Genomic DNA, 72089 nt, shown 5'->3' with positions numbered 1-72089 from the left:
AACCACTTCTTGAAAAAAGAAACAATTTCAACACCAATAATATTCTTTTAGTTTAGGCACAAGCCCTCCACACATCACTTACATACATCAATTTCTTTTGGATTATCATAACAACAATTCCTTCAACTTATCAAACTACACTCTTATCAATACACGTTACGATTCCCCTGCTTCAATTCATAAACTCTGGCTTCATATATCTGATAAACATATCACCGAATACTTATTCTCGAACTTTTCTAAACTAATAACCACATCACTGAATCTTCTATCATTCTCTTGATAACATCTGTTCACTATATTTCAACTCATCCGTATAGTAACTAAACTACTTCATCTAACTTCTCCACTTTAGAACAGTGGAGACCCTCTAACATTATTCTAACATGTTTTCAACTTTCTGAAAACAACATTTGCTTTTCCAAAGCATTTCCTGAGGTGTCTGCTCTTCATCCTACCTGGCCAGGGCAGGTGAATTGTTATAACCGTCAGGTCTATCACCTCTCACTTCTTTTGAAACTCTCATTATCATACTTTTATTATAACATCATAATCTAATTCTATTAGCAAGACAACATACTCCTTACATTATCAAATCAGAAATTTTCACTTTATGTTAGCATGTACACATTTTAAAACTCATTTGACTTCGGTTTAAGCCTAGAATTGGCTAAACCTTAGCTCTGATACCATTAAATGTAATACCCCAACCCGTATCTGACTCAGATCCGAGGTGTTATATTGACTATTCAAACATTTTTCTTTACAAAATGACTAAAAGTCAAATTTATAATTTAAGAAAATGATTACTTTTCATTTATTTAAAATCAATTGGTTTTACAAAACATATCAGAGTGTATTCAACTTAATTCTATTAGTACATGCCAACTATATTCAATATAACAAAATATATAATCATATCCATTTCTTTTTCTGATCTAAACTTCGTAAAGGAGATGCTGACCTGTCTTGCTCCTCTTAGCTTCTCTTTTTGCTTTACGGAACCTACGTGTGAAACACTCACACGCTAAGTCAATTACTTAGTGAGACATATAAAAATCTAATGTAAACTCTAACTTCTAACAATGCATGAATAACTAATGCTATCATATCATACGAAAGTATATATTTTTTCTTTTAACATATACATATATGCACATATATCACCATTTACGTTCTTATTACTTTCATATAAGTTATCATTAATCCCTTTTATCTTATCATCTTATCTTTAACACTCTTACGCATCATATCATATCATATCATATCACCAAACAAACACATAACATCACATAGAATTTACTCATGTTGTATCTTTTAGATAATCCATGTACACATGTGAGAACTAAAGACATGCGAGTACATTGAGGTTGTGCACATATACTGTCACCACAGCTCGTATAAGTCCCACTGAGTGGCTTGTGAAATATATCCCGAAGGACCTATGCATATATCCCGAAAGACTTATGTAACCCTCGACTCTTGGCATGCAACTATACCTATAGCTCTCATATCACATAACATGGGCATTTATGAAAGTTCATATCACTTATATCGCATAGACATATTCACATGTACATGTCACTTTTCATATGATTTCACATTCATATGTCACATAACTTATAATACTTCTCATGTGGTTATATATATATATATATATATAATCCTCATCTCACAATTTCATTAAACACATAAATTTTCCCAATATAACTTATCTTATATGTTCGTATTATTACTTATGTTCAATTCTCCTAATTGATATAATATTCTCATATTATCCTATAGGTCACTCTTATTTAGCTTATCTCACTTCTCATTTAATCATTTAATTCTATTATACCAATTTACATAAATGATCATACAATCATGTACTTGTCTATCTCATATTCATATTCTTTATATAACCTTTACACATGCTTACCTAACTCATGTCATTTCCCATGAACTCACTTTTATCCTATTCTCATATTATTACATAATTTGTCTCATAATTCATTATCATATGGTTTATATTTTGTCTTCTTATGATTATATGTAGCACATCGATCATACAATAGCATGTTAACATATATATTTATGCAGACATATAAATCATAACAAACACATGCTCGTATTCATGAATTCATACACTTTAATATGGAAATAGACTCTTCACAATTCTTATTTCCATAAAACTTTGTATACCTAGTAGTAAGCACTCACTTGGCCTCACTAGTCAATTCGAACACTTATAACTCTTCCTGATCGATCTCATCTCTTTGATTCATCCGATAACTGCTTCTGATCAATATCTACACAATCATACATTCTAAGTATTATAATTAAATCCTTAATTTCTTAAGCTAAAAGAAAAGTATATTTTCATTTTACCTTTGAATTAGTATCGGTACCCTTATAGGGTATCGATACATTCATTAACTGTGGTATCGGTACCATGCCTAGGTATCGATACCCATATTGCATTATGTAACTCTCGTTCAAAGATGGTATCGATACCTACCTTAAGGTATCGATACCCTGGGTATCGATACTGTTCTTTCTCAGGTATCGATACCCTTTGAATGCCTTTGTATTTTTACTCTTGAAGTATCGGTACCTGATGAATAGGCCGATACCCATAGCCCAAATTTTCCTTTTTAATCCTGAAAATCAACTAATTTTAGCTCAAACACTTCATGTTTCATCCTCTTTAATACACTTAACTCACATATACATACCCAAACCAATTTGTATTCATTTAATACCTCTTTATCCTCTAAATCTTATCCTTAAATTGGAATCAAGAATCATACCAAATTTTCTATATGTTCTAATTTCAATTTTATCACTTCATATCTCTGAATTCAAATATTGACAAGTCAAATTTAGCCTCAAAACTCATTTACTAACTTTTTTTCCCATAATTTCACTTAACCACCCCTTATATTAAATCTTCCATAACTTCATTATCTTTTGTTTTCTATCTCCTTTTAAGTTCCCATAGATTTTCCTAATGCTCCATCAATCAAAACAACATAAACTCACATTTTGCATAAAGACACGGGAAGAGAAGAAGATAGCTCAACCCATCTCTAGACTCTTCTTTTTCCTTTTTCATCTTAATTCCCACATGTTATATAGCCCTCAAAAGAAAGATAAAAATCTTTCTTGTTAAATGACCATTTTACCCTTCTTTCTTTTCATCTCTACTAATCAATCCAACTCACAAAATTTTTAATTAAACCCCTAAACTTTTGACTTATTTCGAAATTAAGCATAAAGTTTCCAAAATTTATATTTTAGTCACTAACCCTGAATTTGAGATGTTACAAATCTCCCATCTTTTTAAGAAAATTCGTCCTCAAATTTTCACTGCACACATTGATAAGAATATATCTTCTAATGTTCTCATGCTACTTTCTTTAATTAATCTTTTCCTTCACTGTCAGAGAACTTGTATTTCATTACTTTAGTTCTTCTACTACCTTTCTCCTTTATACTTCCATCTACTATTATTTATCATCAAGGGATTAACCAATAACTTCAATCATTTCCATTTAAATCATGAGTCAAATTGCTTCGTTTATTACTCTCTAATTACCTTACCATATCTAGACACAGGAAGAGAAGAAGATAGCTCCACCCATCTCTAGACTCTTCTTTTTCCTTTTTCATCTTAATTCCCACATGTTATATAGCCCTCAAAAGAAAGATAAAAATCTTTCTTGTTAAATGACCATTTTACCCTTCTTTCTTTTCATTTTTACTAATCAATCCTACTCACAAAATTTTTAATTAAATCCCTAAACTTTTGACTTATTTCGAAATTGAGCATAAAGTTTCCAAAATTTACATTTTAGTCACTAACCCTGAATTTGAGATATTACAAATCTCCCATCTTTTTAAGAAAGTTCGTCCTCGAATTTTCACTGCACACATTGATAAGAATATATCTTTTAATGTTCTCATGCTACTTTCTTTAATTAATCTTTCCCTTCACCGTCAGAGAACTTGCATTTCATTACTTTAGTTCTTCTACTACCTTTCTCCTTTATACTTCCATCTACTATCATTTATCATCAAGGCATTAACCAATAACTTCAATCATTTCTATTCAAATCATGAGTCAAATTGCTTCGTTTATTACTCTCTAATTACCTTACCATATCTAGACACGAGAAGAGAAGAATATAGCTCCACCCATCTCTAGACTCTTCTTTTTCCTTTTTCAACTTAATTCCCACATGTTATATAGCCCTCAAAAGAAAGATAAAAATCTTTCTTATTAAATGACCATTTTACCCTTCTTTCTTTTCATTTTTACTAATCAATCCTACTCATAAATTTTTTAATTAAATCCCTGAACTTTTAATTTATTTCGAAATTGAGCATAAAGTTTCCAAAATTTACATTTTAGTCACTAACCCTGAATTTGAGATGTTACAAATCTCCCCTCTTTTTAAGAAAATTCGTCCTCGAATTTTCACTACAGACATTGATAAGAATATATCTTCTAATGTTCTCATGCTACTTTCTTTAATTAATCTTTCCCTTCACCGTCAGAGAACTTGCATTTCATTACTTTAGTTCTTTACTACCTTTCTCCTTTATACTTCCATCTACTATCATTTATCATCAAGGCATTAACCAATAACTTCAATCATTTCTATTCAAATCATGAGTCAAATTGCTTCGTTTGTTACTCTCTAATTACCTTACCATAATAACCAAACCTTTTTTTCTTGTACCTTATTCATCCAAATTACAGTAATCATATTCTTTTACACTCTAAAAGATAACACTCTTATCTTTAACAATTTAATCAAAGAGAAATATAATCCTTCAACTGCATTCAAACTTCCTTTATACCTATAAATAAATTCTTATCTATTTGATTACACTTATATAACTAAGAAACACATCCTTGAACCGATACATGTCACGCTTGACAAAATATCTGTCTATTCATGGAGATAAACATTATAGAAAATTCAACTTCTTGAGACCTTATTCAAAGGTTCTCATAACTTTAAGGTAATCTTAGTTTCTTTTCTTACTTCTATAACAAATTTATAATCTATATCTCAATATAACAATTGTCCTACTTGATTCTTTAAACTCTATCCTTTTCAGTTCTTTATCCATTTATCCTTCAATAATCAAGATCTCCTTAGAACATAACTAAACCATATCTTTCCTCCGTGCTCTCATATTTTTTTATATCTCTTATACTTGTTTTTGATTACCTCTCTTTATCACATCTTCATAACTCTTATAATTCACATGAATTGCACAAAATCTTGTTCCTATACAAAATCCTTATTCTATTAACAATACACATATTCTACTACAATCTTTAGCTTCTTTTGAATACACAAATCCTTATCTTCTTAACTATACCACATTTACAGAATCAGAATACACCACCATATACAAATCCACTCCATACTGGATTAATTTACCCGAATATCATCTTCTAATCCTTTAACTCAAATACACTTACTATCACACAACTTCATTAATCAACACCAGTTCTTCTAATCTGAAACATAAACCTTCATCAAACCTATTATATACATTCTTTTCAATCAGAATTAACCCATCAATAATTTACTTAACTTAACTTATCAAATCCATATCCTTTCTCATACACTAGACAATTTCCTTTGCTCAAACTCAACATTACAACTTCCTTTATCTTGTAAACTAATCACCGATGTACACATTCTTAAACTCTTTCAAAATAATATCCACATTACTTGATCCTTTCCAGTACTAGACTCTACTACTTAAGTGAGTCTGACTTTCATCTAAGATCTTTTAACATGGAATACAACTGATTCAAACCAAGTATGTAGTTGAAAATCATAATTTCTATTTCTCTTCAATAGAGCTAATTTATATGAAATACCAATTCTCTTAATCCTTCTGAGCTCTCTCTTGATCTTTAACAGAATTAACCACTTCTTGAAAAAGGAACAATTTCAACACTAATAATATTCTTTTAGTTTAGGCACAAGCCATCCACATATCACTTACATACATCAATTTCTTTTGGATTAGTATAACAACAATTCCTTCAACTTATCAAACTACACTCTTATCAATACACGTTACGATTCCCCTGCTTTAATTCATAAACTCTGGCTTAATATATCTGATAAACGTATCAGCGAATACTTATTCGTGAATTTTTCTAAACTAATAACCACATCACTGAATCTTCTATCATTTTCCTGATAACATCTGTTCACTATATTTCAACTCATCCGTATAGTAACTAAACTACTTCATCTAACTTCTCCACTTTAGAACAGTGGAGACCCTCTAACATTATTCTAACATGTTTTCAACTTTCTGAAAACAACATTTGCTTTTCCAAAGCATTTCCTGAGGTGTCCGCTCTTCATCCTACCTGGCCAGGGCAGGTGAATTGCTATAACCTTCAGGTCTATCACCTCTCACTTCTTTCGAAACTCTCATTATCATACTTTTATTATAACATTATAATCTAATTCTATTAGCAAGACAACATACTCCTTACATTATCAGATTAGAAGTTTTCACTTTATGTTGGCATGTACACATTTTAAAACTCATTTGACTTCGGTTTAAGCCTAGAATTGACTAAACCTTAACTCTGATACCATTAAATGTAACGCCCCAACCCGTATTTGACCCGAATCCAAGTCCGAGGTGTCACATTGACTTTTCAAACATTTTTCTTTACAAAATGACTAAAAGTAAAATTCAACATTCAAGAAAATGATTACTTTTCATTTATTTAAAATCAATTGGTTTTACAAAACATATCAGAGCGTATTCAACTCAATTCTATTAGTACATATCAACTATATTCAATATAACAAAATATATAATCATATCAATTTCTTTTCTGATCTGAACTTTATAAAGGAGATGCTGACCTGTCTTAGCTTCTCTTTTCGTTTTTCGGAAAATAAGTGTGAAACACTCACACGCTAAGTCGATGACTTAGTGAGGCATATAAAACATCTAATGTAAACTCTAACTTCTAACAATGCATGAATAACTAATGCTATCATATCATACGAAAACATATATTTTTTCGTGTAACATATACACATATATCACCATCTACGTTCTTATTACTTTCATATAGGTTATCATTAATCCCTTTTATCTTATCATCTTATCTTTAACACTCATACAAATCATATCACTAAAAAAACACACATAACATCACATATAATTTACTCATGTTGTATGTTTTAGATAGCCCATGTACCCATGTGAGAACTAAAGATATGCGAGTACATTGAGGTTGTGCACATATGCTGTCACCACAGCTCGTATAAGTCTCACTGAGTGGAATTTGAAATATGTCCCGAAGCACCTATGCATATGTCCCGAAGGACCTGTGTATATGTCCCAAAGGACCTATGTAACTCTCGACTCTTGGCATGCCAACTATACCTATAGCTCTCATATAACATAACATGGGCATTTATGAAAGTTCATATCACTTATATCGCATAGACATATTCACATGTACATGTCACTTTTCATAGGATTTCATATTCATGTCATATAGCTTATAATACTTCTCATGTGGTTCTATATATATATAATCCACATGTCACAATTTCATTAAGCACATAAAATTTCCCAATATAACTTATCTTATATGTTCGTATTATTACTTATGTTCAATTCTCCTAATTGATATACTATTCTCATATTATCCTATAGGTCACTCTTATTTAGCTTAACTTATCTTATATGTTTCCCCTATATGGTATCGATACATTCACTAATTATGGTATCGATACTATGCCTAGGTATCTATACCCATATTGCATTATGTAATTCTCGTTTAAAGATGGTATCGATACCTTCCTCAAGGTATCGGTACCCTGGGTATCGGTACTGTTCTTCCCAGGTATCGATACCCTTTGAATGCCTTTGTATTTTTACTCTTGAAGTATCGGTACCTGATGAATAGGTACCGATACCAATAGCCCATATTTTCCTTTTTAAGCCCAAAAATCCACTCATTTTTAGCTCAAACGCTTCATGTTTCATCCTCTTTAATACACTTAACTCACATATACATACCCAAACCGATTTCTTTGCATTTAATACCTCTTTATCCTATAAATCTCATCATCAAATTGAAAATCAATAATCATACCAAATTTTCTATATGTTATAATTTCAATTCTTTCACTTCATATCTCTTAAGTCAAATTTAGCCTCAAAACTCATTTACTAACTTCTTTCCATAATTTCACTTAACCACCCCTTATATTAAATCTTCTATAACTTCCTTATCTTTTGTTTTCTATCTCCTTTTAAGTTCCCATAGACTTTCCTAATGCTCCATCAATCAAAATCATTCTTTTAATTGCAAGAAGCCAACTAAAAATTAAACTTACCTTATGCATGAAGACACGAGAAGAGAAGAAAATAGCTCCACCCATCTCCAGACTCTTCTTTTTCCTTTTTCATCTTAATTCCCACGTATTATATATAGCCCACAAAAGAAAGATAAAAATATTTCTTGTCAAATGACCATTTTACCCTTCTTTCTTTTCATATTTACTAATCAATCCTACTCACAAAATTTTCAATTAAATCCCAAAACTGTTGACTTATTTTAAAATTGAGCAATAAGTTTTCAAAATTTACATTTTAGTCACTAACCTTGAATTTGAGATTTTACAATTTACTTCCACTACTCTTTCATGGAGGTCTTACGAATGGCCCTAAAGACATATCATCTGTCTCGAAAGACTAACAGATGACTCGAAAGATTTACAAATTACCTGAAGGTTTTATAAATGACCCGAATGTTTTACAAATGACCCAGAGGTTTTACTTTTTTGAACATTAAATGAGAAATTTTGACAATCATTTCCTCATTTTTTGAAATAACTTGTTGGTTGGGCATGCCCAAAATAATGCTTCCTTTATGGATTGCATTCATCTATTCTTCAGATGTCTGCATGACTCCTGCATTTTATGTGAAAATGTATCTATGCAAATGCAATCAAATATATCACTGTAATGCTTAATTCTTTATGCAAATGTTGTTCTTATGAATGTAAAATATTGATTCAATCTTTATTTGACTCCATAGTTTGATCTTCTTTCACTTGATCATTTCTTTCCAGGGTTGGTTTAGATATCAGTGTAACAACTTTTTTTTTATCATACTTGCATTTCTGAAAAATCATCTGATCAACTTGTATTTTTTGTCTCAATTTACATGAAAGTCTCAAAAGAAATGGAATTCTTGCCATAGTCAGCAAATATGATCTGGGTGCCCCATTTTGTTCTTGATAACACCAGCTTTCTTCACATGAACTTGTGTAGAAATCCAATAAACTTTCGTCAGAATCTATTATCTTTGCAGAATGTAGATGTAACTATGCTAAACTCAGCAGATATTAAACAGGAGAGCAACGTCTGCTATCATTTGAGTCTTGAAACATATGACAAGAAGGATTTATCCTAATTCCTTTCATGTCTCCATATCTAATCAAATCTCGAACAAAAATTTTCAAACCATATCATGTTCTTAAATCAACAACTGAGAATGCAACATTGTTTCAACACCATAATTACTGGTTCGTAAAACATTTGACAACCCATTCATCATTTCTTGTGGCTTCTGCCTATATTTCTCAATCAGGGAACTCTTTGCATGATGTTCAGAGCTTTTGTATGATGTCACAATGACATTTCAGTAAGAATAAAAGTGGGATGCTTTAACTTGTCAGTATCATATCAGGAAACATTTGACAACACATTCATCTTTTCCGTGTCTTCTGCTGGGATAATGTAATCGCATGGTGGACAAAACAATCATGTATGGTCAACTCTACTATCATTGTTTTACCATTTTAAATCTTTATACCTTTCTGTTTTATTGGAAATATTTACTCAAATCGATGATCTTTTCATGATAAGGGCTTTTAGCTTGCCCCAATATTTGCCTTCAAAATACCCCACATGGATCATTTTTTCCTGAAATGAGCTTTCAAAATGCCCACATTCTATTTCTGGTTAAAATGGGCTTTCAGCATGCCCTAACATTTGTTTCTTCAAAATACCTCATTATTCCAAGTTGTAAGGCTTACTCTCAATGTCTATTGAATTTGAATCTCATGATCCTTATGAGGTTCAACTTTGATAATGCCCCATTATAGGTACTTGTAGCTTTCTTGATGCCCAAATCTGTTTATTTTGAATGCTCTCATTCTAGTGTTTATTAACAACAGTGTTGTCAAGTAACTTGAGAGATCCTTCATGTTGTCTCAAACTTAAGAAGTGATCATTCCTTCTAACAGAAGTGTTTGAGATATGTGTCTCTTCCAAATGAGGTAATTATTTCTTGACTAGTTCCATCATTTCCTTTTTACTATGCACTAGATATGTGCTCCTTTTTCGAATGAGGCGATCATCTTTTTCTTGATGGGTTATTACAAAGGAATGTTATAAGTCCAATTCCCCAAAATTTTGGTCTATCAGGTCACTTGCTTTCAAAATATGTGAAGTGCTTCATCATTTTAGCCTTACTCATTTTTTTCTTTAATAGCGGTAGAATTAGACACCAACTTGCTTCAAAAACCTTTCTCATTTGAGACTGTCATGTTTGAAAATATTTTCCCTCCTTTCTTTATCAAGAACGAGGTCACTTGCTTTCAAAATATGTGAATGCTTCATCATTTAGCCTTACTCATTTTTTTCTTTAATAGCGGTAGAATTAGACACCAACTTGCTTCAAAAACCTTTCTCATTTGAGACTGTCATGTTTGAAAATATTTTCCCTCCTTTCTTTATCAAAGAACGAAATAATTTTGTAAAATATTTCTCATTACAGGTTCATAATAGAATCAAATTATAAGCATGAGTTCAAAAATATCAAAAGAATCAACAATTTTTTATGGTTTTAGAGTTGTAGATTTTTGACAAGTATCAAGATTTATGGGTTAGTTTCAGGTTGGCTTCCCTATTTTATATGGTTACATCTATTGAATATGTCAATCCTCTCTCATTCTTTGTGAACATTGCCACATGCCTCACTTTTTTGACTTGATATTTTATCCGGATACAGACAAAATGACGCAACTAGCACAAACAGTTACTAGACTTTCTAGAATACCTCTATTTCAATTCTATGAAATCTTCTATTTAACCAAAGAAGTGCGAAAATATAGATCTAAAAATTAAATTTCTGTGTACGTGTGTGTGCAGTTTGACTATAACAAGTATTCACAACAACATTTTCTTTTGCTATTTTATATAACTAAATTTAGCTTTATTAACATTTTCCTTTATTGGGCTAGCTGAAGGGTTCATTTCATCACAAAGTCTTTGACTTGAAAATCATAATGGAGCAAACACAGAACTACCAAGTACCCGAACAATGTCATGTTTTAAACATAGTCTATTCATAAAGCCGAGGCTTTTGAGTTTCCTCTAGAACCAATTGCCTTAGTGGAATAGCTCAACTTTATTGAATATATAATGATAACATGGGTATACAGCTTCAACTTCTAAAGCTTATTAGGAAGAACATGTTATAGCCTAGGTGTTTGGTGGAAATTCTCCCTCCATTTTTTGATCAGTATGTTTAAACAAGATATTGAAAATGAAAGGTATAATAGTGGTAGATAACAACTTCCACTTATTTATCTAACTGGCCCATTATTCCTTGGATGTTGGGTGTGTAATCAAACCAGGGTCTTTGTCTATATTTGCCCCTATTTCTTGATCATTTCTTGGGTAGCTTCTTTGGATGAGCCTTCAGATACGCAAATTTTTTCTTTCTCCTTAACAGTTTCTTGGTCAAATCCCATCATCATCCTTTCCTTTCCTGACTGGAAATTAAGTTCAAATTTAGATTCAGAAAAAATTTATTTGGTGATGACAGTATTATCCTGGTTCTGGATACTCATTCCAGCTACGATAGTATTAACTAGACTCCTTAAATTGCCCCCTGTTTCATTTGTTTTCAGAAAATCTGATATATGTGTGTGAGGTGTCTTCAGGGTTATATCTGCCCCATTCCTTCTTAAACCTACATGCCAATCTCGAATTACCTTTCATTTCACTTCTTTATTTCTCATTCTTTAGCATCGAAGAAGTATCTGCCATACATATTTCACCTTCCTTGGTTTTACCTTTTTTCCTTTTAATGTCTTATCCTGTATGAACTTCACTTGTTTTGACACTATTAACTTCATTTTGGGGGTTGACTCCCAATTGTTTAATCAAAATGGATTGCGTGTTAGCATCCACCTGTATGATTCCTTGAACCAAAAAGTCTTGAACTCGTCGTTTGAAGTTACCACAATTCTTGATGGAGTGTCCTCGGATTCCAGTATGATATTCACAAAAGACTTTTTCATTATACCATCTTGGGTACGAAGGTATCAAAGGTTTATCCAGACATGGGGCAATAAGTTAGGCTTTGTGTAACTCGGAATATAACTTGCTACATGAGACTGAAGGAAAACTAGATAGAAATTCCCTTGACATCATTATCTCTTTACTATTGCTTTCCTGAAGACCTTGTGACCGATAACCAAAATCTTGACCAACATCATGAGAGAGATGATGATTTTAAGATTTCTCTTTCTCAACCAGCTTTGAGTTTTTGAGGAGCTTAGGTTTCCTATCTTCGAATGAGATGTGTCATCTTCTTTTTCTTCTTGCCTTTTTAGCCCTTTTTAATGGGACTTGGTCATCTTCCATGTTTCTATTCTTTGAACCAACTTCAATTTCCATGTCATCTGTCATATTTCCCGTTCTTTGGAGCTGAGTTGGATTTCTAAGTTCCATAACAGGTTATTGGTCATTTATCATCATAGCAGTAACTGTATCATTAGGATTTAGACTTTTTTCCAAGACTTTCATCTTTTCATGCTCAATAGGGTCTTCTAACGTTTTCTCCCCATATAGTAGAGTAACCATCATACTCATCAGCTTAGACATATGTTCCCTGGACTCAGCTTGGAACATTCTTGTTTCTTTAAACATTTCTCATTGAATATCTACAAGTTGCTCTTGGGTTCTTTCAATCTTTCCAACTCGTGCTAATATTCCATTCATTGCTTTCAGTCTTTTAGAGACCTGCCCCAATTTTGAATGCACTTTTAGAACTTCTGATTTAAAAATCCCTCACATATTACTCCTATATTTTCATGATTGACACATGTTATCATGCTATGCAAAGCGTGAATGTAAATACAAATATAAAAATGCAAATGCATATGTATGTATGAAAAATGTGTAATTCAAGAGTGATCATCTTAAAACAGCTTTCATTGAACACAAAAGTTTCGATACATCAAGCAAAACTTTACATATAAGGGATAGTTTTTACTCCTAATTTCTCTATTTCTTTAAAAAGCCAAGTTAATTTCCATTCATGCTCAAGAGTTGATTTGCCATTCTGCTTCAATTCCCTTGTAAAACCAATTAAGTCCACCAGCTTGTGGGCCACATTGCTTGCTTGGGCAGCATCTTTCTTCATGTCATCTTCTTTTTCCTGAATCTTACATGTTATTTTTTGGAATTACAAACAATATTGTTCATTTTCTTTTATAATAGAATCTTTGTGTTCAAGAAGTTCTTGTACAAGATCTCCATAATCTTCTACCATCTTCATTACTGTGTGGTTCTTGGCTCTAGTGGCTTTTAATTCAATATTAATCTCATGTTGATGGATAAAATATGAGGTTTCCATATTGGTTATAACCTTTTTCAATATCTAATTTTCAGCTTGACATTTTCCCAAATTGATGATGGTTGTATTGTACCTTTCTTCTGTAATCTGTAAGTCATAAGAGAATTTCTTTGCTTGATCTTCATGTATCTCTTTATTCTTTTTCCAGTGCTCAACATCATTTTTCAGTTTGATGATCCCTGTTGTCCATTCTTCTGGGGTATTTCCTAGGCCAACATTTTCAAAGGCTTGAATGATTCTTTGAAAATCATTAAGCATGGCTTCAACCTCTGTGCTCAATTTCTTGTTTTAATTTTTCCAAAAATAGGTTTCAGCTTCATAAAAATTCTATCATTTCTGACTGCTTCTATTGAAACTCTTACCATAGAATGCTTTTGGTACCAATCTAAAAGGATCTTTGGGTACATAGCTTTCAACTCTTTTGAGAGCTTCTTCAAGATACATGTAACACCCCCAACCCGTATCTGACCCAGATACGAATTCGAGGTGTCACATTGACTAGTCAAAACATGTACTTTTATATAAACATAGAAAATTTAAAACTTCTATTCCATAAAGTAATTCTTTTACAAAAACATGTTCAAAACCTTAACAGACTCCATCAGACCGTACATATTTAATGAATTAGTTACATTCCAACATACTAAATTGCATAACAAGACATACTTTACAAAATATTTCTGATTCGATATTTGAGCGGAGATATGCTGCTCTGCTTATCCAAAGCTTGATCTTCCAACTTATCCACATCTACGTATAAGACACTTACACGCTAAGTCATAGAATTAGTGAGACATGAAAACCATGTAATATTACTCTACTCATGTCAATGCATAAACAATTAATACTATCATATCATATAAAAATCATATATATTTTTCATATAACCAATACCCACATATACATATATCATTAACATTCTTATCATTTTATTATCATTAATTCATTTCTACCATATGAACATATATTTAATATGAACATATTATACCCAAACACATTGCATTTCACCCCCAATGCATTAACAATTACTATGATCATATCATATACAAACTCATAGCATATCTTATCACCAATACACATATATCATCATATCAAATTATTTATTCTTTTTAAAGCCCATGCACACTTCTAAGAACTTAAGGTATGTGAGTACATAGAAGTTGTGCACTATGCTGTCACCACAACTCGTATAATTCCCACTAGGGGCACGTAGAATTTGTTACGTAGGACCACTATGTACCAAAGGACCACTTAAAACACATATCACATATGTCCCGAAGGACCACGTAGAACCCTCGACTCTTGGCATACCAACTATACCCCTAACACTCACGCACATAACATGGGCATTATTATTATATTATCACATTTTCACATATTCATATCATATGCACATATAAGCTCAAGGCTTCATATTACATATATCGTGTAATACTCACTTGGAGTTTCATATCTTCTTATCACATATCACATATCTTTTTACTTTTACTTATATTCTTTTCCACATAGCTTATAGTCATGATTCTTATCTCATAACATATATTCCCACATATACATGTTCTCATACAACCTCTTGATTCAGTTATAACATTTAATCTAGCTTATTACACTAACATTTATTCATATCACTCATTTATTATACATAGCATATCATGTACATTTTAATAGAAACACATATGAGTCATATCACTTTCACATATATTTTATCATATATCTTATCTATTATTATCACATAGCCTAATATCACATATATATGTATTTACATAGTTCACATATAAAGTATTTTATCATATATCTTATCTATTATTATCACATAGCCTAATATCACATATATATGTATTTACATAGTTCACATATAAAGATGCATTAGAATAATTAGACATATGCATTTACTCATATACAATACATCTAGCACCATATAACTACATGTTTATGCTTCAATACTCATATCACATAATATCGAAATTAGACTCATCGCAAGTCTTAATTCCCTATCATAACATACACTTAATATCATGTACTCACCTGGTCACGAAGAACACTACCAAGCTCTTTTTCTTTCTTGTTAATCTTACTCTGGTGACCTATATGAACTTTGCTTTCGATCGATGTCTACACGAATACCAAACTTAATGAATATCGATATTCGAATTACCAAGCTAACTGGAAATTCAATTATGTTCAATCACTACACAAACAATCTAGAATCCATATAAATCTCATCTCAATTATATCGAATCATAATAACTTGATATGCCAAAAACCCTATTTTCATTTCATAACTGGGGGTATCGATACACTCCTCAGTGTACCGATACACAAATGATATTCGATATTCTGAGTGTATCGATACTCTCCTCAGTGTATCGATACACATTCATAAAATTACGCATGTTCACCTCATAAGGTATCAGTACCTCTCCAAAGGGTACCGATACACACGGCCCAGAATGACCATTTTCAACCCGAAAATTTAACACTTTTCCCCCAAGTTTACTGGTTAAGCGTTTCTTATACCTTAAAACTTATCTATACATAATTAAACCTTCTTATAACCCTATAACACCTCACCATTTCTCATACCTAACCAAAATTCTTGAATAAAAGAATTTCATCAAATTTTCCATATGTTCTAAATTCATTTCTATCACTTCTAACTTCTTAATTATACCATTGACAAGTCAAATTCTTCAATAAAACTTCAAAAACCTCATTATATCAAGAATTCATTTCTCAACCCTTAATCAAATTTCCTTTCTAATTCTATTTTCTTAATGTTTTAAGCTTATATAAGCTTTCCTTAAGCTTATATAACACTCAAAGAATAAAACCCAACTCAAATATTCAAAAATTAACTAGCAAAATTAAACTCACCTTTAAGGCTTGAGCATGAACACAAAGAAGAAAAAGAAGAGTTCCAGATAACTCTCCAACCCACGTGTTATCTCCCTAAATAAGGGAGATAAAATATCCTCCAAGCTAAATTACCTTATTAACCTTGTAATCCTTTCATATTTACCCTTTAATCCAATACAGAAATATTCCTATTTAAATCCTTGAATTTTCAATTTTCCTAAATTAATCCCCAAATTTAAAAAATTCTCATTTAAGTCACTGACCCTAATTTCGAGATATTACAAATCTCCCCCTTTAGGAAAATTCATCCTCGAATTTTCACTTCACCACTAGATGAATCAATCCTTTACAATACTCGACGATTCTTAATTTACCCTATTATTAACCTTATATATAGTCCTCTTTCTCTACTCAATACATCTCTCTTTGACTCATACTATAAACAACCTCAACACAACTTATTCACTTAGAAACCATATTCTATTAATTCTCACAATTCATTACTTATTGCTTCAAATCAAATCTTTCAATTGTCTTCCTAATTGTCACTTACCAAATACAATAATGATTCTCAAATCTATTAAAACCAACTAATTTACCATAATATTGAGATTTACCTGCAAGAATCTCTGGATCCTCAACATCTTCTTTGATCCTCAAATTATAAACTTGTGCAGTTGGTTGCATATGCTGTGGAGTGAATGACTTTGATTGATTTCTTCTACGACCTCTACCTCTATTTCTTTGAGATACCGCAATAGATCTTTCTCTGTTCTGTCTCCTTAGTCATAAGTGGATAATATCAAATAAAATGTCCAACATCCCCACATCTAAAATAGGCTCCTGAGATCACTCTACAAACCCTTGTATGATTCTTTCCACAATATGAAAATTTCCCGACTTGGTTAAGATTTGATCTTATATCAGTAAAAACATCTGATATCAACATATCCTGAGTTGGAGAATCCCATTCTCTATTTTTCTTTGATGGAGAGGAACTCGATGAAGAACCTATTCTTTTTGACTTCTGAAGTTTCTGTTCTTTAAATCTTTAAATATTTTACTCTTAGCTCTTTCTAGACCTTTAGCTCGATTAACCACTTCTTGAAACAATGAGAAATTCAAGGTTATCAACAACTCTCTTAGCCTAGGGCACAAACCCTCCACTAACCAATCACATACATCATTCTCAGTCAGAATAAGCTCAGCAACAAAACGACTTAACTTATTAAACTCACATTCATATTCATACACTGTATAATTCCCTTTTTTTCAAATTCAGAAATTCTTGTTTCATCTGCCTGATATATTGATCACCAATGTACTTACGCTTGAATTCTTCCAAGAAGAATAACCAAGTCACTTGATCACTTCTTAATCTCATGGTGACATTTGTCCACCATATTCTAGCTTGACCCTTTAACAGAGAAACTATTCCATCTAATTTCTCCATATCAGAACAGTGGAGTCCTTCCAACATAATCTTGACATCATTCAACAAAAGATCAACAACAATCGGATCTTCCTCAGTTTCACCATTAAACTCAGGTACTCCTAAACCTTTCAATTCTTTAGCTATATTCATTCGAGGAGCTGAGGGTGTAGAGGGTTGAAAACGCGACAAAACAACATTTAACGTCCCGAAAAATAACCCTTGATCTCTCACTGGTACTACTGGAGGTATTCGCTCTTCACCATGCCTGGCCAGGGCAAGTGAATTGCTACTACCATCAGGTGTATTATTTCTCCTTTCACAATGAGGATCTCACGATCAGACATCTATTACATAACCATATAACTTTATTAGAAGACAACATACTCATGACTCTATCAGATTAGAAACTTTCACTTTATGTTGGCATGTATACCTTGTAAAAATACTTTAGACTTCAGTTTAAGCCTAGAATCAACTAAACCTTAGCTCTGATACCATTAAATGTAACACCCCCAACATGTATCTGACCCGGATACGAATCCGAGGTGTCACATTGACTAGTCAAAACATGTACTTTTATAAAAACATAGAAAATTTAAAACTTCTATTTCATAAAGTAATTCTTTTACAAAAACATGTTCAAAACCTTAACAGACTCCATCAGAGCGTACATATTTAATGAATTAGTTACATGCCAACATACTAAATTATATAACTTTACAAAATATTTCTTATCCGATCTTTGAGCGGAGATATGCTGCTATACTAATCCAAAGCTTGATCTTCTGACTTATCCACACCTACATGTAAGAAACTTACACGCTAAGTAATAGACTTAGTGAGACATGAAAACCATGTAATATTACTCTACTCATGTCAATGCATAAACAATTAATACTATCATATCATATAAAAAGCATATATCTTTTCATATAACCAATACCCACATATACATATATCATTAACATGCTTATCATTTTATTATCATTAATTCATTTCTACCATATGAGCATATACTTAATATTGATCATATCATACACAAACTAATAGCATATCATATCACCAATACACATATATCATCATATCAAATTATTTATTCTTTTTAAAGCTCATGCACAATTCTGAAAACTTAAGGTATGTGATTACATAGAGGTTGTGCACTATGCTGTCACCACAGCTCGTATAATTCCCACTAGGGGCGCATAGAATTTGTCCCGTAGGACCACTATATCTCGAAGGACCACTTATAACACATATCACATATGTCCCGAAGGACCACGTAGAACCCTCGACTCTTGGCATGCCAACTATACCCCTAACTCTCATACACATAACATGGATATTATTATTATATTATCACATTTTCACATATTCATAGTATATACACATATAAGCTCAAGGCTTCATATCACATATATCGTGTAATACTCACTTGGAGTTTCATATCTTCTTATCACATGTCACATAGCTTTCCACTTTTACTTATATTCTTTTCCACATAGCTCATAGTCATGATTCTTATCTCATAATATATATTACCATATATATATGTTCTCATACAACCCCTTCATTTAATTATAACATTTAATCTAGCTTATTACACTAACATGCATTCACATCACTCTTTTAATATACATAGCATATCATGTACATTTTAATAGAAACACATATGAGTCATATCACTGTCACATATATTTTATCATATATCTTATCTATTATTATCACATAGCCTAATATCACATATACATGTATTTACATAGTTTATATATAAAGATGCGTTCGACAATTTGCATTTACTCATATACAATACATCTAGCACAATATCACTACATGTTTATGCTTCAGTACTCATATCACATAATATTGGAATTAGACTCATCGCAAGTCTTAATTCCCTATCATAACATACACTTAATATCATGTACTCACTTGGTCACGAAGAACACTACCAAGCTCTTGTTCTTTCTTGTTAATCTTATTCTGGCGATCTATCTAAACTTTGCTTTCGATCGATGTCTACACGAATACCAAATTTAATGAATATCGATATTCGAATTACCAAGCTAACTAGAAATTCACTTATGTTCAATCACTGCACAAACAATCCAGAATCCATATAAATCTTATCTCAATTATATCGAATCATAATAACTTGATATGCCAAACACCCTATTTTTATTTCATAAATGGGGGTATCGATACACTCCTTAGTGTATCGATACATAAATTGCATTCAATGTTTGAGGGTATCGATACACTACTTAGTGTACCGATACACAAATGACATTCGATGTTCTGAGTGTATCGATACACAAATGACATTCGATATTCTGAGTGTATCGATACACTCCTCAGTGTACCGATACACTCCTCAGTGTACCGATACACATTCATATAATTACGCCTATTTACCTCATAAGGTATCGGTACCTCCCAAAGGGTACCGATACACTCGACCTAGAATGACCATTTTCAACCTAAAAATTTAACACTTTTCCCCAATTTTACTTATTAAGACATTCTTATGCCTTAAAACTTATCTACACATAATTAAACCTTCTTATAACCCTATAACACCTAATCATTTCTCATAACTAACCAAAATTCTTGAATCAAAGATTTTCATCAAAATTTACATATGTTCTAAATTCATTTCTATCACCTCTAACTTCTTAATTATACAATTGACAAGTCAAATTCATCAATAAAACTTCAAAAACCTCATTATATCAAGAATTCATTTCTCAACCCTTAATCAAATTTCATTTCTATTTCTTTTTTCTTAATGTTTTAAGCTTATATAAGCTTTCCTTAAGCTTATATATCACTCAAAGAATAAAACCCAACTCAAATATTCAAGAATTAACCAGTAAAATTAAAACTCACCTTTAAGACTTGAGCATGAACACACGGGAAGAAGAAAAAAAGAAGAAAAAGAAGAGTTTCAGATAACTCTCCAACCCATGTGTTATCTCCCTAAATAAGGGAGATAAAATATCCTCCAAGCTAAATTACCATATTACCCTTGTAAATATTTTCATATTTACCCATTAATCCAATACGAAAATATTCCTATTTAAATCCTTGAACTTTTTAATTTTTTCTAAATTGATCCCAAATTTCAAAAATTCTCATTTAAGTCACATACCCTAATTTTAGGATATTACAATACCAGTCCTTGGCTGTGTTATAGTTTACTTGATCACGAAACTCTTTATCCATAATGAAACTCTTTCTTTTGATTTTTACAATACCAATCCTTGGCTGTGTTATAATGAAAATCTTTCGATTATGCCATGATTATGCAATGCAAACAAAAGAAATTAATATAAACAAGTTAGAGGAAAATAAAATGTATCTACAAAATAGATAAAAATAAAAATGGTTAATACCAATTAATGGAAAGAAAAGATCATATATATCATGGTATCTATATATACATCCTAACCTCATGCTTTCTAGCTCCATGCTTTATTTGGAAAACAAGCCTAACATCATGATTTCTAGTTCGCATGTATTTATTCAGAAAATAAAGTAATGCTAAGTAAATTAAAAGACTCAACATGTTTTTCCTTGTGTGCTAACCTTACAAGACTCATTTGGGTCAGATTCTACTTAGACCGAAGTTCTAGGTTTACTATATGCTGAGTTCAGGCTCTAAGGTAAAAAGGGTCAATGAATTGTCCTTTGTTGGTGCCCCCTTAGACTGTCAAACCCTCAATCCTGGTCCATTACAGACTTTCAGATTGAGTTTAATTCGAAGGAACACACTTCCTTATGTCTATATAGAGGTGAAAACCACATGAGGAACATAAGGTGCGAGCTCAAGGAATGGTCCCCTATCCCATACGGAGGTGAAAACCACACGAGGGAGTAGTTTCTCATTCAAGCTAAACATGATAAGTGTGGGGTTTTAGCTCATGTCATGAATGCAGTGCACAGTGGGTGAGGAAAAGCATAAAAAATAATGTACACCATGTAAATTTATTTTTAAGACCTATAATTAAATCTGAAAACATAAAAAAACAAGTTAGCACAATTATTTATACAGAAAATGTTTATTAAAAATAATCAATGATTTAAACAAATTTAAAACAAATTTATAATTTTATTATAAATATAATTAATTAATAAATTGGTGGCTTGACACTCTTTATAAATGTCCTCAGCGGAGTCGCCAAGCTATCGAGACGTCTCTCTGCCCGTCGACGAAAAAGACAAATAGTACACTTAAGTGTAGCTGTCTCAAAAAAATAAGTGTTTGTTTATCTTCCTTGAATCAGATAAAACATCATTTTAAGGAGTTGCCACCAATCATTTATTGAGGTGCGATTGGTCACCAATTATTATGTTATTTTGATAAAATCCCTAAGAATAATATTAAAATAACACAACAGGGGTCTGCTTACCAGAGAATGAGTCCGGGAGTCGGTTACGTATGGGGAAGGATTAGTACCCCCACAATGCCCAAAATTGGTACCGTTGTTTACTAATTATTTGTTTTTGCAATAAAATTTATAAATTTATATTTAATTTTATCATAAATAATAAAAAACTAAATTACTAATTATTATACTATTTATTATAATTATTAACATTACATAGGTTAAATTATAAAATATATAGATTAATAATACTAATTCAAAATATTATAAAATATAAGTGTTGATAGTGTAATTTAACAATAAATAATAATACTGGATAAAATATAAATTATTAAAAATTATAGTGACTAAATATATAATTTTACATAAAATATATAACTATATAGACATGGACTAAAATATAAATAAATAAAATTAAAAGACAAAATTAAAAAGCATAAAAACCTGCTTTTGGTGACCAAATTGAAGTATTACAAAGCTGGAAGGACCACAGATGGGATTAAACCATGCCTATATTACATAGACAGTCCTTCCCCCAAAACGACATCGTTCGAGGAGGGTATTTAAAGACCCTAATCGACCCTTTAAGGGCCATTTCTCATTTGGCTTCTCTTTCTATAGAGAGAGAAGCTCTCAACTCTCTCTAAATTTCCCTTATCGGAGGGAATTCGTCTCCAGCCGGCCGCCTATCACCGGTGCCGATCGCTTTGCTGGCCACCACCCACGATGTCTGAAAAACACTAAACTATACCAAAATAAAGACCGATTTTCCCTAAACTTAGATCCGACCCCCTCTTTTCCTAAAACCCAACCAAACGTTATAGATCTAACATTTTTACCTTCGGTGTTTTATCTTCTCCGGTGGCGCGTGGAGGCGAGTAGATGCTCCGATGACTTTAGGTAAGATTCTTTTCCTCTTCCTTTCGTATTGCTTGCTGTGTATAGTGTATTTCTCTCTGTCTTTTGCTGTTGTGTGTGTGTTTGTTGCTTGCAGGTTCGATTACCTTTTATAGGCTTTAGAGATCGGGCATAATGATAATTTTTCGGTGAGTCACCGGATCTACGGTGGTGACTCACCATAGAGTGATGTGATGTGCGGTCGAGATGCCTCTTCTGGAGTCTTCTATTGAGCCGGTGGAGGCGTGGCAACTGTTGATTGAAATAGTTGGAGGCGGTGGCCATAATAGGCCCTAGGGTTGTAATGAAACCCTAGGGCTTCTGCTGGACAAATATGGACCATAGATTGTCGTATGGATCAGACGGTTGTAATTATAAAAATAATAATATTATATTATAATATATTATATATAATAGAAACGTCACTCGGATGAAAACAATTGTCGATAAATTGTATACTATGTCATGGACCGCAGACTTGTGGGTGAGGTCGGCCCACAATAGACTGCCAGTGGGGCCGCAACCAGCACAAGGCAGGCTACTCCCGCTGTGGTGCCAGGACCAATGGAGGACAAGGTCAATGAAGGACTCTAGCCATTAAATAATGGGACACACTTAGGGTCAGGGCCACTTGGGGGTGAGGGCAGTACACATCGAGGGCACACAGGACCGAGGCCTGCGCACATCGAGGGTGGATCGAGGACCGAGGCCAGCATCGACTTAGTGCCCGTCCACCTAGTAAAACCGACCATTCCTTGGAAAATAAAGCCAAGTAGCATAATCCTTGTTTGAATAGGACTTAAACATCAGAGTTTCAACTAATGTAAATAGTTTTACTTATAGTTAGACTAGGAGTAGTCATGAGATGTAAGGAGAATTTATTATAAAATGAGGACTCCCATCTCTATTGGACATAGAGAGTTTTGTGTGAATAAACTCAGGCATTCGTGCCAAAATTTTCCCCAGATAAGCTTACTTATATTTTTTTATGCTTTTCCATCAAGCTTATCGTTATAACAACATTAACTGAGGACTTTAGGCTGATTTAGGCATCGAGAAACCGAGCAAGACATCTAAGGGCCGCACGGACCAGCTAGCTGATAGTCTAACCCGTGTCAAGTGGTATCAGAGCCAGGTTCGTGACTAGACGAGATGACTTCACAATGTGGCGAGACAACAACATCTGAGGGCGTCGAGACTCACAACGTAGAGAAGAAGTGAGGAACGTTGAAGGACATGCTCACATCGCTCCAAGATAAGATCACCATACTTGAAGACTCTGTGAGAGAGACCAAAGAGGTTTTAGATCTGTTACAATCCATCGATCTTGAGATGATGGAATCACTAGATCTCGAGAAGCTTGAAGCCTTGCAGAATATCTAGGAGGATATGCAAACGACACTCAACGGATTAGATGCAAATAGTTCCCAACAAGATGATTCTATGGAAGCCCAAATTCTGGCCTTAACATAAGATGTCGAAGAACTTAAAAATTAGGGTTTTGTAACCAATATTGAATACCTAAAGAAGGAGATCGAGTAGGTTAAGACCGAGGTGGCCTTGTACAAGGCTGTCATGGCTAGCAACATGCTAATCAACACTCCTAATGGCCAGGCCAAAGTCCCTAAACCAGAAAAGTTCAAAGGGACTAGGTCGAACAAAGACATTGAAAATTTTATGTGGAACATGGATAAATACTTTTGACCAATGGGAATTGAGAAGGAAATTGAGAAAGTAAACATTACTTATGTTTATTTAACTAGTTTAACACTCTTATGGTGGCGATGTAAATGCATCGAGATGAAACGAGATGGCACCACCATTGGAACCTGGGCAAAATTCCAAGCTGAGTTCAAAGAGCAATTTTACCCTTATTATGCCAATAATGAGGCACGATCAAAACTAAGGCATCTTAAACAATTTGTTGAGTTAAGCCTACAAGTCTCGAGTCTAACCGAAGAGGACAAGTTCTTCACCTTCATGGATGGATTAAAGCCATGGGCCAAAAATGAGTTTGAAAGAAGTGGTGTCAAAGAATTGTCTAAAGCCTTGACAACCGTCGAATCCTTCATCGAACTTGGTGTTAAGAAACCCAAGCCTCCCAAATTAAAAGCCAAGGGTCCTAGTAAGAGAAACCAAAATGAAGGCCAAGAACAAAGCTTATCAAGTGATGATGAGGAGCCTACAAAAGGCAAAACCCATTGACGCAACAAGTCAAAATAGAAGAGGGAAATCCAATCAATATGCTGCTTCAATTGCCATGAGCAAGGACACTTTGTAAGAGATTGCCCCCACATTGAAAAACTCGCAGCCGTTGTCGAAGAAGAAGACGATTCAGAGGAAGAAGTATGTAAACTTAGCTAAATTACAAGTGTTAAGCCAAGGATAAGTTCCAAGTGACGAAAGAGTAACTGAGGGAATGTACCACAAAGGGTAAAAAATTACCCACTCCAAGTCACACAACATCAAAGCCGAAAGCAAGAGTTAATGTATGTGAACATCAATCTTGCCGGACAATCTGGGGTTGCCCTCGTGGATACCAGGGTAACTGATTTATTCATATAAAAAGGTCACTGACAATCTTGTACTCAAAATTGAACCATCAAAGGGTGCAATCAAGACCGTCAACACTGAAGAAGTTCCAATCATTGGAATGGCACGGAAGGTAGAATTGAAGATTGGAGGATGGAAGGACAACATAGACTTCATGATAATCCCTATGGATGACTTTGATTTTGTCATCGGGTATAACTTCCTTATCCATATCAAAACCTCTATCATTTCTTATGCAAACGTCATGAGCATCATGGATTCCCGATGACAAAGTAGTGTCCCGTTGATACAAAGTGATCAAGAAGAGAATAAGAGCTTAACAATTATTCAACATGTCAAGAATGCTCCGAAAAAGGTGAACACCACCTTGGGATTTACTTTTAAATCCACAAAACAAACAAAAGTAAATCTAGCGACGAGGGCATCGCTAGAACAAGTGGGGGACAATGTCACGGACTGCAAACTTGTGGGCGAGGTCAGCCCACAACAGACTACCCGTGGGGCTACAACCATTACATAAAAGGCTGATTTTGCTGTAGTTCTAGACCAACACCCACCAGGGTGCGACAGACGCAGCCCAAGAGGCCCAAAAGGGTCACGCTGAGACCAAATGGCACACAGAACTGAGTAGGGTCAAGACATGCCCACCCCAAACTACCCACAAGCACGACCATTAAACAACAAGGGTCGTCTAGTATCATGACCGTAACACACCAAGGTGCACCTAGAGCCGAGGTCAACGCACGACAAGGTGAATGAAGGACTTTAGCCAGTAAGCAACGGGATACACTCATATTCAGGGCTAACGCACACCGAGTGTGTGCCTAGAATCGAGATGAACGCACAAAGGAGGCCACTTGGGGGCGATGGTAGCATACATAGAAGGCAAATAAGGCCGAGGCATGAGTACACCGAGGGCTGAGGCCACCACCTACTTAGGGCACGTCCACCTAGTAAAACTGACAATTCCTTGGAAAATAAAGCCAAGTAGCATAATCCTTGTTTGAATATGACTTAAACATTAGAGTTTCAACTATAGTAAAGAGTTTTACTTGTAGTTAGACTAGGAGTAGTCATGAGATGTAAGAGGATTTCATTATAAAAGGAGGTCTCCCCACCTCCATTGGACATAGAGAATTTTGTGTGAATAAACTTAGGCATTAGTGCCAAAAATTCCCCCACATACACATTCTTACGTTTTTATGCTTTTCAATCAAGCTTATTGTTACAGCAGCATTAACCGAGGAGTTTAGGCTGACATAGGCGCCGAGCAACCAAGCAAGGCATCTAAAGGCTGCACGGACCAACTAGCCGACAGTCTAGCCCCGTGTCAACTAACACAAGCACGACATCTCTTACAATAAATATAAGGCCCATAATAACGTATATATACATTACAAATATTATTTTATTTTTTATAAAAACCACTAATTTTATTAAAAATGAAATATATATAAATTAAAATGAAGGTTTACAACCGCAACTGTAAATTAAACATATAATAAGAATATTTTTCTAAACACAAGAAAACAAACTACTTAATATCACACAATGATCATACAAAGCAAAAGTTAAAAAACCTAACCAAATAAACTCGAACAAGAGATAAATACGAATAAATACGAATAAATCCGACTGCACTAGAAAACGAACCAAAAATGGAATAAATCTATTGAAAGACCACTGACATACTGCAAATCAGAATCGAGCAATGTAAAAATACTATCCACGAATGCAAATTATATATCCAAATTCAATCCGAGGGTCCAAAGTAGGGAATATCATCATAATAACAAATAAGAGCCATCTTGGTCAGTTATGGCGATGTCAAATCCAACCTTAAAAAAAATAAACGAAAATAACGACCAAACAATCGAAACGTGCCATAGAAACAGAAAAAACGTGCCATAAAGGCAGAAGAATACGTACAAAAAAGGTAGAATTATTAAGAATAAAAAATAAGAAAAGTCAAAGATACACTATAATAAAACAAATGAAAAATAAAAAAACAGACGGTCGACAACAAGTACCAAGACTGGTGCCGCCACCAATCACAAAGATGAAGAAGAAAAGAGACTAACGACGGCTATGGAAAAAGAGAGTACAAATATAATTATTTAAGTTTAAGTTCTTTAAAGAATATAATATTCTATTTTATTACTAAATTCACTCAATAAAAGCATAATCATATGTTTTAAAATCTATTAGTGTTTAAAAATCTTGCATAAAAACAAGTAATTTTTTAAAAGATGTCAATTTTAAAATCTATTAGTTTAAAATCTTGCATACAGTTTTTAAAAGATGTCAATAATATGATTTATTCTTGCTGAAATTAAACAATGACAATGATAATGAAATCAAATTTGCAGGATAAAAGCTCATGACAAAATTTTAATTTAATCAAGATTTTGAGAATAAAATTATAAAAGGAAATACCAGAAAAGGAAAGGCAAACCATGGATTCCATTTATCACACGAAATCTTGAAAGGCATCTATTCTTGGAGTTTGGTTTCAGTGCCATACGTGTTCTTTGCTTTTAGAAGCAGGAGGAGTTTCTGTGTTGGATCCATTCTTGTGTTTGTGAGGTTCAGAAGCAAGCATGAAGCCTGTTTTACGGTCCTGGCAGCTGATGGGAGGTTGATGGAGGGCTTCAATTTTATAGATTTTCTTGTTTTTTCTCGGATTCAATAAGCATCAGATATGTTTCTGGCATTTAGGTGAATAGGTTGTGGATGCTGACTCTTAGAGTTTCCAAGTGTTTCATGGTCTTTTTGGGCGGTCGGTTTGTTGTACGTGGTAGGTTTCAGGTCCTGGTAGCAGCTTTTCAGCATTTTAGGTTAGTAAATTCGGGTGATGTTTTTCCTTGTCATTTTTTGGAAGCTCGCTCCCCTTTCTCTTGTCGGTATAATCAAGTTGCTGGTTCGAATATAGCGGGGGTTAGTATTAGGTTCGATCTGCTAGTGGTTATCCAGTTTTATGGAGCTATGGAGCATATTTCGTGCTGGATTAGTAGAGATGTCTGGCGTCGATCCTGGTGTTGTCGATCTGGGAACTTGTGGGGTCTTGTTCTTTCTTGCCTTGAAGGATCAAGTATTAGTGTCCGTTTTGAGGAAGTCAAATTGATTTTGGTTGTGCAGAGTGTTTCGGTGATACCGAAAAATTTGTTTCCGTTATATTTAATGGTATGGTTTTTCATTCCCATTTCTTTCAGAGGTTCATGAAGAAGATAGAGAGTTCAGTGATGGCCTTGGGCCAATGATGGAGCAGAGAAATCAGCAGTTTATCGGTGTTGAGTTGCTCTCTAGGTTACAGGAGGGTTCCTTTGGAGTTTTTGGTTTTGAGGTAGTGTTTTTTGTAGTTAGTTTCATTGTAGCACTATCTTAGTGGTGTGGTGTTGGAGTACTGTCATGCTGTGGCCCGCATGTTATTCCTTTAGTGGGTATTTAGGAAGTTGTCGGTGATGGTTTTTAGTTGTGCCCATACTGTCACTTGATGGGCATTTTACTCTATTGTTGGATGCTAGTTTCGGTCATGTTCAGGGTTTATTGCAAGTTCATTTTGGTATTGGTTCATCCCACTGGTCCTTGTTCATTTTTTATCCGTGCGCAACAAATGAAGGACGTTCAGGAAAAAATCGAGTGTTTTCTGTTGGCTCGTATTCTGGTAGTGCTACGTGGCATTTAGGTGTTGAGGTAGAAAGTGAGGGTCCTTGTTCCGAAGAGGTATGGGTTGATGAAGTGGATTCCCCGACAGTTTGTAATAGGGTAGCTGTGCATGGTTTTGGTTGCCAGAGGAGTGGCATTTTAATGCGTTGGAGGTAGTTAATAGGGCGCTTGTGGGGTCTGAGTTGGAATTGTGTGATGCTTCTCTCGTAACCGGTTTTCACCCGGGCACAAAATTTTACTTGGCGGGAAAAATAAAATGAATAAATAAATGATTTTGATTTTCAAAAAATGTTTTAGGAGTCGCTATTGACCTTTTTGGGTTAGGTAGGTCAAATACCTAAAAATAATCTTTTAAACTAGTTTTTAAGAAAACATAATTTAGAAGATAAAATGATTTGCGTATAACAAAAAAAATTTAATAAAAAAAGGATTCATGGTTGGTTACGTTTAGGGAAGGATTAACACCCCTATAACGCCCAAAATTGATACCCATTAATTATAAATTGTCTCTATTATTGGAAATTTAAGAATTCAAAAATATATTTAATTCATAATCCTGTGATTTCAAATTTATTAGTATAATTCTAAGATAATAAATTAATTTTTATAAATAAGATATTTATTTACTTAGAAATATCAGAAAAAGACTTCTAGTTGCTTTAGGACAACCACTTTCTTAATATTAAAAATATAGATAAATATTAATAAAATATTTCTCTAAAAATAATTAAAAAAATAAAATAAAATAAATATATATATATAATTTATAAAAGTAGGATATTTTTTTATTTGAAAATATCAGAAAATGACTTCTAGTTGCTTTAAGACAGCCCCTTTCTTAATATTAAAAATAAATAAATATTATATATATATATATATATTTATATGACTAAATAATAATAATTAAATATATTGAAAATAAAAGGATAATAATAAAAATAAATTGTAATTTAAATAATAAAAACAAATAAAATTAAAATTACATGATTAAAATATAAAGCATTTAAAATTAAATACACAAATTCGGAATATTATGAAAAATAATGGTTAACAGTGTAATTTAACCTAATTATTTATTTGGGATTAAAATTTTAATTAATAAAATTGCAATGGCTAAATCGGTTATTCACCCTAATATATATATAATTATGTTAAGGATTAAATTATAATAAACTAAAATTTGAATACTAAATTATAATAAATAAAAACATGCTTTAAGGATCAAATTGTAAAGTTTTAAAATTACAATGGCTACGGGTACTGTTAACCCATACGCGAAATTATACAGAGGCCCTCACCAAAACTACGTCGTTTTGGTGAGGGTATTTATACCCTATTATAATCGGCCTTAAGGCCTTATTTGTCATTTCCTCACTTTCTACTCTCTCTCTAGAAGAGAGAATTTTTTTTTCTCTCATATCTCTCTTAAAGCCTCCACCCGGAAGGAGCCCAGGGACAGGCGGGCCACCTTGCTCCGGCGCCAGCAGCTACTGCCGGCCACCTCCCACGGTGGCTGGATTTTACAAAAATACCCCAAATCGGAACCCCGATTTTTTAAACCCTGATCCAAACTTCTTTTAGCCTAAAACCCTTTAAATCTAAGTAGATCTAACTTTCTTTACCTTCAACCTTTCAATTTTACGGCGGCGTATGGAGTCTTCGATCACTGTAGTTTCCTCGGTAAGTCTCCTTTTCTCTTATCCTTTTTTATTTGGCTGCTGTTGGGTGTTGTTCTTCGTGGCTGTTGGTGTTGTTGTCTTTCTCTTTGTAGGTGTGGTGGCTTTTATAACCACCACCGAGGATGCTCTCAGCTGGATAATAGAGGGTCATTTGGTGAGTCACCGAACTATGGTGGTGACTCACCCCTAGAGCAGTGACATGTGTGTCTTCGTGGCGCTTCTGGAAGCTTTGACGGGCGTCGTGGCAGACGCGGAGCAACGTGGAGGTGGTGGCAGCAACAGCGACGACCGCGTGGTCTCTAGGGTATCATAACCATAGGGTTTCTTTTTGGAGAGCTTTGGACTGTTGGATCTTGCCAGATCCAATGATGGATGGCATCGGCGACTGGATGATGAGATGTAAACCTTAACTGGTTTTAGGGTTACACATTTGGGCTTCGAGTTTAAGTCTGGACCAGATTGGGTTTTTGGGTCACTGTTGGGCCTCTAGATTTGTAAAACGGGCCTGTAATAAATATATTTATTATTATTAATAATAATAAACTATTAAAATAAAATGAGACAAAAAAATTAGTGTCTACAGCTGCCCCTCTTTGCTCATTTTTGTATTAACAAGAATATAGAGAAGAAGAAAAGACAATAATTTTTTTGTCTATTTGACTTCTCTTGTTTATGATAGAAATGTTGAACAAGTTCTTCTCATTTGGAATTAGTTCTTCTAATTATGAACTCTTCCACTGGGGAATGATAATCTATCTCATTTTGTGATGAAATCTAGCAAAAGGTTAAATAAGTTATTCTCATTATGAACTTCTTTTTCCTCTTCAGATGAGTTCTTCTCATTATGAACTCCTTCTAGAAATATTGATCCTTAAGAAAGGTGTCATTGATTCAACTTCATATATGATGAATTAAGGCAAGATTGAACAAGTTCTTCTCATTATGAACTTCTTCTTCCTCTTTAGATGAGTTCTTCTCATTATGAACTCTTCTGGAAATGTTGATGCTGATCTATCTCCTTCTGTGAAAGAGTCGAGCAAAAGGTTGAACAAGTTCTTCTCATTATGACCTTATTCTTCCCCTTCAGATTAGTTCTTCTCATTATGAACTTTCTCTGGAAATGTTGGTGATGATTTATCTCCTTCTGGGATAGAATTGAGTAAAAGGTTGAACAAGTTCTTCTCATTATAAACTTCTTCTTCCTCTTCAGATGAGTTCTTCTTATTATGAACTTCATCAGGAAATATTGGTGCTGATTTATCTCCTTCTGGGATAAAATCGAGCAAAAGGTTGAACAAGTTCTTCTCATTATCAACTTTTTCTTCCTCTTCAGATGAGTTCTTCTCATTATGAACTTCCTCTGGAAATGTTGATCAATCGAGTGATGGAAATTTCTGTTTATAGTGAAACTGTCTCAAGCGAGACGAATTTTGTTTTAAGAAAAACAATCTCAAGTAAGATAAATTGTTGTTTCGAGTGAAACTGTCTCAAGCGAGACAAATTTTGTTTTAAGAAAAACAATCTCAAGTGAGATAAATTGTTGTTTCGAGTGAAACTGTCTCAAGCGAAACAAATTTTGTTTTAAGAAAAACAATCTCAAGTGAGATTCATTTCTGTTTCGAGTGAAACTGTCTCAAGAGAGACACAATTTGTTTTAAGAAAAACAATCTCAAGTGAGATAAATTACTATTTGAAAACATCCTGCACTGAATGTCTTATGGATGGCCCGTAGGACTTATAAATTTGGGAAATAGTTTACTAAGTAAGAAACTTTAGAAATCGTTTTCTTTCTATTCAACAATTTTATTTTCAGAAAAGATTGAATGAGAAACTTTGGAAATTGTTTTCTCATTTTTTAAAATAACTTGTTGATTGGGTAACATGCCCCATCATTTTAAAATAACACTTCTTCTGTGGATTGCGTCCATCTATTCTTTAGATGTTTGCGTGATTCCTGCATTCGAGGTTTTGATTTCTACCTTCTTCTTGTAAGGTATTTTTCATCATGAATCTTCTTTTTCATACAAGGATCTGGAAAAAAACTTATGTTTGAATGCAATCAAATGTATCAATGTAATGCATTTTCTTTTATGCAAATGATGTTCTTATGAATGAATAAATGTTGATGCAATCTTCATGTGACTTCAAAGTGGCGAACTCAGTCTTCATGCCCTTGATCATTTATTTCCAGCGTTACCTTCAGATATCAGTGTAGCCACTTATGCTATCAAGCTTTTATTTCTGAAGAACCATTTGATCAACTTGTATCTTTGTGTCTTCTTTGTTTCATTAAAGTCTCAGAAGAAATGTTTCATTTATGGAACTCTTGTAGTAATCAGAATTATGACCTTGATATCCCATTTTTGTCTTTAATAACATCAGTTTTCTTCATCTGAACTTGTGTAGAAATCCAATAAAGCTTTCATCTTTGAAAAGAGAATCTATCATCTTTGGAGAGTGTAGATGTAAATATGTCAGCAGAAATTAATTAGGATATCAACGTCTATTCTGATTTGACTCTTGAAACACATCATAAGGAGGATTTATCCTAATTCCTTTCATGTCTCCATATCTAATTGGATCTCGAACAAAACCATTCAGACCATATCATGTCGAGATGTTTAACAACAACCTATAGTTTAATCTTAGTTGGCTCCCACTAGTTTCTTGTTGTTAAAATTTCAGCTTCCCTTATGTGAAAAGAATTTTCATTGTATTTGACTTCTAACCTTGGGGTTGAAGAAGAAAAATTTCATCTTGGGTCCATAAATGGAAATACCATATGATTGCAACATTGGTTCAGCACCAGAATAACTGGTTCACAAAACATTTGACAACACATTCATCATCTCATATGGTTTCTGCTCAGATGCTCGTAAAACATTTGACAACACATTCATCATTTCCTGTGGCTTCTGCCGATTTCTCATCAGTGAATCTCTTTTCATAGTGTTCAAAGTTTTTGTATGATGTCACAAGACCACTTGAGAATAAAACTCAGTGGGAATACAAATGTAATGCTAGTGTGTTTTATGACCAAAAAGTTGGTCAAATTCACAAAATACGCTAGTGCCGAATTGAATAAGAAATACCAACTGATCTTGATATCATCTAGGGCAAGTGTGATACCAATCATGTTTTATTCCATAATGAGTGTCGTATGAAGTAGAAACATATCAGCTATAGGAGCCCTGTACGGAAGGAGGTTCATGGAATTCTTGTTAATAAGCCAAATAGATGAAAACTAAATTCACCCCGACTGACAACGATAACTTCGGTAACAACGGGAATAAGAGCAACATACGTAAGATGAGCTTCTTTCTTTAATGTCAGCAAGTAAGCGAAAACTGATGTGAAAAACGACTTCGTAGCCTTAACAGCATGATTGAAACTAACTGCTAGGAATCTCAAAGAAATATTTCCAATCATCACCGACACACATAATACAAAATTCAAAGCTGAGATTTTAAGGGACTGAACCCTGGATCGAATGGTATACATGGGGACCATCTTTATCCATGCAACCATGATGTAGCTTATAAAGAACACACTATCATGTGACACATGGTTAAGAAGATTGGGTATTTGAAACCATACTTGCTGAGTAAATACTTGTTCAACAACATGATCATAATGTAACTGCCTGATGAACGAAGCAATTATGTATAGTCAGTTATACTGTCACTGATTCATCATTTTCATTCTTTATACCTTTCTGTCTTATTGGAAATTTTTTCTCAAAGCAATGATCTTTTCATAAGATGATACGGGCCTTTAGCATGCTTCAATATTTGCTACTGTAGATGTTCATAATGCGCCAATATTCCAATTTCTGATTGAAATGGGCTTTTAGCATGCCCCAGTATTTGCTGATACAAACGTTTAAAAAGTGTCAATGTTCCTTATTATGATTGAAATGGGTTTTCAGCATGCCCCAACATTTTCTTTTTTGTTGATGCGAGCTTTCAAAAATGCCCAAATATTCATACTGACGTGAGCCTTCAAAATGCCCTACATGGATCATTTCTGTCTGAAATGGGCTTTCGAGATGCCCCAATATTCTATTTCTGGTTTACTCTCAACATCTGTTTGACTTGAATATCGTGATCCTCACGAGGTACAATTTTGACAATGCACTATTGTGGGTACTTGTGGCTTTATTCGTGCCCCAAATATGTTTATCTTGAATACTCTCATTATGGTGTCACTAAACAGTAGTTATCAAGTAACTTAAGGAATTCTCTTCATATTGTCACAAACTTAAGAAATAATCAATCATTCTGATGGAAACGTCTAAGATATTTGCATCTTCTGAATGAGGTGATCATTTTCTGGATATAGAGGGGTCTAGTCGGACAGAGTGGTATAAATCGCTTGGTAATCCATTCCAGGCTGACTCATCTTTTGGTTTTAAGAGACATGTTCCCCAGGTATATCAATGTCCTGTCTCTTTTCTCTAGGATCGGTGGTGCAGAAGTTGACTTCTACCGGCTCGGCATACCTTTGAAAGAAGATGTGCAATAGCTGAATGGTGATCAGTAGGAGCAATTGATGAGTAGATTTGGTGGATTCGACCTTGTTATCAGTGGCATCCCGTATAACAACCTTACCGGAAGAAATAAACATCATCTGAGTGGACTCGAGGATTTTTGTTTTCAAGAATGTGAAAGGCTTCATCATTATGGCCTTGCTTATTTTTTTCTGCAATAGAAGTAGAATAGGCAACAACTTGCTTCAAGGACCTTCCTCATTTGAGACTGCCCTGTTTGAATTTTTTTCTCTTTTCTTTATCAAAGAATGAAAGAATTTTGTAAATTATTGTTTCTTACAGGTTCACAATAGAATCAAATCATAAACAATGAGTTTAATGAATATCAAATAAATCAACTACACTTTTAAATAAAAAAAATCATAGTCTTATGGAAAGTGTTAAAATTATTGACTGATTTAAGGTGTAGGTTGATTCTGGAAAAGTAAGGTCTCTCAGGTTAGTCCAACATATATGTCTCTTTGAACGTTTATTAACTTGAATAAATGATTGTTATACTTATCTCATAGATATACTTCTTGATTCCAGACTCTCAGGAACGTCTTTGGGATGTGGGGTGCTTCATCAAGAGCTTAAGATTATCTCTTATATCGTTGTTGCACTATTTGATATTCGAGCCGTCTTTTCAGGTTTTTAACTCGAATCCTCATTTGGTTTCAAGATGTTATTTTTCAAGATGTTATTTAGAAATTTTACATCTTGAACCCCCCTTTTATCATTTTTCATATCATGCATTAAAGATTTTTTAAAATCGATTTTTACAAATAAGAAACAATCCTGAGGGGCAGAATGAAATATGAAGATAATCTCTTTCACATAGAAATCTATGTATGATTAGAATGGACTTTTCAGGTACCTAACGTAGGCCATGGCTCATGGTTACAAAAGAAAGGGATAAAAGGCCCAAACAAGTGTTTAATGGTAATTGAACCAAGGATCAATTTATTCTGATGCCTTCAATCTTGCCTTGCTTGACTTGGATCTGCTTTGCTACTTGTCATTCTTCTTTTGGATCCCTCTAGACTGTCAATTTTTGGGTTTATTTCCATTTTCTCATATCTTCATCATTTCTTGTTTTTTCTTGTTGAACATGAATCTTTGAACTTATTGCACTTGATCAACCTTGTAATCTTGAGGCTCAATGAGTCACCCATCTTGATTCAATTTTTTCCTTTTTTCATTTTTTCCATCTTTTTCTTTTCTTTTTTTCTTCTTCTTTTTTTGATGAATGAGTATAGGACTTCAATTGCTTTGAGCACCTCATTTTCCTCTTGCATTTTAGAAATTCTTTCGTTATTCTTGAATGGAATGATCTTCAAGAACTTTGTATTTGATCTACCTTGTGGTATCTTGATATTTTTCACTTTATGACTTACTTCTGTAGCGAAATCTAGATTGATGATCTTCATTCATGCGAGCAGATGTCCTTCACTTTGTCCCCCCAGTGTGGAGGGTGATCCTTGGTTAGGGTTGAATCAGAAGAAAAATATGCATTGTTATCTCATACACAAAAGCCTTTGTAAAAAGAGGTATCCCCAGGGGGATGAATATTCAAGATTAATCTTTATTTAAATGAAAACAATGTAATTAATGCATGATATATTTATCTAAATCAATCTTTTGGTGAACCCTGTTATCTATTCTTCTGGGGTGTTTCCTATGCCAACATTTCGAAAGGCTTGACTGATCTTTTGGAAATCTTTATGCATGGTTTCCATTTCTGTGCTCAATTTCTTGTTTTGATCCTTCAAATAACATGCTTGAGCTTCATAAAAACCTCATTTATTCTGAATGCCCTGACTGATACTCTTACCATAGAATGCTTTTGGTATCAATCTAACAGATCTTTGTGGAATACTTTTGGTATTAACATAACATGATCTTTGTGTGCATAGCTCGCTTCTATCCTCAGAGTTTCCTCAGGATGTCTTTCCTTGGCTGCATCATATTTTGTTTGATCATAAATTTTTTTGTCCATTTATGAAAACTTTTCAATTTGATGAACACTCTTTCGAGTCAACACCTTCTGGTCATGCCATGATCATGCAATGCAAGCACAAGAAATCAATATAAACAAATTAGAGCAAAATACATTGTATCTACAAAATAGATAACAATAAGAAAAACATAAAATGGTTAGTACCAATTAATGGAAAGGAAATATACTATCTATCATGGTATATAATATATCCTAACCTTATGCCTTCTAGTTCCATGCTTTGTTGTGAAAAATTAACCTAACATCATGATTTCTAGTTCGCATGTATTTATTAAGAGAAAAAAATAATAAATTAAATAAATTAAAAGTTAGAGCTTATTTTTCCTTTGTGTACACCTATGGACAGGGTTTTAGCATTGTCTTAGATCGAATAAATTTCTAGGGTTTATTATATGTAGGGTTTCGGTTCTAAGAGTAAAGGTACTCGAACTGTCCTCGTTGGTGCCCCCTTGGGCTGCCAAACCCTCAATCATAATCCATTACAAACTTAAGATTGAGTTCAATTCGAGGGCGTATTTCCCTATGCCTGACACGGAGAATAAATTCTCACGAAGACATAGAGCATATGAACCCCAAAAGCTACTTGCTAGGTCTGATACGGAGAATAAATTCTCACGAAGACGTCGCTTTCACTCCCACTTAAAAGGGAAAGAGCTCAATATAGAGCTTATGTTTATGCAAATGCGAGTGTTGTGTGTGAGGAGAAATTTTCACACAAAAATTAATATCTAAAAAGTAATTAAATGCAAACATAAATATACAAGGGTATAAAATAAATTGAAAGAAATAAAAAGAATCATAAATTAAATAAAATTGGATTCTCAATTTCTAACTCTAGAGACAATATATAATCCACTTAGGTTTGACCAATCCCCAGCGAAGTCGCCAAGCTGTCGTAACCGGTTTTCACCCGGGCACGAAATTTTACTTGGCGGGAAAAATAAAATGAATAAATAAATGATTTTGATTTTAAAAAATGTTTTGGGAGTCGCCATTGACCTTTTTGGGTTAGGTAGGTCAAATACCTAAAAACAATCTTTTAAAATAGTTTTTAAGAAAACATAATTTAAAAGATAAACTGATATGCGTATAACAAAAAAAATTTAGTAAAAAATGATTCGTGGTCGGTTATGTTTAAGGAAGGATTATCACTCCTATAAAGCCCAAAATTGGTACCCATTAATTATAAATTGTCTCTATTATTGGAAATTTAAGAATTCAAAATTATATTTAATTCATAATCCTGTGATTTCAAATTTATTAGTATAATTCTAAGAAAATATATTAATTTTTATAAATATATATTTTTTATAATTTTATAAATAAGATATTTATTTACTTAGAAATATCAGAAAATGACTTCTAATTGCTTTAAGACATTCCCTTTCTTAATATTAAAAATATTAATAAAACATTTCTCTAAAAATAATTATAAAATAAAATAAAATATATATATATAATTTATAAAAGTAGGATATTTATTTATTTAAAAATATCAGAAAATGACTTCTAGTTGCTTAGTTGCTTTAAGATAACCCCTTTCTTAATATTAAAAATAAATAAATAAATATTATTATATATATATATGACTAAATAATAATTAAATATATTGCAAATAAAAGGATAATAATAAAAATAAATTGCAATTTAAATAATAAAAACAAATAAAATTAAAATTACAAGATTAAAATATAAAGCATTTAAAATTAAATACACAAATTCGAAATATTAAGAAAAATAATGGTTAACAATGTAATTTAACCTAATTATTTATTCGGGATTAAAATTTTAATTAATAAAATTACAATGGCTAAATCGGTTATTCACCCTAAAATATATATAATTATGTTAAGGATTAAATTATAATAAACTAAAATTCGAATACCAAATTATAATAAATAAAAACATGCTTTAAGGATCAAATTGTAAAGTTTTAAAATTACATTGGCTACGGGTACAGTTAACCCATACGCGAAATTACACAGAGGCCCATCGAAACTACGTCATTTTGGTGAGGATATTTATACTCTATTATGACCGACCTTAAGGCCTTATTTCTCATTTCCTCACTTTCTTCTCTCTCTAGAAGAGAGAATTTTTTTTTCTCTCATATCTCTCTTAAAGCCTCCGCCCGGAGGGAGCCTGGGGACAGGCGGGCCACATTGCTCCGGCGCCGGCAGCCACCCCCACTGTGGCTGGATTTTACAAAAATGCCCCGAATTGGAACCCTGATTTTTCTAAACCCTAATCCAAACTTCTTTTAGCCTAAAACCCTTTAAATCGAAGTAGATCTAACTTTCTTTACCTTCGACCTTTCAGTTTTACGGCGGCGTATGGAGTCTCCGATCACTGAAGTTTCCTCGGTAAGTCTCATTTTCTCTTCTCCCTCTTTATTTGGCTGTTGTTGGGTGTTGTACTTCGTGGCTGTTGGTGTTGTCTTTCTCTTTGCAGGTGTGGTGGCTTTTATAGCCACCACCAAGGATGCTCTCAGACCGGATAATAGAGGGTCATTCGGTGAGTTACCGAACTATGGTGGTGACTCACCCCTAGAGCAGCGACGTGTGTGGCTTAGTGGCGCTTCTGGAAGCTTTGACGGGCGTCGTGGCAGCGGTGGAGGTGGTGGCAGCAATAGTGGCGGCCGCGTGGTCCCTAGGGTATCATAACCCTAGGGTTTCTTGTTGGAGAGCTTTGGACCGTTGGATCTTGCCAGATCTAACAGTGGATGGAATCGGCGGCTGTATTATGAGATGTAAACCCTAACCGATTTTAGGGCTACACATTTGGGCTCCGGATTTGGGTCTGGACCAGATTGGGTTTTTGGGTCACTGTTGGGCCTCTAGATTTGTAAAACGGGCCCTAGAGCAGCACGAGTGTGTGGCTTAGTGGCGCTTCTGGAAGCTTTGACGGGCGTCGTGGCAGCGGTGAGTTGGGTGCAGCAATAGTGGCGGCCGCGTGGTCCCTAGGGTATCATAACCCTAGGGTTTCTTGTTGGAGAGCTTTGGACCGTTGGATCTTGCCAGATCTAACAGTGGATGGAATCGGCGGCTGTATTATGAGATGTAAACCCTAACCGATTTTAGGGCTACACATTTGGGCTCCGGATTTGGGTCTGGACCAGATTGGGTTTTTGGGTCACTGTTGGGCCTCTAGATTTGTAAAACGGGCCTGTAATAAATATATTTTATTAATAATAATAATAATAATAATAATAATATTATAATAATAATAATAAGCTATTAAAATAAAATGAGACAAAAAAAATTAGTGTCTACAGCTTCGATGGTAATGTGTATGTGCAAGAGATGCAAATCTCAGATTTCCCGTAAGTCCGTTGGTTGACGAAATATGATACTATTAGGCGGCCTCACCTTCTTTTCCGGTGGTGCTGTTAACGGTGGCTCTGCTTATGTTGCCATGATTATCATATGCCGTATCTTCCTTGGTTTTGGGGTTGGTTTCACCAATCAGGTAACTTTAGCTTGCTGTTCCATTTTTTCTCATTCCTTTTCTAAGAGCAGATGCACATTATTTGCATTATAGGTATGGCTTAATTCTTCCTTGTTTATAAGGCAAACAATGCACATGTTTCTAAGATTTGAGGATCCTAATTTACACATGCTGGATATCAATTTGATCATAAACTAAAATCCTGTGGTAATTTCTAATTAGAGTAATATGCAAGTCTTCCATCCCAAAAAACAGTAACATGTAAAAGTCTTTGAGCACATGTGCAGCAGTAAATGCATTAGTAATGTTTTTAATAATCAAAATTCTGAATTAAATTTGATTGAGCACTTGTGCAGCAGTAAATGCATTAATAATGTTTTTAATAATTAAAATCCTTTTGTAATTACAAATCTACATATACTATTTTTAAATAAAAATATTTTTTTTAATATTTTTAAGGTTCTTTTATTTTTTTTATATTTATAAATTAACTTAATAATTATCATAGGTTGATTGGTATATACTCTATATATAATTTATGATGAACATGAACCTTAGATGACTAGTTTTTAATAATTTATACTACATTTAAAATTTTAACTAAGTTTGACGTCATCAGTTAATCGGACATCAACTAAGTTAAATATTATTAAATTATTCTTATTTAAAGATTTGATACATATTATTATAACGATGCTTTTATATTTCAAATACTTTTATGTAATATTTAAATAAAATAAATTTAAAATCATTATATTAATAAATTTAAATATAAATTATTTATCACTCTACTTAATATTATCGTTAAATAAATTTTTGTATACAATACTTTATTTCACTAATGTAATAAAATATAGTAATAATCATATAGATGAATTATTAGAATCTATATCAGAATATATTTTGGTTTTTAATCTATTTGTATTTTGTAGTCAGCATAAATGAATTATTTGTAATTATAATTATAGTTTTAAAAACATAATAAATAACCATTTTAACATTCAATGTCATTGCAGTTTTGAAATTTTACCTCCTTAATTTGAAATTAAATACGCAAACTCAAAAGTACTCGTAGTGACTAATTTGCTCCTAATCTGGAAATTATTTCAACATTAAAGTTTATTGTAAATCCCCAATGAAGGCAACTCCTGTATACCTGTAGGAAGTGGCACCACCAAAATGGCGAGGAGCTTTCAACACAGGCTTCCAATTCTTCATAGGAATAGGGGTGGTGGCAGCCAACTGCTTAAACTTCGTCACTGCTAAACGAAGTTGGGGCTGGCTCCTCTCTCTCGGTCTGGCCGTAGTACCCGCTGCCATCATGACAATAGGCGCACTCTTCATTTCGGACACTCCCAGCAGCCTAATACAACGACGCAAAGTGAAGCAAGCCCGACATTCTCTTCGTAAAGTTCGAGGGAAAGATTGTGATGTGGAATCTGAGCTGCTGAGCTTAAAAAGGCCAGTGACATAGCCAAAGAGGCAAATCAAGAACCATTTGTGACAATTTTTGAGAGGCAATATAGGCCTCACCTGGTTATGTCAATTGCCATACCATTTTTCCAACAACTTACAGGGATTAACATCATTGCATTCTATGCTCCGGTTCTATTCCAATCAGTTGGTTTTGTAAATGATTCAGCTTTGATAGCGGCTATTATATTGGGGTTAGTTAATCTTGCATCGATTGCCGTTTCAGCCGGCATAGTCGATCGGTTTGGTCGGAGGTTTTTGTTCATGGAAGGTGGAATTCAAATGTTTGTGTGTCAGGTATGCATCAGATTTTGTTAATTTTTCAACAAGAAGATCATTCATTAAATAAGTTGCTAAATTTGTCTTGCTTGGGGGAATTTTGTAAATGTCGGGGTGGCAGTGGTGCTAGCAGTTATATCGGGTGTTTCAGGCACAAAGGAAATCAGCAAGGGCTACGCCATACTAGTACTGGTTCTAATGTGCATCTACGCAGCTGGATTCGTTTGGTCCTGGGGTCCTCTCAGTTGGCTCATTCCAAGTGAAATTCTCCCCATCAAAATTCGACCCATGGGCCAAAGCATCAGCGTTGCTGTCAACTTCGCCACCACCTTCGTGTTTTCCCAAACCTTCTTGGCCATGCTTTGCCACTTCAAATATGGGACCTTCTTGTTCTACGCCGCGTGGAATGCCTTGATGACCATTTTCGTTGCTCTCTTCTTGCCCGAAACCAAAGGCATTCCTCTCGACTCCATGAATTTAGTTTGGGAGAAACACTGGCATTGGCGTCGGTTTGTTAGTGATTAACGACTTAATACCAATTGTTTATCTTAACGTAATTGCTGTTGTTATCCTTATGTCTTTAAAATATGTCATGGAAATAAATTTTAGTATATTCTAAACTAACTTATTTAATAGGAGAATCACGTTACGTAAATTTGTTAAGTGTAAATTACGGAGTAGTATTTCGATTATAAGATATTTTTTTATTGAATTTCTAATTATGAAAAATAAAATAATCAATAAGTTTTAAAAAATAATAAACTGCTCAAATGCTAAAAATATAACTGTAGGTGATATCATAATTAACAAATTGGTATAATAACATTTTTATTTTTTATTTTAATTTGACCTTAATTTTTGAAAACATCCCAATATTTCGATTTAATCCGTAGTAAAAATTTGAAATGTATTGTATCCATATTCTTTGAGGTTTGTTAGAGTAGTATTGTTTCTGAAATTGGCCTTGTATGGGGTTCGATTAAGCATGAGTTTCACAATGATTGTGTTTCTGTTTTTTCATTTTTTTTAAAATTTAATGTCAATTAATGTGAAACAATTATCGTGTAGTATTTATTCAAAATATTTTTAATCAATTGACAATGCGTGCACACACTGCTGACACAGTTGCTTAAACAATTTGTTTTTAAAATAAAATTGCATTTCCTTTTACCATTAAAGAAACTTAACGGATTATTCATCTCCTTTTCTCTTTTGTCTTCCTGTAAAAAAAAATTGAACCAATTAAAATTCACTCTGTGACATTATTATTAACCCTAGCTAAATTAAAGTTAAATTAGATTATTTAAAAGATAAATGAAGAAATCTAGTTATGTTGTAACTTTTTTTAAGTAAAGCATGTTAAGGATTACTCATTTCAAAAAAAAAAAACTGATTATGTAGATTGTGTAAGTATAATTTTAAATTAATCTAGTACGTTTATCATATCAACAAAAAGAATTGCTGTATTTGAATGTTTAAACATGAAGGTAAGGTTTTCGCTGCATAGTTTTCTGCAACCCTGACAAAGATGTATGAATATCTGTTTAGTATCCAAAAAGTTTGTTTTACACGATTAAATGTAAAGGTTCTTTGAAAAAAAAAAAGCAAAAATATAAAGCTTCGTTGAGAGATAGACGGGTAGGTATGTCGGATTCAAAATCACTTCTCTATTGCAGTGAAATGTCAATTTGGAAGCAGAATCAGCTCTTAGCTCCTAGAACCACAGATGGGTCGAGGGGTGCTGGGCAACCTTTAGAAATTTTAAATTTATTTCTATATTAGGTATTTTTTTGTATTTTATATGAATTATTTGATTTCGAGCCATTGAGATTTTATAATCATGCCCCCTTAAATTTTTAATATAATTTTTTATATTCGCACCCTGACACAAATTCCTTGTCTGTCCCTGCCTACAACCTTAGCAACACCCACTAATTTTCACTATATAAAGTGTTGATTGTTCTCTTCTCTCTGTCACCACAAGGTTGCCCGTAGAGGTTCCTTCGTGGACACCGAGAACGAGAAGCATAAATGGCTATTGAAGGTTTCGGTGGCGTCAATGGACCCGTCGGCAGCTTCAATGGGAAGATTACACTTTCGGTGGTGATCACCTGTATCGTTGCAGCTTCAAGCGGCCTCTTATTTGGATATTACATTGGAATTTCAGGCATGGACCAAGTTTTAACATCCTTTCTTCTTCATTGTGTATTGCTGGTTTGGTTGCATCACTGTTCGCTAGAAGCCTCATAGCGGCAATTGGTCGATGAAACACGATGCTGTTAGGTGGCCTCACCTTCTTTGCTGGTGCTGCTGCTGCTAATGTTTCCATGCTTATCATAGGCCGTATCTTGCTTGGATTTGGGGTTGGTTTCACCAATCAGGTAACTATAGCTCCCTGTTTCATTTTTCCCCTTTCAAAGTGTTCCATTTCTAAGAACACATGCACATTATTTGTATTATAGGTATGACTTAATTTCTCCCCTTTTTTTTTAAGGAAAACAATGCATATGTTTCTAAGATTTGAGGATCCTAATTCTCATGCTGGATATCGATTTGATCATAAATTAAAATCTTGTGGTATTTTCTAATTCGAGTAATATGTAAATTTTCCATCTAATAAGATAGTACGTAAAAGCCAACTTTTAGCGCATGCGTAGCAGTAAATGCATTAATAATGTGTATTGATGTTAATAAATCAAATTTGTGACTCAAATTTGATTGAGTTTGATGTCAAGAATAACTTGAACATCAACTAAGTTAATAATTATAAATTTATATTTATTATTATTTTTTAATATAATAAATTAAATATACAAAGTAGTGATTTACTTGCTCCTAACCTGCGAATTAGTTTAACCTTAAAATTTAATGTAAATCTCCAATGAAGGCAACTTCTGTATACCTGTCGGAAGTGGCACCACCAAAATGGCGAGGAGCTTTCAACATAGGCTTCGAATTCTTCTTAGGCATAGGGGTGGTACTGGTGGCAGCCAACTACAAAAACTTCGTCACTGCTAAACTAAGTTGAGGCTGGCGCCTCTCTCTCGGTCTGGCCGTAGTACCCGCTTCCATCATGACAATCGGCGCACTCTTCATTTCGGACACTCGCAGCAGCCAAATACAACGAGGCAAAGTGGAGCTAGCCCGAAAGTCTCTTCGTAAAATCCGATGGAAAGATTGTGATGTGGAACCTGAGCTCGTTGAGCTTGAAAAGGCCAGTGAGGTAGCCAAAGAGGCAAATCAAGAACCATTTGTGACAATATTTGAGAGGCAATATAGGCCTCACCTGGTTATGTCAATTGACATACCATTTTTCCAACAACTTTCAGGGATTAACATCATTGCATTCTGTGCACCGGTTCTATTCCAATCAGTTGGTTTTGGAAATGATTCAGCTTTGATAGCGGCTATTAATCTTACATCGATTGCGATTTCAGCTGGTGTAGTCGATCGGTTTGGTCGGAGGTTTTTGTTCATGGAAGGTGGAATTCAAATGTTTGTGTGTCATGTATGCATCAGATTTTGTTATTTTTCAACAAGAAGATCATTCATTAAATCAATTGCCAAATTTATCTTACTTGGGGGTATTTTGTAAAGGTCGGGGTGGCAGTGGTGCTAGCAGGCTCCGAGCAAATCAGCAAGGGCTACGCCATACTGGTATTGGTTCTAATGTGCATCTATGCAGCTGGATTCGGTTGGTCTAGGGTCCTCTCACTTGGCTCGTTCCAAGTGAAATATTCCCCATCAAAATTCGACCCACGGGTCAAAGCATCAGCGTCGCTGTCAACTTCACGTATCACATTACCGCTTTAAAGAGAAGATAAAACTTGATGCCAATTTTTTTTCCGTTGTTTATTCTTTTTGCCATATTGGACTAATGTGATTATTGTTTATGGTTATATATGAGGAAGCAAATATTATACTGATTTGAGTATGGTCATATAATTTTAATCTCATTCAGTCAAGTAGATAAAAATATTTCTTTTATTTTATAAGAGAGGCAAATCTTATATTAATCAATTATATCTCATTATATAAATTGTGATATATCAAACATCAATTTTTATAATACTATCAACTTTGACTGTATCAAAATATATAACTCACAAAGTTAACATAATGATGATCTCAAGTTAGATTATCGTATACATGGATATTACTATATGTAATATTGTGATTATTACATAATAATCAAATAAACATACTCATAGCATATCAATCCGATATATTACTTTCTAATACACACTTGTGTATTGATATTGACATTTTCATGTTAATGATAACGTTTTGTCATCAATAAACTACACATTAGTCTTAATGTATTATTGTTGTCTAAGCCCACAATAATAATTTGTTTACAATAATACTTGACAAATAACATTTTAAGAATAATTATATGTTTTAGGACTTTATTATAAATCAATTTATTAATGTACTAAGAAAAGAAAACTGAAACAATAATACAATGTCTTTTAATAAACAATGTGAAACAAGTATATAATTACAATAATCTCATTATTTATCTTGTCATACATTAAGAGAATAATCACTTGGATGAAGAAATCGAATGAATTATTATTATTTTATTTAGATTCTTGTACATAGTAATGTAAAATTTCAAAAGATAATTCATGAAAAGTCAATATTGTCATAGGTTTTTACTGATATAATGAGAGTCTAAATTTGAAATAAAATATTAAAAGGACAACTTGTTAGAGCAAACAAAAGTGAATCATGCCTGAAGTATAATAGTTGAATTTGTTCCTATAATAAATTTCTTGTGAAATAAAAATATTATTTCAAGATGATCATATAGTGGAGGCGAACGTTCCTGAAGAGATCCAAGACATAAATCATCATAAATTTTTTGAAGAGATTTAGGTATTTAAAAATGAAAATGTAAGAGACTTCAACAAGTTATATCAATATGAGAAAAAGAATATAACCAAAATAAAAAATTATCGACAACGATTTTAAATACAACGTCTATAAAAACAAACAAACAAAACAAGAATATTGAATATAAATCTATCAAAGATTATAAATATTAAAATATAAAAAGTTGATGTACAAGTTTGTTGGATTAGTAATTCAAACACCTAATGATATAATGTAAGTTTAATCAAAAAATAGTCTAGATATATAAAATATGACTTTAATTAAGAATTTTTTTAAATTACTTTATGATGAATGTAATTACTTTATTAGCCTAGAAGCTATGATAAACTTTATATATGTCAAATGATTTTGTGGATCTATATGCAATGAAATTAATTCTTAAGGATTTAAAATGCTACAAACATATGACTTTTTTTTTTATAATTTGAATATTATTAGAACTTATGAAGGACTGCAAAAGTATTTAATTATTTGATGGGAATACTCGAGATAAAAAATATTAAAATCAAAATTTATTTTAATCTATGGATCGAGTACTTAAATTTTGACTACAAATTGACATATACTGAAAATATCTTAAAGACATTCATATGAATTAAGCATATCCATTGAGTAACTTGATAAATGAAAGATTATTTTAAATGTGAGTAGAGATACCTTTTGTTTTTGAAATAAGGGTAAATCTCTAGTCTGGAAGCATCATATCTTAATTGGCCCAGAAATATCGTATTTTAGTTAGTCCCAAAGTATTATCTAAATGTTTTTTTTTTTTTTTGAAGTGCTTGTCCTAAGATGAATAAAAAAAAGAGTTCCTTGCTTCACTTTTAGAAATGATGTTAGGATTTGATTTGTTCAAGATCTACCTTTAGATCTTTAATTATTCATTGATGTCTTTCAAATCATGTAAAAACAATTACTATGCATAAAACAAGTTGAAATGTATTTGGCTAAGATTACTAACTCAACATATCTAGAAGAATATATGTGATTTGCATCTACAGAATAAGATATAAACTATATTGTACGAAAATAATATAAAATATATAATTCAATTGAAAAGAGGATTTGTCAAAGCAGACATAACGAAACATATTTCTCCAAAAAAAAAATTCACTCATGATCTTCAAAAAAATAACAATATAAATATTCAGGGAAATCGTTTAAGTGCTAATTCGGAAGATATATTCTCTAATGCATTGTTTACTTAAACATTTGAAGATTATTTATATTCAAGATTGAATTTTAAAGACTCAAAAATCTTATATGATGTTGTCATAGTAGGTAATAAATAAGTGTTGTACTATTTTTCTCTTAAACAAGATTTTATTCTATTGGATTTTCCTGATAATATTTTTAATGAGGTGATATGTTATACATATTAAATATGTGTACTTTTTTCTTAAACTAAGATTTTTTTTTCATATAATTTTTATTTTAATTTGATTTTGACAAGACAATTTTTTCAATGGACATCCAAGGAGATGTGATATAAATATTTGTTATCCGTGAATGTCCATTATAATTAGAGTTCTAAGTATTAAATAGGACTTTGATATACTTTATTATTAAAAAATTATGTTTATATAGAATTTTCATGTTTATTAATATTAGAGCTGTAGCTTATCATAACTGGCAAAAATGCCCAAATAATACTGTTGGGAATGTTTAATTCCCAAAATAAGGATGTCAGTCGATTATTTCCTCAAATGGGGTGAATGCTATAGGGTTGGATGTATTGCTTTGGATCTCTCAACGTCTTCAGGGGTATTGGATTCGTTCAAGGATCTCGGCGTCTTCAACACAAATTTCCATGTAGTGGATATCTCGGCTTCTTCCATGCAGGGAATGCTCGGCGTCTTTAAGCATGGGAATACGGAATGCTAGGCGGTCTTCCATGCAGGGAATGCTCGGCAACAGCAGCTCACCCCTGGCACATGCAACAGATATCATATCTCATTTCAGCATTCAAACTGCAGCAGCCAAATACCTCATCCCAAAGCTAAGCCTTTGTCATCCGACCGACCAATTCTACAAATTATGCAATGAGGACCCTCATTGGAGCAACTCCAAGCTCGACACCCCTCTCCATTCTCTCTGACAGAAGAACAAAAACCAGATAACCACCATTGCTCTCCATTGCTTCACCGTTCAAACCAGCTTTTATCAAGACCCAACCACCTAGAAGCTTGCATGGGGGTCTACCGCTACTGTCATCAGTTCTCTCTACTGGTTTCGTCGAAGCTTTATCGTACGAGGAAGCCTTACAGCAGACTACGGGGTCCCCTTCCTCATTGGAAGTAGATCCAAGTTGGATCCTTTATTCTGTCCTCGATTTTGCAGCTGAGAATCCCACGGTTGTGGCTGGTGGAGTTGTTGTTTTGGCAATTCCATTGATTTTGTCTCAACTGTTGAAGAATCCAAAGCCATGGGGAGTTGAGTCCGCAAAGAATGTTGCACTTGCAACAACAACTTTCTCTGCTCACCCCAGTGATTTCCCACGTCCAGACCCACATGTAGAGCTCCCACATGCAATAGCAGCAACACTGTCGCAGATCACAAATGCATCAGGGGCAGTTTCAGTTTCGCAGCAAAGTTGAAGACGCCGAGAGATCCTTGAACGAATCCAACACCCCTAAAGACGCCGAGAGATCCAAAGCAATGCATGTAACCCTGTAGTATTCACCCCATTTGGGGAAATAATCGACTGACGTCCTTATTTTGGGAATTAAACATTCCCAGCAACATTATTTGGGCACTTTTGCCCATCATAACTATAAATATAGAGTTAAAAAAAAGCATAATATACTTCACATTAAAAACATAATTCTCTTTATTTCTCATACCTCTTGTTATTTCATGATTCTTTTTATTTATAACAACGTGATCAGTGTACACTTTTGCTTTAGGTTGATATTAGATTTTACAGATGCTTAGTCTTGTAAACAAACTGAACGAATATGAACAAGGGTATATTTATGTTCATTCGTTTAGTTTTAGTCGAACAAGTGAACGAACACGAATAACTAATTTCTTGTTATTGTCCTTTCGTTAAGGAATGCAACTTGTTCATGTTCGTTTGTTAAAATAATAAACGAAAATAAACGAACGAATATAAAATTATTTGGGTTTGTATTTGAGAAAAGTTTTTCTAAATAATTTTAGGGTTTATATTTTCTTTAATCGATTTGGGTATTTTTTTTATTTTGATTTAAAATTAATTGGGTTTTAAAATATTAATGAGTTTAATGTTAAAATTTAATAGATCTTAATATTTTAAACGTGTTTGGAGATTGGACTGAATATAGACGAATGAAACGAATATAAATGAACAAACATAAACGAATAGATTATCGAATGTTCACGAACGCAAATGAACGAACGAGCCATTTGTTTGTGTTTGTTCATTTAATTAAATGAACATAAAATCTTATTCATGTTTGTTCATTTTATAAATAAACGAACATAAATGAACTTCCCATCGAACAGTTCGCAAACAGTTCAATGAACGTTAAGTTCGTTTACATGCATATAGATGCTCATTAAGATTATTATGAACTAAGTTCCTCTTCCAAGTAACTAGGAACCTTATGTTTAATTCAATATGAGTTCTTTCTCGAACCTTTTTATGTTATTATTTTTATATGATCTAGGTGGAACTTTGGGAAAGGAAACTTGGTTAGACTAATTGATACAAATTATGATTAACACTTGAAATTGTTGATTTATAATTAGGATAAGAATATAATTAAATATCATAGGTAGTCACATTAAGATTGAAACTTAACGTTGTAATTAGATTATATTTTACCATAGAAATATAGAAATTCAGTATGTTAATTAGATTTATTATTGATTTTGAACAACTTAACGAATAATTTTTTAATCGAAGCATTTTGTCTTATTAAAAAGTAAAAATATCCAAAATTATAATAAAAATTTACAATTATCATCATAAATTAAATGCATAGTGTCCAAAGTTTACAACTATCATGGTAAATTAAAAACATAATTTGGACATTTTCCTATAACATTGACACAATAAACTAGCCACTTTAGATCATACAAGGACTACATATAGAAAAGGTTAAAACCCCAACAAAAAGACTCTAACGAAAAATAAATACGAACAAATTTGATAGTATCGAAAAACAAACCACAAAAGGAGATTGAGTTATTGAAAGACCATAGAGAACTACAAATCAGAGCCGTGAGAAGCTATACACGAACACAAAATCGCGTATCCAAATTTAAGATGGATCCAAAACAGGGATGTAGATAGTGGTTTTCGTCCCTACTACTACTACTACTACTATTATTATTTCTTCTTATTATTAAATAATAATTACATTTAGTACATGCCCAACAGCAGGAGCCCAGTTACAACCAACAACTCGAAGCCCCAACAAATCGGGCCCAATAGCAAAACTCGAAGCCCATTACAACTAACCCAACAGACTTAAAACTCGATTAGGGTTTTCAGTCAATCCCAATACTGCCAGCCCTCAACTGTTGGATCTATGAGAGATTCAACGGTCCAGATTAGACCAGAATTAGGGTTTTACCCTAATGCTTCTGCCAGTCAATGCCTCCAGAGAATACCAAAAGTCCACCGACCAAACACGTGAGTTTCACCACTCATTTCCCGCTGCGTGAACCACCGATCTAGCCGAAGTCAACGTCACCGCTATCGTTTTCGATATCACCGGCTAGATCCAAAATATTAGGGTACATTTAATGCACCCAGCAACCCCTAGTCGTCTAGCCGCCCCTAAGACAGCCACCGCCATAGATAGATGACTCAAAGGGAGCCCCTCATTCGACCGGTCCGAGAGGTGCACCGTTGGTTCTATAAAATGAACCCATAACCTGCAATGAAAAAATGAACGAAGAGAAGGGAAAAAAGAGAAAAATAGAAACAACAACCATAACATAAACCATTCGAGCAAACCAAAAAAAGAAGAAATCCATACGAGAGAGAGAAAAAAGGATCTTACCATTCAAAAAAACTTACCTCACCGTCGTCGGAGTCCTCAAACGTCCTCAGAGTATCAGGTTTTTGAAGGTAAAATCCTAGATCTACGGTGTTCGGAGGGTTTTTAGGCTTAGGGGTGGTGAGATTTAGGTTTAGGGAAGGTCAGAGGTCATTTTGGGTTCATTTTTTGAACTCCGACCGCCGTGGACGGCGGCAAAGGTTTTCGACGGACAGTGGTCAGAAGTTGTCGGCTTTCCTCTAGAGAGGGAAGTTAGAGATAGGCCAGAGAGAAAAAATTTCTCTCTTTTTTAGAGAGAGAGTGAAAAGAGAGAAATTAGTAGAATAGGCCATTTTGGTCGGTTTAGGGATATATATATATCCCTCCCCATACGACGTCGTTTCGGGGGGAGGGGTTGTGCGTTTTGGGTGCGTGGGTAAATATTTCCCCAGGTCCCCCTAACTTTGTAAAATTTTAATTTGGTCATTGTAATTAATTTTCATGTATTTTAATTTGGATCTCAAGTTTTACTCGTGTTCTGTTTTAGTCATTTTATACTTGTTATTTTATTTTTATGTTTATTTTAATTTGAGTCCTTAGATTTTAATGATTTTCATTTTAATCCCTGTTTATTTGTTGTTTCATATGGTTGATTTTAATTGTATTCAATTTCATCCTTAATTTAAATTGCATGTTTAGTTCTTGTTTAATCTCTAATTAATTTAGTAACTATTCAATTTAGTCCCTTATTAGGTAATTGTCTTCTTTAATTAGTGGTATATAGTCGTTTTGCATGTTGATATGCTTACATATGTATGAGTATGTGAATGATTTATCTGTGAATCACATGGCACTATTTTTGCATGAGATGTATGATATCCTCACAAATATAGCTCTACTTGACCCATATAAAATAATTTGAGTAAGGGTAATATCTTTTCGTTTTAAAGTTGACCTGAGGTGGCTGTCTTAACTTATGAGAAAACTACTTCCGACAATTTTAAAATGAAAATAGGTCATGTTAAGTGAAACCCTAAAATTTGATCTCGCCTAAAAGTTGGGAACGAGAGAACAAGATATATTCGTCTATTTAAATTATTCGAGAAAAGATCGTTAGAACTTATCTAAAGTTCGATCTTGACGTCTTTAAATAATCGAATATTCTTCTTCTTTCTAAAAGGCTTGGTAATTTTCTAATTTAATTTGTTTTTATGCATTTGAATATTATGATGGAACTGTAATATTTCTTTATTTCGATTGGAGTAAGAATTGATTGCCTCAAGGTATGAGGGGTCGTTTCTTCTCGATGGGGCAATAATTAAATATTATTAAGTTTCATTTTTAAAAATCATAAAGTGTTGTTTTATGGGATCATAAGCTAAATTAAATTCGAATTTGTGAATTTCAATGAAAAAATAATAATGGACAAGGTGCCGATTTAGGGCTTTGTGTGGGTGTTAATCCTTCTCCACACGTAACAAACTCCCGAACTCATTTTCTGGTGCGCAGACTTTTTAGTGTTATTTTAATAATTTTTAAATGTATTTTTATTAAAATAGTAAAATATTTTGGGTGTCTAATCACACCCTAATAAAATATTGGTGGTGACTCCTTGAACCATATTTTATTTAAAGGGAATCCCAAAATTTTCGAAGTGAGAGATTTTTTTAAAATTACATGACCTTTTTTTAATTAAAAATTACTTTTAGAGATAATTAAAATGTGGTTTTTTTAAATCCAGATGAAAGAAATCGTCGTTTCGACAACTTGACGACTCCACTAGGGACAAATTTTAGAGACTCAAGCCACCAGTTCCTTAGTTAATTGTCTTTGCAAATGAAAATTACAAGTTCGTCCTAATTTATTTTTATCCCTTTTTTGGTTTAATTAAGTTTTTTGTTTGCAATTTGATTAACCATTAAATAGTTGTACTTATTTGTTTGCTAATGTTTCAGATTTAATGTACCTTAAAAGGAATTGGGAATTAATTTTCATGATTGTGTTGTTTTTTGATTTTCTTCACACGTTGCACAGTTGCATTATCATAACATGACCTAAAACCCCGCTCCGTCCAACTTAAGTAGGAGTGAGAAACTACTCCCTCGTGTGGTTTTCACCTCCGTATGGGATAGTGAATCGCTCTTGGAGCTCACGCCTTATGGTTCTCGTGATGGTATTCACCTCCGCACAGACATAAGGAGGTGTGTTCTCTCGAATTGAAATCGATCCAAAAGCCTATGATGGGCTAGGATTGAGGGTCTGGCAGTCCAAGGGTACACTGACTAGGACAATTCGATAGCATTTTACTTTAGAGTAGAACCCAGCATATAGTGAACCTAGAAATTCGAGCCTAGTTAGAGCCTAACCATTACCTTAATAATCCTGTGAGGAAAGTACATAAGGAAAAGCTCTTTTGAGTCTTTTAATTTTTGTAGAATAATTTTACTTTCCGAATAAATGTATGAGAACTAGAAATCATGTTAGGTTCATTTTTTAAAACAAACATGTGAATTAGATATCATGCGGTTATGATTTTTTTTTGTAAATAACAAAGCATGGGGGTAAAAAACATGTATGGATAGGATTGTTATTTGATAAAAGCATGTCAGGGTAGATACCATGTTGGGTAGAATTTTTTCTTTCCATAAAATTGATTGGTATTAACCATTCCTCTTGACTTATTTTTTCTCTGTCTCTTTCTTGTATTTACATTTTTTTGCATTAGCTTATTAATTTTTTTATTTTTTTATTTGTAGTAACTTGTTTTTATGTTACTTTATTTTTGTTTGCATTGCATGATCATGACATAATCAAAAGGTGTTGATTTGTGAGAGGTCATCATAGTAAAAGGTTTTCATGACATAATGAACAAAGGGTTTCATGATCAAGTAAACTATAACACAACTAGGAAATGACATCTTGAGGAAGCTCTGAATATAGTAGAGAGCTATGCACCTAAAAATCGTATGTTAGATAAAGAGCAAATGGAGATACGAGAGATGAGAGGGAAAATATCCAAAATGATGGATAAAATATCTGCTTTGGCCAAAGGAAAAGATACTTCTGCACAAGAAGAGAAAAGCTCGATAAACACAATCCAGCAATGTCAGATGTACAAGGGATTACTTTAGAACAAACGGATCCTAGTCAATCTGATAAATCACGCACAATCACCATTTGTATCAACAAGTTGTCTGGAGACACCAAGGAAATGGTAACAACTATAGAAATTCATAAAGATGAAAGGAAGCTATGCAATCAGAATTCGTTGGTGTCTGAGAGTATACTTCCAACGTTAGGGGAAATAAGCCTGAAGACTTGAGTTCAATCTAAGTTGAGAAGTGGCTCTCATTTTGATTCTATCCATATATCATATAAGAAGTTGTACAAGAAGCTAATACAATCCTGAGAGATGGCACCGTATTATGTGAAACCTTAGTAACCTCCGTATCCGAATTGGTATGACGTCAATGTTCGTTGTGAATATCATGTCGTAGCTCAAGGACATTCCATTGAGAATTGCACCGCCTTCAAGCATTGAGGCCAACATCTTTTGGATCATGGAATCTTAGAGTTCGAGATAAAAGATCGACCTAGTTTGATAACTGATTGTCCTGTTAGATTGGTGCCAAAATTGTTTAAAGGCAAGAGTATCAGGGGCATCTAGAAGGAATTTTTTTTACTAAAGTATGAAGTTCAAATTCGTCATTTGAGGAATGAAAACGATAAACTGAGTGGAGAGATGGAATCCATGCATGATGGTTTTTAAAGGATCATTCTAACCTTTAAAAATGTTGGTATAGGAAATACCCTAGAAGAGTGGACAATAGGGGTCACTAAACTGAAAAGTGATGTTAAGCAATGGAGAAAGAATGGCAAGATGCATGAAGGTCAAGTAAAGAATTTCTCTTATGATTTACGGATTGCAGAAGAAAGGCGTGATACAGCTGTTATTGATTTGGGAATATGTCAAGCTGAAATTTAGATGTTGAATATGGTTATAGCCAATGCGGCAAGAGCAATTGACTAGGTTACAATGAGATATGAGGAATCAAACATCGAATTCTCTACAAGACGAATCAAATCGAATGATCCAGGTGTTGGCAACCAAGGCTGATGATAGAGGGAAAATAACTGCTAAAGAACATCAGTGTTATTAGACTAATGTGTCAAGAAGGATAGTCTACCCTGGGGCATCCCACTCGAACTTAAAGAATAGCCTCATTAATCATGAGCAATCTGAGAATGGATTTAAACAGTTAAAGGAAATAATTGGAGCTATGAAAGGTGTTAATGCCTCCCACAAAGAACTAGAAGCAAGAGAGCTCAGCTTGATCCCAGATTTGGTCATCTCATATGAATTTAAGATGCCTAATTTTAAGAAATATGATGGCACCAGTTGTCCCCTAATCCACCTGAGAATGTTTTGCAGAAAGATGAAAGGGTACCTAAATGTCGATAATTTGCTAATTCACTCCTTCCATAATAGTCTCGCTGGGCCAGCGGTAGTATGGTACAGTCGTTTGAATAGAGAGCAGATCAAGACGTGGGTTGATCTAGTTGATACCTTTTTGGAGAAATATCGATATCTTAAAGGGTTAGCTCCAAAACGTCAGGATCTTCAAGAAATAAGGATGAAAGCCAATGAAAGCTTTAAAGAGTATGCTCTAAGTTAGAGATTAGTGGCGGCATAAGTTCATCCTCCCATGTTAGAAGAAGAAATATCATATATGTTTCATAATTCTCTCTCATATCCTTTCTTCGAATTAATAATGGAAAATTCAACAGGGGACTTCAAGGATCTTGTAACAGCTAGGGAATTAATTGAAAATGCAATTAGCGAAGGAAACTTAACAGTCACTTCCAAAAGCCCACCCGATCAAAAAGCGAAAGCTGATAATGTGAATGTCATGTTCAGAGCCCCCACAACCGCAAAATAAAAGGACAGCTAGTCGTTCGGGCCGACCAAAGAAAGTCTCTCGATCAAGAAATACTTTGGAGGTGTTCCAAACTTCTATTTCAGATCTGTACCCTCATTTGATTAAAGGTCAATACCTCACACTGAGGCCAATGAAAGTGCCACCAAACCCTTTTTCCCATAGTTATGATCAAGATAGTGTATGTGATTTCTACTTAGGGGTATATGGGCATTCTACGGGGAATTGTAGGCTGCTGTTAAGGGAGATAGAGATACTTATTGAAAATGGGATGTTGACATAAGAATTGGTGGAACAGTTGATGATGAACTCGAGTGGGGCATCAAAGCACAATATATAGCATCCGATTGAGTCAAGTGCCATTACATTAGATGAGTAATAGGGCATCTTAATTAGGAGGATATCATTTCATCCATCATGGAACTTTGTTTCATTTGCAACAACTTGTTTGAATTTGTTTTTTGTCATTTCTCAGCCTTTTTGTAAGGTTATTTAAATAAATTTATGCTATTTTTTAAGGTCATGAGCAATGAGTCAAGTTTTAAATATTGAAGTTTTTTTAGTATCAAGAGAATTAAATATTCTTTTAATTTTTCAAAAGTTTTAGATCTTTGGCAAGTGGTAAAATTAGGTCTTTCATATACCGTCCAAAACCAAAAATACAATTACTCGATCTTTTTTTTACCTTAAATAATTCTTGGTCATTACCAAAACCAAATTTTTGACACTACATTTATCAGAGACTCCGAATTCATACCTTTACCTTTTTTTCGAGACACCAAATTCATACTTTTACCCTCTCGGGTAGAGCCAATTTGTTTATAACACTACCTTTCTCCATATACACAACTTCAAATTCACATTTTTTTTGTTTTTTCAGATACAAAACCATCATTTTTCTTTATACTAGTGAAACCGAAACGCCTCAAAGTACGAAACTTTCATTTGTCTATGAATCTTCCTGCAAGAAGAGACGAGATGGGGCATCGTAGATCAACTATTGAAGAGAAGCTCGAGTAATTGGGGAATGCTCGAAGCGAGAAGAAGAAAAAATAAAGGAAATGATTTAAATAATTCTATCATGCATTAATTACATTGTTTTAATGAAAATAAAAGTTAATCCTGAATATTCATCTCCCTGGGGATACATTTTTTACAAAGACTTCTGTGTATGAAATGATGAACGACATTATTTTATTTATCCCTTCACAAAAGGAGAAAAATATATCCCTTGTTGTCCCCATTTAAGCCTGAATTATTTTCTTCGGATTCAACTCTAACCAATGGTCACCCTCCACAGTGGGGGGGAAGGTAAAGGATATCTACTCACAGGAGTAAAGATCGTCAATCCAATTTTATTATAGAGGCAAGTCTCTATAAAATAAAGAGTAATAACAAGGAACCACAAGGTAGATCAAATGCAAAGTGGTCAGAGATCAAATCCACTCGAGAACAACGAAAGAAGTTCCAAATACAAGAAAAAAAGAAAAAATAGAAAAAATAGAAGAAAAAGCGAGAGAAAATAAATCAAGTATTTCAAGATGGCTGACTCATTGAGCCTTAAGCCACAAGGTTAAATAATGCAATCATTTCAAAGATTCAGATTCAACAAGAAGAGTGAGAAATGGTGAAGAAATAAGAAAATGGAGATGAACTCTAGGGTGAAAACCCAAAAATGGGCAGTTTAGAGGGATCCGGAAAAAGAAAAAGAAAGTTAAAGACAAGTAACAAGAAGATCCAAGTCAAGCAAGGTAAGATTGAAGGTATCATAATGAATTGATCCTTGGTTCAATTACCCTTAAACACTTGTTTGGGCCTATTTATCCATTTCTTTCGTAACCATGAGCCCTGGCCTATGTTACGTCCATGAAAAGTCCATTCTAATCATACATGAATTTCTAAGTGAAAGAGACTATCTTCAGATTTCATTTCTCTTCTCATGATTAATTTTTATTTGTAAAAATTGGTTTTCTAAAATCTTTAATGCATTATATGAAAAATAATAAAGGGGGTTCAAGACGCAAAATTTTGAATAACGTCTTGAAGGAAAAGGAGGATTCGAGTTGAAAACCTAAAAGAGCGGCTCGGATATTAAGTTGTGCAACGACGACATAAGAGACGGTCTTACAAAGCTCTTGATGAAGTACCACACATCCCAAAGGTGTTCCTTAGAGTTTGGAACCAATAAGTATCTCTAGAAAATGAGCATAACAACCACTTCTTCAAGTCAGTGGACGCTCAAAGAGACATATATGTTGCAATAAAAAGGCCAACTGGAGAGACCTTGCATTTTCAGAATCAACTACACCTTAAATTTGTCAGCAATTTTGACACTTGCCAATGGGCTATGATTTTTCGAAAATATTAAAAGAGTTGTTAATTTTTTTTATATATTTTTTGAACTCATGTTTATGATTTGATTCAATTGTGAGCCTGAATTAAGAAGTAATACTTTACAAAATTCTTTCATTCTTTGATTTCTAAAATAAAAGAAAGAAAAAAAACATTTTTTTTAAAAAGGCAGTCTCAAATGCGAAAGGTCCTTGAACCAGGTGATGCCCATTCTGCCTCTATTGGAGAAATGAATAAGCAATGTTAAAATAATGAAGCATTCCACAATCTTGAAATGAAGTAGTTCACGAGGATAGAACTTGTAGCACTTCCTTGTAAATTTATCGGTAACCCGTCGAGAAACAGATGATCACCCTATTTGAAAGTGGCACATATCCCAACTCATAGCATTTATGTTACCAAAATTAATCACTTTTTAAGTGTCTGTGGCATCATAACATTGTTGTTTAGTAATGCAAGAGTGAGACCAGTCAAAGAGGAATTTTTGCACACAAATAGGGATGAGTCATGAAAATACCTACATTGGGGAATGACCAAAAGTCTAGATCATGTTGGGATAACAAGGTTCAGACCAAAAAAGACATTGAGAATGAGCCTCACAACTTGGAGTGTTAGGGATAAACCATAAATTTGAGAAGAGCAAACCTTGCAGAGCAAATCAGTCGAGCATCAATTAACTATAGGGTCCTGGAAAAATAACTCATATAACGCAATTGATTGAGGGACAAAAAAGGGCACCAAGGTCACTGACAGCAACAAGAATTCCATAAATGAAACATCTCTTTTGAAACTTTAATGCAAATGGGAGGCAAAGAAGATATAAAGATATAAGTTGATCAGATAGCTCTTCAAAAATACAAGCTTGAACTTATAAGTTGCTACACTGATATCCGAAGTAAACCCTGGAAAGGAATAATCAAGTGAAAGAAGACCGAGTTCGCCACTTTGGGATCAAAAGAAAATTGAATCAACATTTATGCATTCATGAAAACATCATTTGCAGAAAAGAAAATGCATTACTTTGATACATTTAATTGTATTTGTATTTCACATAAACACATGGTTTTTACAGATCTTCATGTGAAAAGAGAATATTCATGATCCTTACAAGTGGAATATAGAATTCAAACCTAAAATGCAGGAATCACGTTAGGAGAGGCAAGACCTGAAGAATAAATGGACAAAATCCGTAGAAGAAACATTATTTTGAAGTGGGGCATGTTACCCGACCATTAAGTTATTTTGAAAATAAGAAAGCGATTTCCAAAGTTTCTCATTTAAATCTTTTCTAAAAATGAAATTTTTGAAAAGTAAGAAAGTGATTACCAAAGTTTCTTACCCAATGAACTATTTCCCAAATTGGTAAGTCATTTGGGCCATCAATAAGTCTTTCGAGCCATCAATAAGTCTTTCAAGCATGATGATTAAATCTTTTGGGTCATCTGTAAGTCTTTCGAGCAAGATGATAAGTCCTTCAGACCATCCGTAAGACCTTTGGAAATGATGTTTTCACATGAATTGTGAAAATGAGAAAGCGATTTCCAAAGTTTCTCATTTAAATCTTTTCTTAAAATGAAATTTTTGAAAAGTAAGAAAACGATTATCAAAGTTTCTTACCCAGTAAACTATTTCCCAAAATTGGTAAGTCATTTGGTCTATCAGTAAGTCTTTCCAACATGATGATTAAATCCTTCGGGTCATCTGTAAGTCTTTCGAGCAAGATGAAAAGTCTTTCGGGCCATCCGTAAGACCTTCAGGTAGGATGTTTTTACATGAATTTGAAGAAAAAAAATGAGAAAGCGATTTCCAAAGTTTCTCATTTAATGTTTTCAAAAAATGAAATTTTTGAAAAGTAAGAAAGCGATTTCAAAAGTTTCTTACCCAATAAACTATTTCCAAAATTGATATTACTACCTGGAAAAAAGGAACATATCAAGTCCAATCTCCTCTAAAGAAGAGTGGAGCAGGCTCGTCTTCCTTCAGATCTGACTACCCGAAAAAATAGGAACATATCATGTTTGATTTGCTCTGGAGAAACAGTGGAGTAGATCTCTCATCAGATTTCAAAGCATGAAGTCAACTGGATGAAAACTCATTATCTCCTTGTCTTTTCCCTATTCTTGTTAACACAAGAATAATCAAAAAGGGGCAGCTGTAGACAGTGGCTTTCGTCCCTATTATTATTATTATTAAATAATAATTACATTTAGTATAGGCCTAACAAGAGGAGCCCAATTACAGCTAACAACCCAGAGCCCCGGCAAATTGGGCCCAACAATAAAACTCGAAGCCCAATATAGTTAACCCAGTAGACCTAAAACCTAATTAGGGTTTCCAGTCAATCCCAGCACCGTCAGTCCTCAGCCGTTGGATCTGTGAGAGATCTAATGGTCTAGATTAGACCAGAATTAGGGTTTTACCCTAATGCTCCTACTAGCCACCGCCGTTAGAGAAGACCAAAAGGCCACCAACCAAACGCGTGAGCTACCGATCTATCAGAATTTGATACTACCGTTTTCGTTTTTGATATCACCAGCCATATCCAAAATATCTGGGTGCATTTAATGCATCCAGCCGCCCCTAAGACAGCCACCGCCATAGATAGATGACTCAGAGGGAGCCCCTCCTTCGACTGGTCCAAGAAGTTCACTGTTGGTTCTATAAAATGAACCCATAACCTACAAGGAAAAAAGGAATAGAGAGAAGATAAAAGAGAGAAAAACAGAAACAACAACCATAATAGAAAGCATTCAAGAAAACCAAAAACAAAAGAAAACCATAAGAGAGAGAGAAATGAGGATCTTACCATTCAAAGAAACTTACCTCACTATCGTCGAAGTCCTCAAACGTCATCGGAGTACCGGGTTTTTCGAAGGTAAAATCCTAGATCTACGACGTTCGAAGGGTTTGTAGGCTTAGGGGTGGTCGGAATCGGGTTTAGGGAAGGTCAGGGGTCATTTTGGGTTTGTTTTTCAAACTCCGTCCTCCGTGGATGGCGTCGGAGGTTTTCGGCAGATGGTGGCCGGAAGCTATCGGCTTCCCTCCGATGAGGGAAGTTAGAGAGGCTAGAGAAAAAATGTTCTTTCTCTTTTAGAGAGAGTGAAAAGAGAGAAATGAAGAGAATAAACCATTTTAGGTTGGTTTATATATATCCCTCCCCATACGATGTCGTTTCGGGGGGAGGGGTTGTGCGTTTTGAGTACGTGGGTAAATCCTTCCCCGGGTCTCCCTAACTTTGTAAAATTTTAATTTGGTGACTGTAATTAATTTTCATGTATTTTAATTTGGATCTCAAGTTTTACCTGTGTTCTGTTTTAGTCCTTTTATACTTGTTATTTTATTTTTATTGTTATTTTAATTTGAGTCCTTAGATTTTAATGATTTTCATTTTAATCCTTGTTTATTTGTTGTTTTACATAGTTGATTTTAATTGTATTCAATTTTATCCTTAATTTAAATTGCATGTTTATTTCTTGTTTAATCTCTAATTAATTTAGTAATTATTCAATTTAGTCCCTTGTTAGGTAATTGTCTTCTTTAATTAGTGGTATATAGTTGTTTTGCATGTTGATATGCTTACATATGTATAAGTATGCGAATGATTTATTTGTGAATCACATGGCACTATTTTTGCATTAGATGTATGATATCCTCACAAATATAGCTCTACTCGACCCATATAATATAATTTGACTAAGGGTAATACCTTTTCATGTTAAAGTTGATCTGAGGTGGCTGTCTTAACTTATGAGAAAACTACTTCCGACAATTTTAAAATTAAAATATCTCCCGTTAAGTGAAACCCTAAAATTTGATCTCACCTAAAAATTGGGAACGAGAGAACAATAAATGTTCGTCTATTTAAATTCTTCGAGAAAAGATCGTTAGAACTTATCTAAGGTCCGATCTCGACGTCTTTAAATAATCAAATATTCTTCTTCTTTCTAAAAGTCTTGGTAATTTTCTAATTTAATTTGATTTTATGCATTTGAATATTACGATGGAACTGTAATATTTCTTTATTTCGATTGGAGTAAGAATTGATTGCCTTAAGGTATGAGGGGCTTCTCGATGGGAAAATAATTAAATATTATTAAGTTTCGTTTTTAAAAATCATAAAGTGTTGTTTTATGGGATCATAAGTTAAATTAAATTCGAATTTGTGAATTTCAATCCAAAGACAAATAATTAATAGACAATGTACAAATTTAGGGCGTTGTGGGGTGCTAATCCTTATCCACACGTAATTGACTCCCGAACTCATTTTCTGATACGCAAACTTTTTAGTGTTATTTTAATCATTTTTAAATTTAATTTTATTAAAATAGCAAAATATTTTGGGTGTCCAATCACACCCTAATAAAATATTGGTGGCGACTCCTTAAACCGTATTTTATTTAAAGGGAATCCCAAATTTTCTGAAGCGAGAGATTTTTTTAAAATTACAGGACCTTTTTTATTAAAAATTGCTTTTTAGAGATGATTAAAATGTGGTTTATTTTTTTAAAATCCAGATGAAAAAAAATCGTCGTTTTGACAAGGGAAGATTAACACAATTACAAATAAGCGTCATATTGATCAGTCGTAGTATCATCAAATCCAAACATGAGAAAACATAAAATAAAAAAAACTATCAAATGATCGAAAAAGAAGACGAAAATGTACCATAAAAACAAAGAAACACATGTCACAAATGCATAATTGTTCTAATTACTAAAAAACTAAAAAAAGAATAAGGAAAAAAAAGAACCGATAATGGACAATTAACATCTAAACTAGAATGTCATCGATTAAATAAAATTTAAAAGAAAAAATTAATTTGATATATAAAAAGCGGCACAAACTCTAAAAAAATAGAATGAGAAAAAGATAGCCGCTTTGTAACTTAAGGAATAAATAAGAGTTACATTAGCAACCAGAGTACAAGGTAAGATGGTAGAAATATTCGTTGGATTAAGACATAATGGATACGTTTACTTATTTACTTTTACTATAAAATCCATTTGCTTATCGTTGTGAAGAACTTATTTACTTATAAATAACGTAGAAACTGCAAGGATGGATGGAGAGAATGGTCAGCCATTTTTTTTAAATTTTAAATTATCATATATTTTAAATATTTTTTATCAGTAATATTATTTTGTCATTAGAATTTTTTAAGTTCATTTTTATTTAAAAATTTAGAAATTCACCTCTAACATAAAATCATATATCTATCTTTAAAAAAATCACATAGATTAGAAGTCAAGGGGCATACGTATCGAAACAAGTAAACCTCAAATGATTCCTTTGTTAGAAGGGATTTTCTTTCTTTTCGTTATACAGATCCAAGGCCTGGAAAGTGAAATGGCAATGTCAGTGTTAAGATGATAAATATCAAAGCTGTATGAACTGAATGGAAAATAAACAAAGGACCGTATATGTTTCTCTGTTAGGCAAACTTAATTAAAATGCACCACCAACCCGACTGTGATTGAAAACATCTCTGCATGCGCAGGTACCCTACTCTATACATATTATGCGTGTATGCATGTATGTATGAAAACGAAATGCATAGATTAGCTTATGCATGCATACAGGGATCGCAATCCAACATATAACTACATATGGATCAAAAAATAAATGCACCATTATATCTGCTGTAGTTAATCCATACTGATGAATATCCAATATGCATTAATGTTTCATCAGTTTTCTTCTTTCCCTGGAGAAAGATGGTGGTCCCCGTTTCGTTTTCCCCACAGATAAATGCTGCACTTATTCTTCAGCTTCAGTACTCTCTTGACACCCTATGATCATCAGTTATAATAAATGTGATAATATTATTTCAAAGTTAAAAACAAAAAATTTCTGATAAACAAAAATAATAATTGTGTATGTACGAATAAAACAAAGAAGTAGGTTTTAAGATGAGTAATTTAAATTGTATTAATTAATTATATACCCGACATGATATGTATGTTAGAATGTTATCCCATCCATAATAAATATTACCATTACATGATAAAATTACCATTTTAAACTTTTTAAATATATTTTTATTAGATTAAGGTGATTACAAAGTAATATTTATTCTAAATACTCTTAAAACCATTTGATAATGAATGCTCAATCACCCTTATAGTCACTAGTGTTCGAACTCATGACCTTTAGAAACAATAACAAATCCTCTAATCATTGAGATAAGTTGGTTTGTGCAAAAAATTTTAATATTATTTATCAAAATCTTTAATCAACAAGTTATCAGCATAGCTATATAAGATTTATATTATTATTAAATCTTCAAGAGTTTACACTTAATGTTATGTTCAAATGTGAACAACCTTTATCTTTCTTTCTATTTAAAATATACACACAACATTACGTATGTATATACATACACGCACAACATAATTTATGAAGTCTAATTACAATAGGCTTCCTGGATCCGACATTTTAAAATCAATCCTTTTATTTATTTGATTAAAAATTAATGTATTAATTAATGGATATCATTTTCAGTGTCGACCAAACAAAGTGCATGAATGTTATTAATCACCTCTTTTTTTAAAAAAAAATACATTTTTAATTTTCTTAATTTTAAAATTAATCTTGATTCTTTATTTTTTATATTTTGACAATTCTTTAGGTTCATTTAATTTTAAAATAAATTAAATTAAAGTTTTATTTTTTACATAATTTTTAGGTCTATATCAATTATAAAAGTAATCTAATTAGATATTAATAATTAATTTTGATTATTTATATTTAACTCTAAAAGTTTCATCTTGATTTTTTTTTATCATTTTATTAATTATTTTAAAGTATTTTAAAGTTACACGTTAGTAAAACTTTATAATTATTAATTAAGGAGTGAACAATCTAAATCACCACGTATCATTATTATAATTAATACAAGTGACAAGCGACTACTAGCTAGCCGGTAAGGCACAACCAACAGCATTAATAACCTCTTTTATAGAAGAAACAATGGGATTATTTTGTTTCCATAATTTAGATTAGGGTTTACAAAGTTTTCATATTCTCTCGTATACCAATTTATATATATATATATATATATATTATTTAACAAGAATCACAAGTAATCATGAAATTTTATCTTATGTGGATGACCTACAACATGTTAATATGTTTAAATGTTATCACGTGCCATTAAGTTATTAATTTTAAAAATTATGTTTAGGTTCTTATTTAATAAGATGCTTTTTCTAAAGTTGAAAATGATTATAATTAATTTACAATTATAAAAATGAAAATAATTCAATCTAAAATTGTTGGTTTAGTTTATTAAAAAAAAGTTTTAGGATAAAATAGTCAAATTTAAAATTATAAAAAATGAAAAAAAATACGTAATTTTTAAATTAATTTTAATATATTATTTTCTGCATATTTGATATTTGAAATTTAATTATAATTTTTCCTTCAATATATAGAAAGTATATTGATATTTTAATTCATAATTGTTATTTCTTTGTATTTATATTTTTTCAATGATTACTCATATAAATATATATTTTTTAATCATCAATATTTAATATATTAATTTGATTAATCCGAATAGAGTATTGTAAAAGTCTAATATGAGAGTGATATTTTCAACTCAGTTTACTCCATTCGTAAACGTCATTATTCGAACTCTTAACCTCATTTAAAAAATATAATTTTTCATCCAACTAAATCAACTAATTGTTGATACATTTTATAATAAAAAAAACTAGTTGTTGTTACAAATATAACTTTTTTAATTATACATGTAACTAACTTGTAAATCACGCTATCTAGCTTTTATTTATAATAAAATTAAATTTTTAAAAGCAATTTATATTAGGTTATAGATTATTATCTAGTATAGTAACGATGAAAATTTTGTTCTTAATAAGTATTGAACATATAATTTAAATGAGAAATGAGATGTTATCTGAAAAAAATTTAACCACGTGCTCTAAAGATGATTGACATTTGATCACCTATAATTAGTAATATGGATACACTTAAATTAAAAGAAAATATGATAATATACTTATAAGAATCAAAATCTAAATTCAAATATATGAAATCATTAAAGGAGAAGGGGATTGAGGCAGGTAAATCAAATTAATTATTCATTAAATAGTGGGACTTGAAAGAAATTGGTGAATGGTACCGACTTTCTTAACAAGGTGACAACGGGATTAAAAGCGTGTCTATATTTGGGATCTAAAGGATTCACACGTGATTTATTAGTGAGAGTGGTAGATTCTGACAGTTATTCTCACAATTAGGAAGTGATTAACAATGAGAGAGAGGGGAAGACGAACACAAATGAAGGGAAGAAGAGTTGGGTTGAGTGCATTAAAACAGAAGAGGGGGGAACCGGTGACGATGAAATGGAAAGATATTGAAGAAAGCGAGGTGGGTTTTCAATGGTCATCCCCCCTTGAATCCTGCATTTAAGTGAATTCAAGATGGTGCAGTTAATGAAGGCAGGTAGACTCTTCTCTCTCTCTCGGTGCCTGCTTTTAATGGCTTTTACAATTGGATTTGGATCCTTTGCTTTTGTTTTTGCTAAAGATTAATAATAATTTCCAATCTTTGGAAGGGTTGATTAGGTTACGAAAACCACCTAATTTGAGAAAAATTACAAGGACGACATTGAATGGGTTGGTTATTTATGTCATCTGCTGTTAGTGTATAATCTATATTTAGGGTCCCTCACCAATTTATATTTGGTTGGTGGAAATTTGGATCGCCTTAAGGACTTCTTCACTCAACGTGTAAACCGCCATGCACCAATCCAGTATATATATATTGCTTACATCTTTTTCCCCATACAATCAAAAATTTTCTTATCTTCTTCCTTTTTCAAGTCCCCATATCACGGGGGAGTTCAAGACATATATATGAATATGATGACAGAGTTGGATATTGAAAGGTGAATTTAAAGTATAAAGAATTTAGGGATTTTATTGGTTATATATTATAAGAAAATGTGCACGGATATTTGGAAACTAGGAGCATTTGGTTGTTGCTGGTCCAAGAAGATTAAACTGTTTACATTGGGAAAAGGGTGGTATTTTGGGGACCTTAGCTTAAGATTAGTCATAGGCATGGAATGGAAATTTAAGTATTTACTTGGATATAGCTGAGGGGGTGTTGAGAGCTTTAAAAGCTTGTGGATTGATTAATTGATATGGGGATTTGTTGAAATAGCAAAAGGAGGGTGTTGAAAGCTTTAAAGGTTTTAGTTCTATGAGTGACCCGATTGTGGAAGTTGAAGTTATTATACGTTATTAAATATCCATTGGCATTCAAGGCCAAGTTCCCCCCTTTCAACTGTTTACAGACTCTTCTCATTTAATGCCCCTTTCCACACCTCTCACCGCCTTTCTTAAGTTCCCTAAACTAAATACTATAACTTTTGCCTTGGCTCACGTATGGCTTCAAAAGTTAGGAACCCCACGCCAAGTAGTATGTAATACCACGTAAGCAGAGTTAAAATTTAAGTTTTTCGGGGATTTAAATAACTATTGCAACACCATACTATAACTATCATCGTCTTTGATTCTTTCATTATTGATATTCATTAGCAATCCATTTTAATAATGCTTGTTTAAATAGTATTTATTATGTCTGTAATTACAATAGATACGACGAGCTGGAAACACATCTACGATCATGATTTAGTTTTGAATCGGCTGGGGTTTTAAGAGCCATCAGGATCAGGTGAAATTTATACATAATTGACCAAATAGAGAGGTTGGTTAGAACTTCACATCTAAGCTTTGAATAGCAGCTGCTTAGGAGTGTAGTTAATTGAAGGCCAACTTGGAATGCACGTCATGCATAGGTAGGCCCTTCCTTTTGGTTAATTTTCTTCCATCAATATCGTTGCCCTTACACCCCAAATTTCAGCCTTTATAACCACCTAAACCATTTCACCCATTTGATCACTCTCTGAAAAGACACAAAACTGAGCTAGCTTATTCTGTGTAGCTAGCTTTGGAGTAGCTCTCAATTTCTATATGATTTCCTTTGAAGCTCTCTTCTCCCCTCCAGATATGATCAGGAATACGATCCCGGAATTTGAGAATTCATCAAAGAAGAGAAAGTTGGAAGATTCACATGATGATCATGAAGAAACTTCGGACAAGCGATCCAAACCTGACAGTATGAAATCGATGTTTGATATGGAGCTACACCTCGAGACTCCATTACCTTCGGAGTGGCAAAAATGTCTTGATATTCAGGTATGCATACATACATATATTAAATATATAATTAGATGAAGAATTTGCTTCACCAGTAGTATTACTGTTACATAAACAACCCCTATAACCTTATAGTTGCTTTGCTTCATTTTGTGTTCAGTCAGGGCAGATACACTTCTACAATACAAGGACTCATAGAAGAACCTCAAAGGACCCAAGGAGAAGCCCTGAACCCCCAAGCCCTGGTCATATGAGCTTAGATCTCGAGCTAAACCTACCGTGTGATTCATCGGTAAGGAAAGTTAATGCAGCAGATCAATTATTCAACAAGCAAAACTCTGTCAGCCCCACGAGGGACAGTTCGGTCGATAAGAAGATCCAATCATCAGGAGGACTAACTCGCAACCTTTCATGGTTGGTGGAGGAGGACGATCAGAAAGAGCAAGAGATGGTAGCAACGGTGTGCATGAGGTGCCACATGCTGGTGATGCTTTGCAAGTCATCGCCTGCATGCCCTAACTGCAAATTCATGCACCCACCAGACCAAGGCCCTCCAAAGCAATTCAAGCAAAGGCTTAGCCTTCTATGCTAGTAAGGTCAATCAAGTTTCTTTTTTATGTTCAGGATAACAAATCCACTCCAATGTAAGTTGATTAAAATTTGTATCGCTTAATTCGTCTTGAAAAGCTAAATAGTCTTTTCTAGATGCCTTAGCTGATTTATATATATACATGTTATTAATATATATAAGCTTCCTATCTCCAATGAAAAATGTCTACATATAGAGAGAGAACTGAAACTAACTTATGTGGCACCGAATTATATGACGTAGTTGTATACATATATGGTATGCTTTATATTCTAATGTTGTTTAAGAAAAGGGATATCATAGTGGTTTCTTACATGGTGGCTCAGTGAATTTTCCAACAGTTCAATTTTCAATTCAAATCTATCAAACTGGGCCTCTTTTATACATGCATAGCTATTCCTTTAATACGGACCCAACGTACCTATTTTCTTAAACCAGCCTCTGATCATCCAGATGACAAACCAAAAGCCAGGGCCTTTTTCTTCTAAAAAAATCTGTCAAGTGTCTTCAATGTTTACAGAGGAGAAACCAGAATGTGGTTAAGGAGATTAATCAGAAATTATAGTGCATCTAACGTAACTTACGACTGTTCAGCAGCATTTATTGGCTTCATTGAGTGAACTGTTGCAGTGGGTGCAGAATTAAATTTAAGTGCGAGATCTAACTACACAATGTTTTAACTCTATTTTCTTTTTGTATAATATCTTGAGAAATTTGACGTTATATACAAAATTCTTACATTATTTCCTAGTTATAAATACCAACTAGAATGTCTCGCACTGGCAATCTCAGCTGCATCAGACATGCTGTAATTCTACAGTTGTCATATAAAATGAGAATATAGCTCCTTATACCCACCAAGAAGGGATTATGAATTAAGACTGGTATATATTATAAAGCATAGAGGTGATGGAAGCAAGGACAAACACAAGATTTACGATAGGGGGAGCGAACTTAGAAAATTTTAAGGGGACGAAAATAGATTATCAATAGAAAATATAAAAAAAATATCTAATTCATATGAGAGCTTAAAATTTTTAGGACGATGACCGTCCCCATCAGTCCCTCGGTACATCCATGGATGGAAGGCCAAACCAAGCTTTTAGAGTGAAAAGGCTATAAACCTCAAACGAAGATTTCAGTGATGGCGCTGCAATATTAAAACAGAAAGATAGAGAAACTACAACCTTACTCGTCTACAACAATATGAACACGAGCTT

The 72089-nt window shown here is 33.3% G+C and overlaps 1 protein-coding gene and 1 pseudogene across 1 annotated transcript; both read left to right on the top strand.

Annotated features, from left to right (window-relative positions):
* The first annotated feature begins 44966 nt into the window (after nucleotides 1-44966).
* LOC120190957 lies at nucleotides 44967-50431 on the top strand (annotated as a pseudogene).
* A 19593-nt stretch (nucleotides 50432-70024) lies between these two features.
* On the top strand, nucleotides 70025-71040 carry LOC120190987. Its single transcript, XM_039193994.1, has 2 exons — nucleotides 70025-70319; nucleotides 70441-71040. The coding sequence occupies exons 1-2, from the start codon at nucleotides 70095-70097 to the stop codon at nucleotides 70870-70872; spliced, it is 657 nt and encodes a 218-aa protein (XP_039049925.1). The 5' UTR covers nucleotides 70025-70094; the 3' UTR covers nucleotides 70873-71040.
* The last annotated feature ends 1049 nt before the right edge of the window (nucleotides 71041-72089 follow it).

The sequence above is a fragment of the Hibiscus syriacus genome, unplaced genomic scaffold (assembly GCF_006381635.1).
Source record: "Hibiscus syriacus cultivar Baekdansim isolate YM2019G1 unplaced genomic scaffold, ASM638163v2 tig00116964_pilon, whole genome shotgun sequence".
Taxonomy (NCBI): domain Eukaryota; kingdom Viridiplantae; phylum Streptophyta; class Magnoliopsida; order Malvales; family Malvaceae; genus Hibiscus; species Hibiscus syriacus.
This window is presented reverse-complemented; position numbering and strand designations above follow the sequence as displayed.

What these genes read in the sequence shown, in the direction of transcription:
- LOC120190987 (XM_039193994.1), top strand. Translation starts at nt 70,095, where the DNA reads ATGATTTCCTTTGAAGCTCTCTTCTCCCCTCCAGATATGATCAGGAAT. An exon ending in AAAAATGTCTTGATATTCAG is followed by an intron (nt 70,320 to 70,440) that starts GTATGCATACAT and finishes TTTTGTGTTCAG; the next exon opens with TCAGGGCAGATACACTTCTA.